Source organism: Apteryx mantelli, chromosome 1 (genome assembly GCF_036417845.1).
Source record: "Apteryx mantelli isolate bAptMan1 chromosome 1, bAptMan1.hap1, whole genome shotgun sequence".
Classification (NCBI taxonomy): domain Eukaryota; kingdom Metazoa; phylum Chordata; class Aves; order Apterygiformes; family Apterygidae; genus Apteryx; species Apteryx mantelli.
In genome coordinates, this window is record NC_089978.1 from 161,611,517 (window position 1) to 161,683,232 (window position 71,716).

The 71,716-nt window shown below is 40.7% G+C and overlaps 2 protein-coding genes across 6 annotated transcripts in view; both read left to right on the plus strand.

Moving 5' to 3' along the window:
• Window positions 1-224: 224 nt before the first annotated feature.
• Window positions 225-37,919, plus strand: RIC8B (RIC8 guanine nucleotide exchange factor B). 4 transcript variants are annotated; one of them, XM_067308783.1, is made up of 11 exons: window positions 225-350; window positions 3,986-4,033; window positions 15,454-16,062; window positions 19,103-19,197; window positions 23,981-24,134; window positions 24,464-24,559; window positions 26,941-27,085; window positions 27,255-27,399; window positions 29,621-29,740; window positions 32,481-32,555; window positions 37,505-37,586. In XM_067308783.1, the coding sequence occupies exons 1-10, from the start codon at window positions 261-263 to the stop codon at window positions 32,533-32,535; spliced, it is 1,557 nt and encodes a 518-aa protein (XP_067164884.1). In that variant the 5' UTR covers window positions 225-260; the 3' UTR covers window positions 32,536-32,555; window positions 37,505-37,586. The 4 variants fall into 4 exon arrangements, with proteins under 4 accessions (XP_067164884.1, XP_067164869.1, XP_067164876.1 ...); XM_067308768.1 differs by lacking the exon at window positions 32,481-32,555 and having other exon boundaries at window positions 37,505-37,919; XM_067308775.1 differs by lacking the exon at window positions 32,481-32,555 and having other exon boundaries at window positions 27,279-27,399; window positions 37,505-37,919.
• Window positions 37,920-69,596: 31,677 nt separating this feature from the next.
• Window positions 69,597-71,716, plus strand: part of TMEM263 (transmembrane protein 263) — an 18,552-nt gene continuing 16,432 nt past the window's right edge. Inside the window, exon 1 of one of the 2 annotated variants that reach the window (XM_067308796.1) lies at window positions 69,597-69,680. The gene's annotated coding sequence lies outside the window, so the exon portion shown is untranslated. Of the gene's footprint in view, window positions 69,681-71,382 lie in introns of those variants that run through there. The other variant, XM_013948011.2, reaches the window with a different exon arrangement.

Below are 71,716 nucleotides of genomic sequence, written 5' to 3' on the forward strand. Positions count from 1 at the left end.
CACAACCTCTCCCTGGCTGGGTGGGCGGTGCCTCCATCACGTGCCCGCGGAGAGAGCCGGAGGGCAGCCAATAGAGGAGCACGCTCCTGCCCCCTCGATCCAATAGCGCGCGAGGGCTCCCTGTCAGCCCGCCATGGCGGGCGGTTGCCAAGGGGAGCGTTGCGTCACGGGGGGGCGGGGTAGGAGGTCAGGGCGCGCCTGGGCGGTGGCTGCTGCCGGCGGAGCGGAGCGGAGCGGAGCAGGGCGGCCGGCGGGCGGGCATGGAGCTGGGCGCGGTGCTGGAGGCTGTGGCGGGGCGCGGTGGCGGCGCCGAGGCCGTCGAGCAGGCCCTGGGCCGGTACAACGAGGAGGTAAAGGGCTGTTGGGGGGAGAGGGGGGCGCGCGGCCTCCCCCCCCTCCCCCCGCGGCGCGCGCTGGCCATTGCTCTGCCCTTCCCCCCCCCCCCCCCCCCCCCCGCTCTCCCTGGCCGGGCCTCAGCCGCGGTGTCCCCGCACCGCCCCGGTCCCCCCCCCCCCCCGTGTTTCCGCGAGGGGGCCGGTGCCCGTTGCCGTCCCGGAGGACCCTCCGAGGTGCCGCCCTCGCGAAGGACCCCCGCACGCATCCGCGTGCGGCCTTTACTCTTCCCCCCTGCCTGCTGGGCGCCTCCTGCCTCACTGCTTTGCAAACCGCCACGCGCGGGAATAGGGGGGCTGCGTGCAGGAGCAGTACTTCCTGGAAGACACGTTTTTTACCTGAATACAAAATTAGAAGTATCAACAGATAGGGATCAAGCCCCCTGTAAGACTTGGTTATTCCTTCTTGATCCCTTATTCCTTGTTTTGCCTCTGCTCTGTCTGCTTGACATGTAGCACGGTGGGTTATTGGTGACCATGCTGTAAACTTAAGCTATAAAATAGTTCTTTTTGCCTCTAAAATTTTTTAACCCACGTATATACTTCTTGGAAAAGGCTGGATGGAATAAATCTTAGTTTTCTTAAAGAATAACACCGTGTAATTGCTCACCTGCCTGAGGTGTTGCCCTTTGTAGGCAAACCTTTGTCACCCAGTTTGGGTGGCCTGTGTGAGAGAGGCTCATGCTCTGCTTCGGTGGTGACTGTGTCAAAACGTGGAGAACTAGCTCTGTAGTGTGTGGGGGCTGTAAAATGGGACTGCCAAACCTCGCTTACTTTTTCTGTGTTTCTGACCAGGCTAAGGGGAAAAGGTGAGGCAGCTGAAAGCTGGGTCACAGCAGATTGAGCTTTTAATGCTGACAGGTAGTAAAAAGTAACCAGTGTCTACTGTCATTGCAATATGATAGGTGTATGTTCAGTCAAGAAGTTAGGAGGTGTTTCTGCATTTCCTGGTAATGTTGGGAAATAGAAATTAAGGTGAAGCTAGATGTTCGGTGGATTTTTATTTATTTATTTTTCTGATGGGGACTTCTTGCTACCTAGATATTATTAGAGCAGTGTAGTTTGCTTCTAAAGAACAGGTGACTGTCCTTTGTGTAGACACTTCTGTAACTGGCACACAAGTTGTCTAAAGTTTGTACTGTCTCATGGTTTGGCTCTGGGTGTAGTTTAAATGCAATTGTATTGAAATATTTGTTAAAATTTAGGAATCTGTTGAAGGAATAAACTTTCAGGTTATCAATTAAAGATTCCTAGCACTGTGACAGAGGGAAAATTCATGTGAATGTGGATTGGTGTAAACTTATTCTTCAGACTCTGAGAGGTGGCTTTAAGTTTGCTATCTTATGTGCAATAAATCTTAAGTATTACGATGACAGTAATTAACTTGCGCTTCTAAGAGAAGCTTGAGCAAAAGCCCGCCTAGGTTATTTTTGTGGGTGTGAAATACAAATGTAGAGATCGGAGCAGCTGCAGGTCACTTTCTCTGAAGTACTGTTAGGTCTAGAATCCATTAGACTCATCTAATGGTTTTAATGCACTGACATCTACAGTACAGAGGGTTCTGATTAAGGGACCTTCTGCCTCCTGTATTTACTCTTGAAAATGACCCTTTGTTAAATTTTGTAATGGGTTCAGTGGAAAAGTGCATGTAAAATATCGTTTCTGAAATTTGCTGTACCGGATTCCATCCCTTCTCCACAGTTCCCCAGATGACTTAATTAGGCTTAAGGTGACTTTTCAAGGGTGGAGTGAGAGCTGGTACGCTTTTTGTTCTGGGATTTTTAGTTTTCAAATTGGGTGTGGAGTTTTGTGTATAGCTAAATACTTCTTTTGAAGTGGGATGGCAATCTTTTAGTACTGTTTTAATACAACACTTCCCTTGTTGTGTTTCTTGTCAAGAAGTTGGCCTTAATGTTTCCTACATCTCTTTTCCGGTGGCAAGAGACAAGAAGTAGAAAGTGATGTGGTGGCTCAGTGCTGTTACACATTTAGGTTACTAGATATCTTTAATATATTTTGTTAAGGTCTAGACTAATAGTGGTTCACAGACGGCAGGTAACTTTTCAAGTCTCTTGGTGTTGTTTGTGATTTACAGGAATCAAAAGAACTTAGGGCTGAAGGTTCTGTGTCATCTTGGTTCAGAGCAGCAGCAAAGTTTTAAGTCAGAATTATTGCCTGTGGGCCAGAGAAGACTGGACACAGTGTTCTAGGTTCTCTTTACCCATTTTTTTTTTTTTATATTTCCAAACTAAACACAGCGGATAATCTGCCAGCTAAATATGCCTTAAAGAGAAAGGATAGATTAAGTACAGTTGCAGGTGACTGTAAAATAACTACAATCAGAGAAACTAATAGGTGTAGTCTTCTCATTCCTCTATCTTGTCCCATTTGTAGCGATTATTTCAAATGTCTGTTCCTTCAATGCTTAGACTACTGTTGCTAAATTTCTTTAGTACTCTTGAAATATTTTGCAAATACAAAGATTGCCTGCTCTTAGTTTATTACTCATTAGTTAATGTTCACCTGCCTTTAGTTGTCATCTTTGTGAATTTGTGTGGTTCAAGAGTGAAAAGCTGTTATTGGGAACCTTGTAAGAGAAATAAAAGGAATTATTTTCCTGGCATTCTCATGGACCTACCTGGTATTGGTAGCCCTTAATGGCAGGGTAGATGTCCAAGCTTTTCTGTGTAATTGTGTGCTTGTGTTGTGAAAGGCAAGGGGCCCACTAATGTGCTTTGAGAGTCACCTTTGTTTTTCAATTGCTTGTGTGATGCAGAAAAATTTTGTGTTAAAAGTAATAGAAATTTTGATTTTTCAGAAGCTGTTTATCGTGCTTAATCATTTAGCTTGAAAGTTTTAAAACATTAAATTATCCGCTGATAGTGCTGCTTTTTCCTTTGACTTGGAGAATGAACTTTGTGATTTGAGCAGTATTTCATTATTAACATACTTCAAGATACTAAAAAATGGAACTAGTCTCAGTAACCAGCTCAAATGCTTAAAGACACACAAACATTGCTTGTTAGACTATACCTGTCTTAAATTTAACTGTACCTGTAGAAACAAATACAATGCTAATGTGTTTTGAGAAATACTGCAACAAGGAAACAGAAGAAAATATTTAGTAGTCTTTGTACTAAGATTTATTTGACTTGTTCTTCTTGTTTTCTGGACAAGCTTATGCTGTGGCTCTTCCAGGTTGGGGCACTTTAAAGTACAATCAAAAGCTTGTAAACAAGAACTGCTTTAGGAAGTCTGAGTAGTAAGGTAATTGTAAAACACAAGACTACAGCTAACGTTTTCTTGGCCTTGTAAAGTGCTGTGTGAGGGTGTTAACTCATATCACAAATACAGCCCATAGAGCAAGGTTCATTCTGCACCAGCAGTGAGGTAACTGTGAAATTGTTAATTGGAGCTGCTTATTGAAATTATTACCGTTAGATAGAACGGGAGAAGGATATGCGTTTACAGGGTGTCACTTTATTAGCTGACTTTTAACCAGACTGCTAGAGCTTATAAATAATTTTGCAGTTGTTACCTGTTTAACAGGTGATGTTCATGCACAACAAATTAAACTTTTTTCTTTTTTACAGAATAGGGCTGTTTTCAGATTTGATCCAGCAGATGAAGAGAAAAGAAAGGTAAGTAAAACAAGCTATCCAGCTTCATACATGCTCTGTTTAGAAATGTAACAAAGGAAAGGTTGTCTCCTAACTTAGCTGCCATTGTGAAGTGATGCAAGTAGACGTTGTTTAAATGGTACTTACAAAAAGTTCTGGTTTTGTCTGTCTTTCTTCAGCGCAAAAGACATGAGAACCCCCCATTCCGTTTTCTCCAAAAAAGGAAAAATAATCCTCCAAGCGAAAAAACAAACAAAAAAAACTGTCTCAAGTAAAAATAGTAACAAAAAAGATGCAAGGAGTTTTGATGGATACAGATTTTCTTGGGGAAAAAACAGTTAAGATTTTTGGAAAAATAAATTGAAGATACTCTCTTCTTCTGGATCTGAGATAGAAAGCAACTCTGTAAAATATGTTTCCATTTTTTTTTCCCCTCTCAGTATGTAATAATGTAACAGATGTATTTCTTGTCTGTGTTAGACATCTAAAGAATATTAGGGATTATGATGAAGGGAAAAGTATTAAGGAAAGCTCTGAAGTTGTAAGGGAAACAAAATTACAGAAGACTTACTCCATAGGTAGCTGAAATCAGTGGAATGTGTGCTGTGAATGTGAAGTGCCAAAGGCAGGAAAAGTTTGTTTTATGGCAGGGAGCTGTACAGGTGTGTCAGGTTTTAACAGCTCTCTTGAGAATCATCCAGTCTTGCATTTACAGTTTGGACTGCCCCTGTTTTTTTTTTATTATTATTTTTGTGGCATAATATGTAATGAGATGTCCCTTGCTTTTTTTTTTTCCCTCTAAATAGAGATCAGGCTGAGTCACAGCCTTATTGGGAAAAGACTCATTAATGAGCAAGGTTGCATGCTTTCTCTGTTTTTGAAATAAACTCAAAGTTTGAAATGAGAATTTAACATCCCTGTAAGGATAGTTTGTCTCAAGTCTGACACACATTGATTCACTCCATGACTTTGTACAAAATATAAATATTTTCAGTTTTCAAATTATTTTCTGATGGAAGTTAGTGGAATAAGTCTTCCTTTATCCTTTGTATTTACAAAACTGTCAGTGTTAATGTGTACTATAACCGTAAGTTACAGTTCTTAATTTCACAGAAGACTTGAAGTCCTCTTAGCTTGACTTTGCTCTGGAGTGCAAGTATGTAATTCAGCACAAAAGTAATACTGTAAGTTACATAATACTATGGTTAATATTGCTGTTGTCTCTTGGAAATCAAAATCAAAACAGGAATGTTGCTTAGCAGTCTTCCCTGCAGTCTTCCCCACAGTCTTCCTGTAGAATTGGTTTGTTTCACAGACCTGGGAGCTGTCTAAAAACATCTTTTCCTGCCCTGCTTTTTGTTGAACAACAGCTGTTAAAGGCTTCATAAGAAGTTTTTCTGTTAATGTATGTAACTTTTTGAATTCGGATTCAAGTATGTGTAAAATGCAGAGATATAACAAGATTTTTATGGGACGTACTTTCAGTTTATCATAGGACTGACTTATAAATTTGAATAGTGAAAGCTGAATTTGAGCAATAACCACTATGGTAAACACTTAGATATGTTTGATAGTTTTATAAGCTGAACACTCTAGAGGTGTGCATACAGTTGAATATTCTGTTATTCAGTGTTTTAAGCCCATTGTGGTAGTTGGTTGTGGTTTCTGGCTTGATTAAAAAGCATTCTGAAAACTCTTGGTGGAATCATTATTTCCTTAATTAGTTAAGTTCACTACACATTTTCCTGCCAAATTGTTGTTCTTTTTGTGGCATTACTTAAGGCTGAATGGAGCTCACCAAGGAACGTTTGAGACATTAAGCAGACTTTAAAATTCTGTTCTAAACAAAATTCAAATGTTTTTTAAAATTGCATTTCCAAACTGTTACCTTTCTTAATGGGAAAATCCTTAATTGTATGTGACCAGAGTCACCTTTTTAAAGGCAACATTTGCATACAATACTTGATACTGAAGGTTTCCTTTCCTTGGAGAAGGAGGAGGGCAGATTCAAGAACAGAAGTGCATAGAAGAAAACACGTATCTAGCAACAGATGGTGTGCTACAGCTCTAAAGCTTCAAAAGGCTTACCTACAGTTATTAAGTATTTAACTTTAACTCTGGCTTTACTTGAAGCTGGCCTTCAGTAATATGACGACAGCCCAGTGTGCACATTTTAATGTATAGAAAGAGTTCAGATGGGATCTTGATTTGTTTTTCTTGATTGTGTCCGTGTTCCTCCCCTGTCCTCCACTACCTCTTTTTACATTCAGAATGACACAGTGTCTAGGCTAGAAAACTGGATGTGAACTAGAGAACAGAGCAAATGAGAATAGATAAGAAGTCAAACTGGCAAAAATTAAATAAAGACAATGAGCATTTTAAGTGGGTAGGAATTTTTTTAACAATCACTTAACTGCATCTGTTCAATATTCTCAGTGTCTGTTAAATATTCATCATCCTCCTTTCATCTTTCAGTTAAGGTCAAAATAAAACTCCTTTAACTTCTGTGCAAGAATGCAAGTACAAGATGAACAATAGCAATCCAAGTTTTTTCTCTACCTCACCACACAGCTTCAGCCATGACCTTACATGATAGGCACAACCTTGCAGTAACTGTAATTGTATTATAATGTAGGCACAACTGAGCTTAGCACTGTTCTAGGTTTGTTACTGGTAGGGAAAAGACGCTCTGAGTACAACAGTGACATGCTATAAAATACGGAAGATAGTAAGGTCAGAATTATGGCTTGATTATAAAAGTTGGATAAATCGGACAGCAAAACTTGTATTTGTCTGTGCTGGCATAACATGGCTATCAAATCTGATTTATTAGGCTGTAAGCTAACTATCTCAGCAGTGAGTTTCTAATACTGAACTCCTGGAGAGAAAAGTAGGTTATCTCCTCTAGAAGGCAGAAAGAGAGGCCAGGCGATCAGGCTTGATGAGGAAATCTATGTGGACAAAGCTACAGGACTTGACAAGCTTGTATTTTGTTATCATACTATGGTGTACTAATGTGAGCTGCTGCTCGTCCTGGGTGTGACTTTCTAATGATGTATGTATCTGCATTGGCCTATATGGTGTGTGCTGTGGATTGAAATCAGTTAACAGCCTATGTTGTACTGTTAACATCTACTCAAACCAAATCAGATCTAGCTGGTGCCATTCCTTCTTAGCTGGTGGCTAGCTAATAAAAATATGCATTCTGAAAGCCTATTTTCAGTTCCTGTGTGTAAACAGTATAGGAATAGACAACCAGAAAAAAATTTGTTCTAGATTAGCAGCTGAAATTAAGCTGGTGGGGTTGCTTCAGAGAAGGTTAGCCAGCTCTTAGAAATCTCAAATATTTGTATGAGCTAGCCAAGGAGTTCTTGACAGGGTTTTATCGGAAAAGACCGAGTCTTCAAAACGGGAAGACTTGTCAGGTATGTAGCATGTTTGACAAAAAACAGTTGGTTCTTTATATCCATGATGGAATTCTGTGTCAACTCCGGAAAATGAGTATCTAGTAACTTGACTGGGCAGGTCCCCTCGGAGAGGGGAGTTAGGCTTAGGGTCCTCACCTGGATGTGGTATAGTAGGCACTTCAGCTCAAGCCTCACATATCTTAATGCAAAAAAGGAAAGCTTCCAAAATCCCAGATGTGCCATATGGGAAAAGTTTGAGTCACTTTCTGCTCAGTTTAAAAATGAGTAAAAAGGTTTAGCTTTATTTTTCCATTATCTTACCTTGACAAGCCTTAATTCTGCTTCTGAAGTAGCAGCACATTTGGGCTGCTACTGAACTTATAAAGGCAAGGAAATCACAGCATTGTTTGTGGCCTGGAAACTTCTGTCAATGTTGATGTCCCCATTAACAGTGACCTTCCATAACTGGAAAGAGCTACAGCACCAGTATTGTTTGCCTGGGTGATAATAACAGAGAAAGTAAATCTGTCTGAGGTAGCCAGGAAGGGTGGCTTTTTTAATTGGATGAAGACGGCATTGAGTTTAAAGAACAGGAAAAAACAGCCAAATGTAAGGTTATTACTTATAAGCCATATTCTTACCTGAAATGATAGGGTCTTCATGATTTACATACTTCCTTTTCAACTCCTTATCTTTTGTCTGTTTCACCTCTGGTAGTACTTGTAACATTTGTTTTCTACACCCTCTTTGCATTACAAAACATAAAGGAAGTGGTTATAATCTCTTTCTGACAGCTCTTCCCCCATTTTCATAAGAAAGCTGTGTCCAAATTACTGTCTTGAGTCAGTTCCTTGATACAAATCTCTAAAGTTTGAATGTCTTTGTTTCTTGATTTATTGCACAGCTTCAGCTTGAACATAATAGATCTAAAATTCAAGGCCGCCTTTAGTGGGTAAAAATTGCCAGAACAGTCTCTTCCCCCCTATTACTGAATATATTAAAGGTGTTGAAATAGATGATGGTAAATCATATCAAATGTATTATGGGACCCTATTGTTTCTCTCCACATCATGAGTTTAATTAGAAGATTCCTTAAGGCTGTGGACTGTACCAAACTTGAACTTTGCAAAGATGGAAGCACTAAAGCATGTTGATGGAGCAAGATGGTGTCACACTCTGAATCTCAAACTAATTAGCTAGCGCTGTTGCTGGTTCACCCATAGTGTCCTTCATTGAGCTGAGCTCGTTCCCTTTGCCTCTGTTCTTCACAACCCTTATCCCATCTTCTGTAAACTGGAAGAGGTTCTCAACAATGATAATATCAGAGCTGTTAGACTATGCAGTACATAGAGGAAAACTGTAGAATGGAAAGACTAACTCCCAGTAAGTAAACAAAAGAGTTTAAACTGATATTGCTTCATGCTTCCTTATATTCCCAAATAGGTTCCTTTACACGTTCATGATCAAGTACTCAAAGCACTTCTATTAGCATTCCTGTGTCAGAACCTCTAGGAGAATGTATCTTTTCAAGTGAAACTAGCTGACTTTTGAGGCCTTTGCTCTTTGTTTTGCAACCACAGATATAAAAGTAAACTATAGTGCATGATGGTGAATTTATAGATATAGAACCTGAGCACACCCATATAGATACAGATCTACAAAGTGCAGGTTCTTTATAACATTGTAAAATTTAAATCGTGATTGTGGCAGTAGTTAAAGCAGTGTTCTGTGCCAAATGCTATGCAAATTTAACATTAAATGTTTTATTAGTAATTGGGGGAGACAGGGAGACAGAGGTGTTTTCAGAATGCCTAGAATGTGGAGCCATATAACTTCTACTTGGTTTCATTTTTTGTACTCCAGAATCTGTGTTATTTGCATAACCAGATAATGAAAATGTAAACTTTGTGAATATACAGTACATATAAATGTTGTCCTGACTTTCAGAGAAAGCTAAAGCTTGAACTAATATTTGACACATACTTGGGCTTACTGTCTTAGTACCTTGGATGCTTAACTCTGAAACCTGATAGTAGCATAAAACAATTATTTTATTCTTTTAATATTGCTCCCGTTAGCAGAAACGGTTACCCAACATCTTATTCAGCTGTTCCAAGTTGCATCTCTTTGGTCCTGGAATCTCCTCTTATCTCTGACTTGCCAAAAACAAAGTCTCTCTTCAGTTTTTCTACAACACTGTTTTGCATGGTCAGTGAAAATACATGAAATGTAAAATGCATAATTTTGCCTTCCAGGAGATAGAGGCTTGTGTGTTAAGGGAAGCTTCTGAATAACTTGCAGAGCCACAGAAACTTTGAGTTGGTGCAAAAATTCAGGTCTGGTTTATCATTGATTACTTACTAACATTCCCTTCACCTATGTGAAATTGAGTAGGGCCTACTATGAATCTTCTTGTTTATAGCAAAGTAGAAGGCATCAGTAAAACTAAGTTTGATGAATAGAGAGCAATACAAATGAGGTGAAGCATAGCAGACCTATATGAGCTGTTGAGGAAAAATAGGGTATTTATGAATACATTTTCATATAAGCATTGTTCCTGGCACTGCCATTGATTTCACTAACCATTCTGCCCACTGAACAGCTGCAGAAGTAGAATTAAACAAATTAACAAGTAGACAAATTAACAAGTAGACAAAGTAACAAATTAAACAAGTAGAATTAAGCAAATTTTAAAAATACCAGTCTCTTGAACTCCCCAGAGCGAATTTAATTAAAACTGAGGTTTGAAAAATGATGAAAAACATGAGTGAGAAAACAAAATGAACTAAAGAGACATAAGTCAATGCAGCAGAAGGAAAGCATGACCTGCTGCCACTCCCCATTATTCAGGAGAAAGGGGAGCATCATGTGCTCTACCACATAATCTTCGATGAGGCTGAAGACATTGTTGCTGCCAGTTCACCCACGCTAAACCAGTAAACAGTCGCTCACTATTACAGCTATCGCTTTCCTTTCCTGACCCTTAAAAGAAGGTGGGGAGGACTCATTTGATTTTTGTGGCCAGTTCTTTAAAAAGCTTGACTTTTTTTTGTTTGTTTGTTTAACAAGTGTAGCAAGAATTTTGTAAATCAGCCCTATTCAGATTATTCCCCGGGGGCTAATATCACTGTTTGTCAAGATGGATGTATGCGCATGCCTTGAAACATTCTTAGAAGCAGGTCCTGTGTTCATTGATCATGAGGAATATAGTGAAGGTGATGTAGAAACAAGAGCATCTACTGAGTTGTACGCTCTCATTTCTGTTGTCAATGGATTTTTCTGGCAATTCTGTTAATGTGCTCTGTTACTGAGGAAGATGGAAAGTGGGAGCTACATGTATTTCCAAGTCAAATTGGCAGCAGTTCTTTTTTCTTGCCTTACATTAAACTTGAATGCTGAGAAACATGCCTCTCTATGTACTTACAGTGCTGTGGTGTAACTCAAAAATAAAAGTGCAGAAAATGAGAGATTAGGTTTCTACTATACTTCTGTAATGAACTTCTTGTTCACCTTTCATTTGCAACTTCTCCAGCACTGAATCACCAGTATCTAAATTAAGTGCTATATTCAATAAAGCAGTGTTTACTTGGTTTTGAATACTTCCGGGATGGAAACTATATTCTCTTGTTCCTGCTGTAATCCAAAGGCATGTTTAAGTAAAGAGAATAATTTGCCAAAGGGGAACAAGCAAAGGAATTTTTTTTTAATGCTCTTTGTTGTTTAAAAGCTACAGCAAGTTCAACTGACACAGTGTAGCCTGAGCTTAGTAGTCTATGAATTGGAAAAAGTGGATATAGGTCAGGTATACTTCATAAACATCTGCTTCAAAGACACAGAGAACAGAGGGAAAAGGACCTCTTGTGCAGACATCACAGGGCCAAAGAGCAAGATCAAAGTGCCCTATTTTTCAGTAGCATCTAGCATCCTCGACTCAGGTTGAGTCAGGAAAAGAACTGGAATTAAAGAGGGGTTTTTGGTTTTGTTTGTTTGTTTTGCCCAAAGCCACACAATAGGTCAGTGGTTGAGCAAGGAAAAAAAACCCAAATATCCTGTGTCTCAGGATATTGCTTTTTCTAAAGGAGCATATTACTTCTTAACATCAAGTGTTTGTTTATGCTATCAGGATAAAGAACTAAAATGGATTAGTATCTTGCTTGTCAGTACAAGATGAAAAATGGCTATATGTAGGCTTTGTATGTGTTTTAACACACAGTAAAATTTTAAAACGATGTAACGTTACTGACACTACAGCATGGACAAAATAATATGTATTGCTCTGTGTCCTAACCTTACTGTTAGCTTGGAAGCTGGGAATTTTTGAGTTTTAGAGAAGTAAATGTCTTTTACAATAAAAAAAAAAAAAATTTAAAGAGACTAAAAACTGTCTTGAATCTGTTCAAAATTATATGAATAACACTTATTGCTGTAGCCTGATTAATGAAAATCAAACTCCCTTCTGAATTTTCAAAAGATAGAACCCAAAACAGAAATATTAAATACACACAATTTAGGGGCTACCACTAAAACCCTGAACCCTGAGAAGGGCTTGCTCCTTAATAGGAGGAAGTTTGTTTCCTTGCATCAAAACCTTTTTTATAGATAATTCTTGAACTAAAATCAGATGCTCTAACTTTTCCTAAGCCCTGATGGCACTTGAGATGAACTAGCAGTGTTTCACTGTCTTGATTTCAGCACTATTGCAAGTGGCAGTATTTCAACTGAATGCTGGTCCCTCTAAAATTGTTCTTGATGGCTCAGTTCCAGAGAACTTTGTAAGAAGTTTGTATGTGCTTTTCACTAATGTCTTAGATTTTAAGAACTGATGTCTTGCTCTAATGCCTATGAAGCTTAGTAACTTGTTCTTCAAAGGATGTAATGGCTTAGTTATTACCATGTCTGCTTTAAAATAGCCTAAACATTCATAACATGCATAAGACAATGTATAATTAATGCCTTTAAAAATAAACTCTTGTCTTGCTTAGTTATGAAAACTTTTATACAGTCAAGACTTCAGGAAGGCGCAGGAAAGAAAGCGCCTTACAAACATACAAACGTATTTTTAAATTGGAAGTGGACTGCTAAATTTCCTAAAACACTTGTGTTCTATTTAGTAGCTATCTTTAGCATGGCTAATCATAGATAAGAATCTTCTGTTGCTGCATTTCACCAAGATTTGATACCATTAGATGATGGTGTTTATAATCTTTAATTAAATTGCAAGGATAGTCTTCAAACGTGTGGAGGGAGAGAGAGGTTTCCACCTCCTGTGGCAAGTCAGTAGGAGTTTAGTGCTGTTTAGAATCTCCCCCATGGTGCTGTTGACATTTTGCACTGATGCTTCCATAGCAGCAGGTAGATGCAACTGGGTGGGGGGGGGAAGTGTCTGAATTTTGGGGAGATTGGTTTCTTTGTAGTTAAGTGAACGTTCAGGTTCTTATCTGACTGAGATTACAGACCAAAGTACCAGATGTAATGTGAGTGTAGACCCTGTTGCTAACAAAATTAGGGAAATTTCTCTTAATTTCAATGTATATCGATTGGATCAATGAGATGATCCTCGGTCTTTAAAGTCTGCCAAGAAACCTTCAGGGATTTTACAAAAGCACTGTTAATGAAAAGTCAGATATGGTTTTATTTTGCATTTATTTACTGATAAGGCAGGCCGTCTGGTCCAATGTGTCTTTGAAGTGTTCATTCAAAATCTTGATTTGGGCAGAGTTGGTAACTTCCTTCACTGTTAATATAGTGCTGCTACACGGTTTCTGCAGAGTGTGAGTCTAGTCGGGGAATCAGCTATTGAATTTAGGTAAATTATCATGGACCACCTTAAAGGGCCTGTTATCAATAAGGAAGACTGTAACTTGTAAGTCTAATAGAAATCTGCTGGAACAGGAGAAAGTGGCTTTTTCCCATCTGTAGTCCTCTGAATTGTCCATTCAGTTCTGTTATTTATGAAAATTTTGCAGACCTCATAGCTGTTGCTTCAGCTTGCAAAGCAAAGCTAATTGTAGAAAAACTTTTTTAAAAACATAAAGTTCTTGTCAGAAGTCTGAGCTGTGGCTGTGTAATTTGACTGTGAATCTAGCCTGGCAGTTTCTTGTTTCCTAGTGTTTTTAAAAACAGTTAAGATGTCACCCTCAAAACATTTAGTGCAAGTCTAACACATTATGCTAAAATCAGAGACTTGCCTACCTCTGTGGGAGCAGAGCTAGGTTAATGTTGAAGCACTGTGAAAATTCCATACTTAAGTATCTTTTTCCAGGTACTTGTCTATGAAATTCACATGTTAAATACTGAAGTGCGAGCTCAGTTGGTTGAATGTTTTTTGTATACTGTAGCAATATCTATAATGGAATATGCTAATCGCTGTTTGTCATGTTGCTCATGTGATAGTAAGAAGTGGAGCTCACTCCTTGTTTTCCAACTCATCCTGGGTTCATCTGATCAGAGCTGTGGAGTTGTAGTCACGGTTTTGTTTGGATAGTGCTTTGGACGGGCTTCACCCCAGCACAAGCATGCTAGAAATTGTGTTGTGAGTTCTTACTGTCTGACTTGTTTACAGGTTGTCTTTGAAACATTCTTAAAACCCCCTCCCCTATGCTGGAGCGTCTGTTCTAGATTTGCTTTAGACATAACTATTTTTTAATTTTTGTCTTTAGTTGCAAGTAACACAGTTTGCTTGGGTGTCCCAAGTGGAACTTTCATTTTGAACTTTGGGTCAGGGTGATAGGTTGCTGTCCACTCTTTCTTTTTCAGTGGTGAAAAATGCAATTCCACAGACCATTCCCTAAGAGCTATTTTTTGTACTGTACTAGTATTCCTTTGCTTTTTTTTAACATATACTGCCTGAGACCATGATATAAATTTCAGGTCCTAAGCTGACTTCTGCACTAGGGCAATACAAATTAGCTGCTGCTCTGTTTCCTTGGTAACTTGCTCAGGTCAACGGTCAAGACATAAAGATGGGGGGTGGGAAGGGGAGTAACTATGTTCTGTGATGTACAATAAAGTTTTTATTCCTGCTTATTTGGGAAATTCTTCATAAATATACTTGTGGCTCTGGTACCCGTGAGTAATACTGTTGTCCTGCTCTTACGGCAATAAAAGCCCTATGGAATCCTGCTGCATCAAGCAAACTTTTCTGTCCTTTCTTTTCTCCTTCTTAACTGATTGTCTGATTGTTTCTATCTTTTTAAAAGGTAATTCAAATTAATAGTGCTGTTTCTATTGTGTAATTAAGATGTTATTGTTCTGAGTGTTATATTTTCTTTTGCTGTGCTTATATCACTAATGCTTTCCATGAACAGCCGCATTGGTATAAAGTCCTAGTTAAGAATTTCCACTTCAACAGCACACTGTGTTGACAAGGCAGCAGTTTTACTGGTATGGTGGAACTGCTACAGCCCAAGTCTTGCAATGAGACTGCATTATGTTTCTGACTTCTACCAGACTTTCTATGTCGGTCAGAGATCTTGCTTATGAGAATCGTACTTAGTATGGGAGAAGTCTGTATAACGGGTTGAAGTAGCAACACAAATGATAGCTGCTATTTAGCCTGGAATACTAATACTTCTACACTGAGCAGTTGTTGGATGGATTTCATTTTTAGCAGTTTCTTGACTGAAACAACCTCTGTTTATAATTTTGTAGGTAAATGAGACTGTTCTACTTTGATATATTTTAAAACCTTTCAATTCTCTCTAGCCCTGCTGCTCTCACTACTCAAGTTCTTAGCTCTGATACTGAGAAAATTTTGTAACAGGCAACAGTGGGTAGGATATGTACTGCCATTTTGGCTTATTGCTTTTGCCAGTGATGATGTATTTGGACTGTACCCATAAGGAAAAATGCTTTTGATGATCTTTGGACATCTTCTGTAATAGTTTATATTTTGAAAAGCTAATCTAGAAAACCTAGTTTCTCAAAGTAAGTTATCTGAGCATTCATTAGTTATATTGAAGCTTAGCAAGAGTAGCTTCCTATTGACCAGAATTTTGATAAAACTGTTTCTGTTTTCTGTTTCTGTTTGCATAGAAACTATGTGAGGAAATACTAAACATCCTTGAAAAAGACACAAAAACTTCATGTCAAGTTGCCTGCCTGGAGGCCCTGCGGATTCTCTCCAGGGACAAGAAGGTTTTAGTGCCTGTAACCACAAAGAAGAACATGCAGATCCTTATGAGGCTAGCAAAGCTGGACACTGTGGAAGATTCTCTGGAAAGGGTGTCTGAATATTCTGTTATAGTAGAAGCTTTAAAATGCCTCTGTAACATAATTTTTAATAGTGCCATTGCACAGAAGCTCAGTTTGGAACTGAATCTTGCAGCTATGCTCTGCAATCTTCTGAAAAAATGCAAGGACCAACAGTTTGTTGATGACATTAAATGCTTTGATTTGCGTCTTCTCTTCCTCTTGTCACTTCTGCACACAGATATTAGATCACAGTTGCGTCAGGAACTACAAGGAGTGCAAGTCTTGACTCAGGCTTTGGAAAGCTCCCTGTGTGTAAGATGGACAGAAGAATATAAAGCAGCTGAAGACCATGACAGGGCTCCTTTATCTTTGCAAGAGACAGATTGTGCCATTGAGGCACTAAAGGCTCTTTTTAATGTAACACTTGACAGTTGGAATGTCCACAGCGAGGTAAGGTTTAGCTGAAGTGTTTTCTAGATTGGATTTGTTTAGTCTGCAAGAGCCGTAACCACCATGTAGATATACAAGAGGCGGTGATTGTCCATGACCCAGAGCAAGGGGCAAGGATTTTAATCCTTGATCTTTTTTGCTGCTGTAATTTTGATAGAAGATAGATTGGGATTTTCAGAACAGCAGCTGAGGTAGTCTTGAAATTTTGTATTAACATCATAGTTTCTCTATAGGTAAAATCCATCTGAAGAACTTTGCATCTGAATTCTGGTTGTGTGTGGATGATTGTGGGCTTTCAAGAGGTGCTGAGTCTTTAAAGCTCATTACTTTGAATGCCAAAATAGGTTTTTATCCTATTACTACTTAGGCAAAAAAAATTAGTACATTTATCTGTGTAGTGGGAGAATAGCTTGAATTATATAATACAAGCTAGAACCATACATTTTGAAATAAAAAATGAAAAATATAGTAGAATGTGTCTAAAAAGAGTATTTCATGAGAGTCAGAGACTTTCAAAAGAAAATAAATGTTATTTGCTAATAATTAGCTGGCTAGGAAAAACTTGTGTCTCAGATGGCTACATCTCTGAAGATTTTTGCCTGTTGCAATAGAACAACGATTAGAACTAAGAAGTCTCCCATACTTCCTTTAGCTTTTCTGGGAATGATTATAAGCACATCCTCCCAGCCCCAGGTTTGGATTTAAACTTGGTCTTTTAAGATGACATTGGGTACAACCACCAAATACACTTTCATTGTTATCTGTTAAAAGATTTATTCATTTTTTTCATGACATAAGATCTGTCTCCTCCCCCTCTCCCCCCCCCCCCCCCCCCCCACAAAACGTGCTTGCCGTGTGGTGCATCCCTAAAAGTTTAGAAGCAGAAACAATACTGATGACCTTTTTTTTCTGGAACCACCTAAGTCTCCAATACAGTAATAAAATTAGAGTAATAGCATCTTTCTTTTTAGTGCACATAATATTGTCTCTGAAAGAGTGTTGTTACCTTTTCCCTGGGCATTGTAATTGTGATCCAGTGTATAAAACTATGTAGAAGTTTACAGTAGTTAAAATGGACAAATAATTGTTCCATTTAGTGCATTGGACTGAACAGCAAATATGATATTAATCATGCGTTAAGCGAGCTTCAATAAGGAGTGTGAAACTTGAAAAGAGTTTAAAACTCGTTCTTTACTAAAATGTCCCAAGAGCACTCTGAATAAGAAGTGAAATATCCAAAGTTAAGAGTAAGGTAGAAATCAGAGATCAGAGTAGCCAATATTTGAAATTTCAAGGAAATATGAAGAAATTGAGGGGCTTTTCTCTTACTTATATTTCTAGCCTAGAGCTATATTAAAAATATCTTCCCCAAAGGAAGAAAATGTTCTTTGTATAGGCAAATGATTGCATTTGAGATAAGAAAAATGACCCAAACTCAAGTATATAATACAGCTGTATGAATGTCTGCCATTTAAGAGTTTTAAAAGAAGTACCTGTGATTAAATACTTCTGTGTGAAGGAAATAAATTCATGTATTAAGCTGGAAAATGAAGCTGTGTTAAATATTCACCTCTTGAGAAGTACTCTCTTAGAATCCAAGTCTGTCCTGAACTTGTTACGCTCTTTTGATCTCTCAAGATTCCCAGTATTTTGTAAGTTCAGTTTACTTCAGAAAGAAGGATGAAATATGGCACATGGTTGTTGTGGAGGTACCTAATGAGACTTCATTTGGCAGTTCCCTCTGGAATAAGGGAGATTGTGTCCCACAGAACTTTTCCTCCCCAAAGAACCCAAACAAGTAGTTATCAGAGAAATTTCCCTCAGGTTTGAGGAAATTCTGGTGTTAGCAACCTTATTTATTTATTTTTAAGTTAGATGAGTGTTTAAGGTGTTCTGAGGCTGGAGAAGCTTATTTTCTGTTTTGAGATAAAGCCTCTATAGTTAGAAGTTCCTAAAGGCAAAAAAACATTAAAGAACTCTTTATTAGTTGTAAACTGTTAAGGAGATGTTTGGTGACATTCTGCTTAGCAAGTATCCCTGTGGAAATATTAATGATCTGCAAGAAGAGTAAACAGCATGTTAATGAAGTGTGCTGAAGATACAGAATTTGAAGAGATTACGAACTTTAAAGAGGATGGAAAATAAAAGGAGACCCAGAGAGGTTAGGCATGTGGGTAGAAAACTAAATAAGAGTTATCCTATGGGGAAAAGAATAATTTGAAACACCAATATTTGTTGACTGGAGATGGTATCGAAGTAGCAAAGCCAGACAAGCTGCAGGTGGTACAGCTGGCAGATTTGGACATTGATGTTACAGTGATGCATTGGGTGCTTTGTGCTAGGACAAACACACAAGAACATATGATGGATGCCAAGAAGAGCTAATAAAAAAGGAACAGGACAATGCTCTGTGTAGTTAAATGATTGCAGTTATTGGTATACTTTGTGTGGCTGCTGTTGGATGAGGCATTAGAAGGAAGAATTGCCTAGAAGGTGCAAAAGTAGGGCAAATAAGGTTGGTGAGAGTAGAGAAGTTTATAAGTAAATGGAGAAAAAATGTCAAGGGAAAAGAAGCATGTGAATTGGAAAAGGAAACAGATCAGGTGGAGGAAATGAGACTGTTGGCAGCAAAAGGGCTAGATGGAAATGAGGCAAAGAAAATGAACATATGGAATCTAAATTGCTGAAGAGAGGGCTGCATGTAAACTCAAGAAGGGAGATAGTAGTGGTATGATTAAGAATAGTGGTATGGAATTGACCAAATGATTCTAACTAGCCTGAATATCCCGGTGGGTTTCCTGACAGTGAAAGCTCATTTGATGGGAAAGAAATCCCCAAGGATGTTAAAAGGCCATCATGGCAAAGCTACGTTGCGCTAAGCATTCAGTGAACTCTAAGGTACAGTCCTTTTATTGATAGGGATGGATGTTATGATCTAATAGGTATTTTCCATCTTTAATTTTTATTATTCTAGTGACCTGAAACCCTCACTTGCAATCTTCAAAATGAAAAAATATCTTCATAATTTATATTTATATAGAATGAATCTCATCAATTTCGTTACATGGCTGCCATCCTCCGCCACTGCTTATTAACCAGCGGCCCTACTGAAGACAAAACTGAAGAATTACACAGGTTGGTAGAATTGCAGAACCAATCTATTTTGAAAGGTTATTTAAAAAAAAAAATCTTTTGGCTGATATCTAAAGAAGGAATCAGAGAAACAATGAAAACTATAATTCTACTAAACTTGTTTAAAATCTATCAATCTTTTTAATGAAAGCTCTTTGCCTGAAATGCTGTTTAAACATGTCCACTATTCCAAGGAGGAAGTGGCTGGTAAGGTTGTTATTTTTATTCAGTGATAATGAAGTTGACCTTGCTGAAATCTTTCTCGTGTAATTGAGGATGAAATTATTTATGGAAGTCCTAGGGGTAGTGCAAATTAAAGTGGAATGCAACTATTGTTGCTTTGCATAGATGTTGATGGAAAAAACTACATTTTGAGATTTTGTATGCAATTTCTGCAATTCTGATGCATTGGGGTGGAAGTAACAGGTTGATATTTTATTTCCAGTAGTTCTAGGCTATTTTATTAGAATTACAAAAATCACTTCTCTGGTGTGTTGTGTGTGTTTTTTTGTTTTTTTTTTTAAGGCATGCAAAGGTGAGTGAATCATCTTGGAGTTTAGGTTATTAGGTGTGTCACCTGTTTTCTCTCAGTACTGCATCTAACTGTTTGAATTATTGGTTGCAAATATAAAACAACCAAAATTCAGAGTTTTTTAGTGAGGTGGTAGTTTTCCCCTGTTCAAAATTACTAGCTTTCTCTGATGTTATTTTTATCTTTCTAAATGGGTCAGCTGCCCAAATGCCCAACAGTATAGTAGCTTCAAACACTATCCTGTATTATCTCTTGGCAATGACAATCAGTATTGCCATTTTCTTCATCAAAACATCTGTATATCTAGGTGCAATATCTTTTAAAGATCTTGTTCTGAGCTGGAAGAAGGATATAGCTTTTTGCACCCAGCAGTCTTGAAAATTTTCGATGAACTTGATTAAAATCTTGGAAAGCTCTCAGAGATCAATAGTCTTAGTAGCTGAGCACTCAGATCCTACATCAGAGCTTTTCTCAGTTGGTGCAGACCAGTTTGGAATAATTTAGGATATCACTGCCGTAGTTGCCATGAGTAAAAATAGTGATATATGTGTCCTAAAAGGCAGTCAGTGTTTTCTCTTTGCTGCCGCTTGTGGTGCATGTCTCACATCTTCCCTTAAGGGAGAGTTTAGTGGGAATAATTTCCCCACATCTGGGAATATTGAGCAGATTTGGGCAAGTTCCATAACTACAAGATGACAAAGATAGGTCTCTTGCATTTAAGCTTATACATAGTCAGCAAAACTCTGTCTGATGTTACGGTAAGTTACTATACAGCTGGTGCTCTTCTGATGAAAATGTGCTCTGCTTCCTTGTCCAGGAATATGGCACTACTCTAATTACCCTGTAAAATATATCACCCTTGAAAATTTATCTTGAGCTACTGTAAAAGGATGCCTGTTATGTTAGTACTTTTGCTGCTAGCTTTTGCAGACACAGATCAGGACCAAAAAGGGCTTTTTAGCTAGAAGTAGGCAGCTAGGGAGCAAATGTAATATTGATGTGATTTCTGTCCTTGCTTTTGTCAGTTGGAAGGAATATATTGTGTAGATTTGCTGTCTGTATGGACCATCTGTCCTTCTGGAGGCACCAAATCAAGGCAAGGATTCTCACTAATGTCAGAGAAAGGGAGATACAAGCAGAAGGAAAATGAGCCTGGGTATCACTGCCTTGAGACTTTTCAGTTGTCTCCTCTGCTCCATCGAACTCAATACAGAGCTGCATCCATCTTTCTCTTACTCTGGGAAAGCTGCTTACTCTCTCTGTTAGCGGCTGTAGTTAGTTTCTTTAGCTCAGGTTGGTAGAAGAAAAAATGCAAGTGTAGTTCTGCTGCCTGTGATATTTGATCTTGATTTATGACTTGTGCAGGTTTTTTTAACCTGTTAGATCACTGCCCAGGCTTTCATTTTTTGCAGTTCAAGTATTTTAGCTTGTCTGCAAAACCTGAATTTTGTCTTTGCATGCTACACATGTAATGTCATATTGTCAATTAAATGATAGCATGCTGTCTCTTCTACAGAAACCCTATCTAATTCCATATGTGGAATAGATGTAAAAAAAGCTGAATAATTTAATACACTTTTCCACCAATATTACTCATCACAAGGCAGCTCTGGAACAGAAAAGTTGTGGTCCAGAGTAATGCTCCTTATAATCCTCAGAGGATCTGGATAGCTCACTTGAGTCCCCTGATGTAGTAAGTCAACCACATATTTCATTCCAGAGCAGAGTTTCAATAATAAATGAGTAAACTTGCGTTAGCAGTCCATAGCTAGCATAGCTATAAAATGAGGCTGTGTCATCAGCTGGACTGTTAAGTATGCTAAACTCTGAACCTTTATTGCTAGAGATGAGGTGTGAGTCAGAGAGAGCAGAGCTCAACTTCTCAGTGCGCAATCCACCTGGAGTCCATCAGTAAGGCATTTATTTTAATAAAATTAAAAAAAATAGAATAAAATATAAACAGACTTGAATGCAGAATAAATATTATAAAGCATCAGGGTGGCATAAGTATGTTTCTTACAGTTGCTGATCACTTACACTTCTGTAAGTTTGTAAATCTGTGGGATTTAAGATGCTTACATGAAAGGTTTGGACAGCCTGTTAGTCTTTTGTATGGCATGCTTAGGCTCTGAATGCTTAAGTTGAGGATTTATTTTATACGAGCATCAGGTGTTGGATACAAGCCTTGAATTGTGATGCATTGTTTGTCAGGTTGACTTTTCTTTCTAACAAACAAGCAGAAGCTACCTAAGGAAAATAACTAATTTAGTACCTGTATTGTTGTCATAATTGTGGTTCTGTCGTGTCATTACTGAACGTTTGAACATGAACAGCTTAAAGCACTGCATATTAGAGCGAGTGCCATTTTTGCCCACTAACAAGGTTTTAATCAAGGCATTCAGCAGCTCTAAATAGTCCTTTGCTTCTGAATTTGCATATCAGGAGGGGGCTGGGAGCATGAGTGGGTGGATGTCATGTCCCAGTGATTAATGATCTCTAGCAAGCCAAAAAGGGGAGAGTAATATACGCAGTATTTCTACCCCCTGGAGTAGGAATGCAAACACTATTGTGCGGATCTGTGCATAGCCACTGACTTCCTGGTAGCTGGAGAATTTCATACACTCCTCTACCACAAATAAAACTGTCAGTGAAGTGACAAAGATCAGAAAGCCGGGCTTCATTTATTGAAAAGAATAGCTCAGACACAGTGATCCAGAAAATTAATTTTGTAGGTGTTTGGGAACTCGGTTGTTTAATAAGAAACTAGTAAAAAGAGAACTTCTGATGAAAGGCCTGAAGCCACCAAATATTTGTTGAATTTCAGTCAGTCTTGTTTCTTGCTATTCCTGAATTATTGGAGAGTGGATAACTCGTTTGATATAAAAAGTATCTTAAATGGGAATTAGAAATAAAACAAAGAAAACAACCCTTCCAAAAAGTATAAGTTGTCTGAATTTTAATTGCTGAAAGAGCAAAAGAAAGATGACATAGTGTGAAAAAGTCACGCGGTTTGATGATACTAAAACAGCTTATTTGTTAGAAATGTGCTCCATTACATTTGAATGTCTCAATTTGTTTTCTGTTGTACTAAATCTTTGTTAGAGCTGAGGGCTGCTTCAGAGTAAATATTATTTAAAGTGTTAAGTGAAATCATCTGAAAAGTTGCCTCTGTTTTTTGAACATTTTGCCAATCCTTGAAACATCACTGCTCGTGGTTTTGTTGATAGCTTTGGGGTCTGCATATGTAAGCCTACATAGTTCTGTATTATTTCTAAATCCATCCACTTATAATTTTAGTTGGTCATCAGCAAGTAATAAGGACAGAAGTCTAATCTTTCCAGCATCTGTGTAACTTAGCATCATGCTCAGGAAGAGTACAAATGCAAGTCAGTAATGAGAACAGCATAGATAGCAAGCTCAAAGGATCTGTATTGTACAAGAGAAATTTGCAAAGTAAGTTAAATTAAAGAGGAGGGAGGGACCCTATGGTCTAGTCTAAATCACTTAATGAATATCTGAGAAGCACTCCTCTTTCATGCTGAACAGAACCTTGAACTCTGTGTTTTGCTAGATGTTAGTAGGACTGCTTATGAAAGAAATTTCCACTTCATGTTAGAATATTGCAGCCGGTTAGCGAGTGCTTTGTGGAATGCAGTTGCTGAAAGGTAGTGCTTGGTATATAAAACCTGGATCTTTTTTGTTTGTTAGATGCCTTCAATATTTCCTCTACATTATATGTTAAGCAAGAGTGCAAGTATTTGGGGGACCTGAGACATTTCCAAACCCCAATGTTTGGAGGAGGAGGAAATATTTTCCACAGTGTATTTTGTCATGGTAATTGTAGTAATATGGATGCATTGTAAAATGTTTAAGTTTCCAGGAGGGAAAAACTGGCAGCTGCAAACCAATGTGAGAGTTCCCCCTGCTGTCCTGTGAGATCAGCTGCTGTAACACACTGCTGATAACTGTGCCCTTATCTATGGGATAGGATACTGCAGGGGCTGGAAGTAATAGTGCGCTGCTGTAGTACAGAGCTTTTGGAGCTTTTGTCTCTTTTTCCTTGCTCGTTCTGAGAGTCAGCACTCAGGTGATAATGCATGTCACCTTCTTTAAAACGTAGAGAATAGAAAATAAAACATTGTTTAAGTTGCTGGGCCTCTTTTTAATTGCGGTTGTACAAACACTTTATGGTGAGTTGTACTATTTTTAATTCTGCATTACAAATGAATAACGAATTTTTAAAATCTGTTTCAGCAATGCAATCAACCTTTTAAGCAATGTTCCAGTTTCTTGCTTGGATGTTCTTATTAGTCCATCGTGCCAAGAAGAAACAGATATAAAATATAATGGTATGAATATGGGAGCAATTCAAATTTTACTGGATTTTATGGAGAAGAGAATAGACAAGGTATGGGCTTTAAAGATTCTTGACAAAAGGGACCTCCTTTCATGTGTTGTGTTAAATTATTTATAAACCCTACAGACAATATTTGGTAGAAATTTGGATGTCATTGCTTGCTTCTATATTGCGAAACACTTTCAAAAGTGGAAACAAATAGTTACCTGTAAATGTCTGAAGTACTACTTGCTTGTGTGTAAGACAGTGAACATTTGGCCCTTCATTTGTATAGTGTTCGTATTTTGGCTGTCACGTAGGATTTCGTTGAAGGGCCCATAGGACTTGTAATAGGAAATTTGCTCTTAAGGATATTTTACTTATATTTGTTTTGATTTTAGGGAAGCAGCTACAGAGAAGGTTTGACTCCAGTTCTCAGTTTATTAACTGAATGTTGCCGAACTCACAGGAATATCAGGAAGTTTATCAAAGCTCAGGTAGGTAAAATATTCATGAAAATCTGATTGCGAACCTAATAGCAAAATTTGAGGCTTGTACCTCAGTGAAAGAGACAGATACTTTCAAAGTAGGAATGGTTTCATATTAAATTTCCCACAAAATTCTTTTTGGTATATATATATATATTTTTTGGTTAGGTCTCTGACAACTATTGGCTATAAAAATGACTTGTTTTCAGAGTCATGTAAATGTATAAATATTATGAACTAACTTCCATTGTACATATTGTAGCACTGTTAAAGAGTAACATAGGGGTATAATAAAGCTGTTTTATATGGTCACCGTGGATCGTGCAGTGAATGGCAAGAGCCCAGTGAGGCCTGACCCCCTACCTCCAGCATATCAAAAAATCTCCAGCGCATGCAGTGAAACAGCAAAGCTGTATGATAGCCAGTGAGGCCATTGGTGTTCTGATGGCTTCTGCTTGAGCCTCAGCAGGCATGAATCATTGGAATTGAAACTTCTGTTACACTGTGTATCAGCTGTTCTGTCAGAGTAAAACTTTTTCTTGAACAGAGACACATTTCAACACTTGGTCTCTTAAAAGAGCTGTTAAATACAGTGCAGACCCTGGGTAGGCTCTCTGCAGGAAAAAAAATGATTTCCATTCCATGGTTATAGATCTAAACCATCTCTATGGCTTGGTGGTTGGTGGTGTGTGTCGGTGCGGGCGTTTTTTTGTTTGTTTTCTCTGAAGTCAAGTGGAGAGAAGTTAAAAGCCAAGCAAGGAAAAAACAGTAGTTGAAACCAGCAGAGAGATGGTTTTTTTCCTATAAGCTGCAGTGGTTTTCAGGGTTGCATCTTAGATGCAAGCTGTGCTTGAATTCATGAATGGAATCTAAAATGGAAGAGAAAATATTCTACATGTATGTTCCTCCTCTGTCATCTATACCAGAAAAATGTTTTGGGGGATTTTTTTAGGAAAATTGTTCTTGGCGTTTATTCTTTTGTTTGCAACAGTTCTTTTCCAAGGAGACTCTTCTGATTTGTTAATTTTTGCAGCTAACTGCATGATCGAATGTTTGATATTTTGAATTATCCTCATTGTTAAATGTCAGCCTCAGGCTTGCTTTATTGTGCACTATTCAAATTCTGCTCTGAAGACAGAATGATTAATTTCTTCATGAACTGTCCTATGGTACTCATCACTATATCAGTATTAGAGTATTCAAAAAACATTAATTCATTTTTACAGTGCTCTCTGAAATGGCAGTTGTGGTACTATCCCTGTTGAGGAAAGTAACTAGAGACAAAGTAAAAGGTTTTTGCTATTTTTTTTGAATACTTAGTTTGAAAAACACAAGGCCTGATTTTTCAAAGTAGTGAATACATAGCATTCATTTGTTTAAGGATCAGTGCCTACTGAGTCCAATTTCAGTAGTAGTTGTATGGTAATTTTACATGGAAGATGAGTTTTTACATTAAGTACCTAGAAGGCAAGGGACCTGCAGTTTCTAATGACAATCAGTGAAAAGCTTGGTTTTATTCACTAGTAAAACACTGAAGATCCATACTTTCTTACAGGAGTCTTCAAGACCATTAAATATGTCATACTACAGCCCAGGTTTGTCTGAAGATCGTACCATCCTGTGCATGTGAAAAAAATTAATCTAGGGTTTGAGTCAGAATGTATATGCACAAGGAAGCTGAATTTAGGTTGCAAAAACAGCCATATTTCAGGCACCTCCTAACTTTCTTGAGTGTTTGAGTTAATGATATTTATTTAATAAGAGAATACCATAAACAGTGTGTTTGAGGATGTTAAACCATTTTCTCCAAAATTTTTTTGAAACTTAACTTCAGCTTTTAAAGGAATGTTTTCAGGTAGAGAGACACGTTTTTTCTGTACATATAGTCAATTTTTGAAATTTATGGCAGTAGAACTTGCAATGTAACTTTTATTTTCCTGCTTTTTGACTAAGTGTATTTAGTGTTCTGTATAAATTACCCATCATGTTAATGCAGTAAGTTTCCTTAAGCTATGTATTTTTAATGTTTTTGCCAGCAATCTGAGCAAAATGGAAGCAGTTATTTGTATAAGGTACTGTTGCCTGTTAACCTACTATTTTGGGACACCTATTCATGCTTTTAAAAAAAACCCAGACAACTGTTAGGAGTTTAAGTGTACATCTGGGACTGAGTTCTCTTCTGCCAAGGATGGCAGACCAGAAGACCCAAATACATTATGAAGCAAGAATCATTGCTAGTACATGTAAGCAGAGCTGGGTTGGTTTTGTTCCTTTTCTTGAAGGAGCAGAGCTTACAGTACTTTCCTGCCCTGCTGACTGTTAGTTTCTGCAAGGATTTGATAGGTGTTTCCATGCATTCCATCCTTCTTTCCCCTTTTTTATGCTCCTAGGTATTGCCTCCACTAAGAGATGTATCAAATCGTCCAGAAGTTGGCACAACAGTGAGGAACAAGCTTGTACGCCTTATGACGCATGTTGACCTTGGAGTAAAGCAAATTGCAGCAGAATTTCTTTTTGTTCTTTGTAAAGAGAGAGGTATAAATGATTTTTCTTTCCCTTTTATGTAAGGTCTTGCTGTAATTAGTATATTAACCACTTGCTGTAACACTCAGTTCTCTTAACACTATGCTGTGTTGCCATATAATACTGTTTTGTAGCTGAACTAGGTTCTAGCTGAATAAATTTTCTGTATCGCTCTTTGCAGTCGACACCTTGTTAAAATATACAGGTTACGGTAATGCGGCAGGATTGCTGGCAGCCAGGGGCCTGTTAGCAGGAGGAAGAGGAGATCATTGGTACTCAGATGATGAAGACACAGATACTGAAGAATACAAATCTGCAAAGCCTAAGTACAGTATTGTTTTCAATTCTGCATTTCTCGCTGCTGTTTAGGAGTTCTGACATAGCTTTTTTTTTTTTGCCTTTTTCAAAGATGCCAGTTTTGGAATTATGTGTGCTTATAGGAATTACTGCCTCCCACTGACCTCATGGTGTAATTACTGAGGAGCCAGCCTCTAATAAAGACTATAATATACTTAGATGGCTCCCCTCCAAAATTCACTACTGTAATGATTTAACTCCAGTAGGGGGAACTACATAAAGATGAAATGCTTATCAAAGGAAAATAAGGAACCAAAATGCAAAATGTTTGTGGATGGCCTAGGAACAGTCTAAAGATATTAGAGGTTCAGAGCATATGTATACTATTTATTTAAATGATACTTAAAAAGGAATTGTGCAAAGCTGGAATTGTTGAATGAGAATAAAGAAGGCTATCAGAGATGACAATGTAAAACAGTAACAAAGCAGACCAAAAGGATTTTGAAGAAGAGCTTACTAGAGGCATAAAGACTGAAGAGAACCTTTATCAAAGGTTCAGCAAAGGCAGGAAGCCTGCAGTGTGTATACAGTCATTAGATAGCTGGGATATAAGTAGGGCAGAGAAGGGAGGCAAGTCCATAGCAAAAAGCTAAAGGAATTCTTTGCATCATTCTGACTGTGAGGGAGTTCTCGGGCTGCACCTTTTCTTTACAGGCTGAGAGTCTGAAAAACTATTTAAAATTCAAGTGTGAGAAGAGACTTGAGAACAAATTGAACAAATTTAGAAAAAATTAATAGTAAAAAAGCTATCAGGATGCCATTTGCCCCAGATTTTCAAGGAACTCATATGAAACTGCCAAACTACTATCTGTTGTTCATGGGGTATCTCTCTGTAACAAAAAAAATAAAGGTGGCAAATGTGACTTAAGTTTTTAAGGGGGGATTGTAAGAAGGAACAAACCAATAGGTCTGGCTTCAGTCAGTCAACTTGCCTGGTACTCAAATTTTCCTAAAGAATTGACTAAGTCACATGGATAAATATGGGAAGAGCAAAATAACTTCTGTAGAAGTCATGCCTCAAATCTAATGTATTTCTTTGAAGCTGTTTCCTTTAATTTTGATTAACTGTAATTTATTTGGAATTGGAGGTTTCAGTCTGAGTTATATTAGATCTGTGATTGGACACCATTTTAAGTGTGTTCTGAGGTTGCTGATAGTGGGCAGCTGAAGTGTGTTGTTATTTTTCTGGCTTTACTTTGTTTCCCTTGAAGAAATACACAGATATGAATAAATGAAAAGATATGAATAGGATTATGATGGGGATGTTTTGAGGCTTACTGAAGGATTCTTGTGCAAGGAACATGAATGGAAGACAGGATTAAATCTACAGAAGGTTACAGGAACAATATTACTTCTATGTTTAAAAAAAGAAGAATTGAAAAACAGGAGGTTTCTTTTTATCTCTGCACTTCAGGAATTTTTCCATGCTATTTTGTCTTTGCATTTCTTTCATATAATATCTAGTTATGTGCATATAAATAAAACTATGACATCTATTTAGTTAAAAGGTGACACTTAAATGGAACATTGCAGATAAATGTCAGTCACTTCATGAGTCTGATTTTTCCCTACTGCTAACTTTAAATGTTTGATTACGCTATTTGAAAAGATAATTTGCACTGAAAGTATTTTTTTAAATTGCCTCTCTGCTTTTGTTTCTTACTGTTTTTGTATCAAATTGACTTGTTTTAACAGTTAAAACAACTGGAACAACTGGCACTGTAAACTTGCAATGTAACCTTAGTCTGGTTTGAGCAAAAATGATCCTGAGAGGGGAATGATAAGCTACTTCAACATTTCTTCATAAATAAGAAAATCATACTGAAACTGGTCCGTATGTTTAAAACTAAGCCTGTAGAAAATTAGTTGCAAACACATATTTGTCATTCTGTTTGCTATCTATCTTTACATCTTCTCTTCAAGCTATTTGTGTATGGGTTATAACATAGCACATATTAGTGGAACATGCATTTCTGAATAGTTAACTAGAAGTTAATGCAATGAATCACAGGAATAGACTACAAAGTGAATGTAAACAGTATGAAGGTTGGCTATTTATGGTAAAAACTTCACATGCTGTTCTGATAGTATTAGTTCTGATGGTTTCTGTCTGCATCCTGCCTGAAAAGATAGGCAATACACATGTCTATTTATATAAGGATATAAATTATAGTGTTTTCCCATCTCCAGCATTAACCTTATCACTGGTCACTTAGAAGAACCGATGCCCAATCCTATGGATGAAATGACAGAAGAACAAAAAGAATATGAAGCTATGAAACTTGTCAACATGTTTGATAAACTTTCCAGGTATTGTATTATAGCTGCTCTTGAGAGAGGCAGCTCAAATCCTGAGTATCTGTTCTTTACTAACATCTAGTCTCAAATGTAATGTTATAATCAACTTCTTTGCAGGATTAGGGTTACTTTCACTGCAGAGAAAAATGTTTAGCACTTCAAAGGAAAGAGTGACATTTAACAGGACTTTATGGGAAATGACTTTTGGAGGGGATTGAACAGCCTAAAAATGAGGAGGTAGCCTCCTAAGTGGATAGGCTGTGACCGATAATGACAAGAATTTCTCCTTTTAAAGTACTGGACAAAATCTAAGCCCAAGGCAGGTGTACTCATTTCACCCCAGTCAGTGAGCAGTTATCTGATGGTAACAACTTACATCTGTTGCTTATCTGAAGAACAGGTATAGTATGAAAATAGCTGTCAACAGAAGCAATAAGTTATATATTAGAGCAATTAAAAGGGAATTTCAAGTAAGAATTATTGTAGTAGTATTAGAATAAATGTGGACTGGATTACAAATGTGACTTTTATCTTTTTTTTTAAGTATGAATAAGGTAATCCCATAAAAGAAAATAGTATTTAATGGGACATGAAAGTATAAGTTACTTATACAGAAAGTTGTTTAAATTTGCAATTTCCTCCATACAAAAAAGGGAGCAGGGTGTAGTGGTGACTGTAGCTCTTCGTTGCTTTGACTCAATACACTTAGAATTTACAGATTTTTCTGCTCCATTAATTGTAAACATGTTGGAGTGATTGCTTGTAGGTTGTTTTCTATTTAAGCAGAGTGTAACATTCTTGAGGAGCACTTAATATAATGCTTGTTCATCAGTGACCTGAGCTATAGGAATTTAGCCTAGAAAATACATAAGTGGATCATTCTTCAAACATATGAAGACATGGAGGCTAGAAACACATTTGTGCCTGCGAGAGTCAATGCATATTCAAATAGCAAGAACTTGTGATATAAATTCAGCAAACTAAGTGTTTTTTACAATTCTCTTAAAGGTTAAGATTTCAGTAAAAGATATGGGTGAATCTGGATTTGATATTAGCTGGTAAAGATTGAATTAAATCAGGAGTGAAAGCAGGGAGGGATCTCAGAAGACTGTGTAGCAATTGCATAGTTGTTTTTCGCATTTCTTGCATGGAAAAGGAGTGTATTATGTGGTCATCATCTTAATAAAGAAAATAGAATACACATGCAGTCTTAATTGAACTACTGTATAAAATGGAATGATTGCTGGGTAGGCTAGAGAATTAGGATGCTGAGCTTTAGGGGTACAATAATGAAATGACACAGTGGTCTATGATTTTAAGAAAGAAATTTGAGACTGGAGACAAACTAAGATTGAAGACAAGTTGCTATCAGTATAGCTGTTAGAGGAAAAAATCCAAATGGCATTGCTGTAGCCTAAGAGCCTTTTCAGTTTGGAGGCTTGAGGATGCCTGCTGTGGTGCCTGCTTACAAACTGACAATAACTGAGCAGCTGGTGTCCTGTATCACTGTTTATCCTCTTGGCCGGTAGCATCACTCTTACCTTGGGCTTTCTCTGTCAGCTACATCCACCTGCAGTTTTTTCTATAGTACTTAGACTGCAAACTCTGCAGGACTGAGCCCGTCTTTTTGTTGTAGTGGTGTTCTTTTTTGCTATAGTGATTACTGTGGGGCAGTTTTGATTGATTTGACCCCTTTAGGTGCTGTGATAACTTGAATAAAATCACTTGACTGTTCTTCCCACTTTTGTTGTTTACTGAAAATTGAAAAGAAAAAAACGACTTTGTTTTCAGGAAGCTGTGGGAAGTTTTTAATGAGTGTAATTGAGTGCGATTGTAGGTTTTGTACAGATGTTAAAATGGGAAGCTGCCAGTCTTGTAGGCAAGAATAAAGTGTTAGTAATATGCTAATAGTAGCAGGTCTCTCTCTTCTTTTATAGAATTGAACACTTCTGCCTCCAGCTTGAGCCCTTTAGTACAAGGAGTTTTTGTGGAGTTAAAGCTACCAGTGGAATACACTTTTCTCCTTGTTTTGTAACTTACAGACTTAAACAGGAGGTTGCTTGGATAGGATACTTGTGTTGCTTCTTGGTTTTGAATCTTGCTTTGAGGCAGATTGTAGGTGGCAGACTTGCAAATTCTGCTGTTCTTTGTTGTTGCCATAGGAAGAGACATACCGTGAACTGAGCAGTTGCAGTCTGGGACAGTGTTTTGCTTATAAAAGGGGAGGAAGTTTGACAGGGACAGGGTAGTAATAGTTCCTTCTCCTCAGCTTGAATAGATCTATATGTCTGTATCTACACAGATCAAGATCTGTGTAACTTGAACAAGAGATTAGAATGTACTTGTGTGATAACAGCACATCTGGTTGGCTTAGTACAGTTGTTATTGTCCCAGCAGTGGAAGCTAAGCTGTAAAGAGCTAGCATGCCTTTATGGTATAAAAAGGTATGAAAACAAAACTGAAGGGCTAACAAACTCTCTTCCTTTCCTGACTGAAAAGAGTAATTGGGCCAGTCTGTCACTAGGTTGCTCTAGATTTGTGATTGACTGGCTTTTTGTTTTTGAAAATTATCTGATGACAGGTTGAATTCCTTGGAAAATGAATTTGCAGAACAGCACCACTTTAATGAAAAGTCATAGCCTTTCATTAATGGCTGCTAACTATTTACATACACTGTGCAGTTAAGCTGTACCCTTTTATATGTGTTTATTGAAACCCTAATAAAGTGGTATTTTCTACCTTGTTCCATAAGATGCCAGTGGACTTCTGCCCTCCAGGTTTCTCTTAACTTTCAGCATTGGGACTGAAGAATTGAGACTGCTTTAAGGTGATGTGAAATTGATCTGTACTTTTAGGCTGTTTCAGGTATTATTTCCCAGGTTTTTCTGTTCTGTTAGCCTGTTAGTATTTAGGCCTGTTCACAAGGTATTTGATCCTCAACAAGGTTAAATAAAAATTAACCTGTTTTGTTTTATGGATATGCATCAAGAAAACCTGAGAATTTGTTTGTGAACCACTTCCCCATCCCTGATATTTTGACATAGATTTGCGTTTTTAGAAAGTTTTTATAGAAATGAATCTTTTGCTCAAATTTGGCTTGATGAGGTTGCTTTTGAAAAGCGCTAGAATTCCATAGGTTATAAATAAATGAAGATGAAAATCCTGATTACGGCAGTTCCTGGGAAATGTAGATGTTATTTAGGTAAGTTGTTGGACGTCTGAATGTGGCCCTGAGGTAACTCTATAGGCACTGTCTGTTATAAGGGTATTGAGAATTGTTGGCTGGTTGTAAATCAGTATCCTCTGTATGTGAGGCACATCCTTGAGCTTTGAAAAGCTCTCCAAATCTGCAAAAAGATAAAACTTAACTTTTCAGGTTTACAAAATACCCAAATTAGCCAAATTAAATCATTGTTGTATGATATTCTGTCTGTTTATATCATATGTTATTGAAAATACTTTGTATTAATTAAAATGTCTGAAAAAATATGCTGACATTTTTTTCCATTATAAATGGTAGGTAGAATTGTATATTAATTGACTAATTTAAAATGTCAGGGTGCTTTTTCCAAGCCAACCTTGTATTAATAGCAAGAATCCTTTTGCTGATGAAATGGTCTCCAATTATCACAGCTTGGGTTTTGTTGTACATTGAACAGAAGTCAGCAAAACAAGTATGTTAGACAACCTGGCTAAATAAGCAGTCATACTCATTAAAAACAAAATTAATCATAGGGTGAATGAAGAAGGCAGTGTTACATAGATTTTTTTTCTTTCCTTTTCTAATCATAGAAGAAAATAATGTTACATGAAAGGATGGGAACTATTATGTAGTACTCAATTATAAGGAGGTGAATAGGTCCCTAACATGCCATTTTATCAAAGGAACAGACTGGTGTTTGCATGATGGCTGTTTCATTACAGACACTGTCATTAATTCCATGTGTCAATACTGCCTTGTAGTACACAGAGCAGACAAGAAAGAGGTACCCTTCAAAACAAGGGAATGAATTTGGAGTTGTTATCAAGCTAAATGGCAAGCAGGAAGCTAAAACTTGTATAGATATATTTGAAGGGACTCTTGGGAGATCTGCAAGTGGAAGAAGAGAATGTATTTTACCAACTGTTTAATTATGGTGTGTCTCCAAGTATGCTTGAATGCTTTGTTTGCATTAGAAAAATGAATGTTGTAAAAAGGAATATTTGATTATATTGGAGGTCACATAAGGATGTTCAAATGTGTATAAATACGCACATTTGTGTATTTATACACATCTTAATGGATACAGAAGAATTCACGCTGCCGCCTACTGCGGTGAAGTAACCTCTTCTGTGCTATAGATTGACTCTAACGATACAGTTTCTGAATAATGAAATGTCTTCTGAAGGTGTATGTGCCAGTTTCTGATTCCCATGCCACTTTGTAGCTCATCTTAAACAATAAGCCCAACCTCAGCTAGCCCAAGTTGACAAAGCTGAGTCGAGGTCTCTAAGCAACCCATGCTAAGTGGGCAACTCGCTGAGGTTGACAGAGCTGAGGCAGTTCGTACCAGGTAAGGGTCTGCTCTTCTGTAGTACTGAGCTGAAGTTGACCGAGTGATGCCTCTTGCAGTTCTACCCAAAATTCTTTTATTTAGCAGTTATGTGGGGGTGTTTTTCCAAACTTCTGATGTTACCTTTGTAACAGCCCAGATTTTTTCTTTCATCCATTTGTCTGGCTCTGTATTTTTCCTCTTTGAAATACATGAGTGAGCTTGAGCTGTGTTCGCAACTTGCAGTCAAGTCCTCACCAGTGAAAGGATGCCCTATGTTTTACACCATCTTAGGACTAGATTATGGTTAGGAAAAAAATAGGTGGATCCCTGCCTCCTCTTGGAGCAGTTAATCCATACCTGTCCTTTTGGTGGCATAGCGTATTTCTGTGTTCATGCAGTTCAGTTTTACTGGGTAGTATTTGTCTGAGGAAGTATGTATGGATGGATTTCTGCCTCTGAATACAGAGAAAGAAAAGCAACCTTAAAACAACCATCTTTCATCCTGTTCAAGGGCTTGCAAAACAAGAAGTGCACGCAAGAACAGAAAAGTAATTGATAAGCATACTTGCTATTTAATGAGATGTGAGCTCAGCCTAGCTCACAGTTAAAGCCTAGGGAGGAAGAAATGCTTTGGGAATGAAGCTCTAATGCAGTACAGCACAGTCCCCAGTGATATACTTTAAAATGGTTTACAGTGAGCTGAGGAACACAGGCTTTTGAGCATCATGAGAGAATATACAAACACACTTCAGTGACTCAGACTTCTGAGTTACTCTGTCTGCAAAACCTAGTGTATTTGTCAGAACCCTCCCCCACCCCCAAACTAGACTCGTGCATTGGGTATGTCTTATTTACTGTATCTAGTGTTCAGTGATTGTGCAGATGACTCACTTGGAGAGAGAAAGTTTGTATTAAGTTCTGGAATGTGTGTAGCAGGGGTATAAAATTGAAATGTGGAAGGGGAATTGCAGAGAAACATCTATTTCTTTATAGTGGGCAAATGATGATGAGATAGAACTTCTTGAGAAGCTCCCATTTAAAGATGTCTGTAAGCATCCTTATGGGGGAAGGGGGTTGAGATTGAGAAAATAAGTAGGTTTTTCTGCAGTTTGGAAGGTTACCTCCCTGCTTGCAACCCACTGTCCTTGAGTTGCATTCTGTTTCAAAGGTTGAGCCATTAAAGCTGGCTTGGCCAGCATGTGTTCTGCAGCAAAAAACACAGTCAGTAAAAATTCACAGACAGGAGAGAAGTCATGCATTTAAAAAAGAAAAGTATATTCCCATCTTCACTCTGTGCATTCTGTGTGGGTGCTTGCTCTCCGGCTTTTCCTTAGCTTGTCAGTACTGCATCAAGGAATTGCATCACAGCTACTATGGGGTCATGCAAAACTGATCTGTATTTCCAAGTTGTTTCCATGCTTAAGCCCCTGTCTCTGTCCCTCTGTAAGATTCCTATTCTGACCTGGAATATTTCAATTGGTTCATTATTTTCTTCTGTTTCTCTTTCCTTTTTCTTTAACTATTTCTTTATCCTTTACTAGCCATTATTATAAATAATAGAAATGAATTTTAGAGGGCTAGTAAATGAGATGATTCCATGACTTCTGACTGTGATGTTAAATGTTGCAACCTAAGAGCATGTGTTGCATTTTTTTAAAAACAAAAATCTAGGATATTCTCAGCTTAGAGGTAAAGCAAAGGTGATTTTGTTCGTTCTTTTGGGGTATTTTTGTACTTTTAGGACTTTAAAAATATGAGCAAGGACTTATTCTTGAGGTTATTCTCCTCCAAAAATAAGTATAATAGAAAGATGACGTATTCTGAGACTTGAACCTGAGTGAACTGTCTACAACACCAAAGAACTATTGCAAGACTGATTACAGATTTCCAATCGTGTATTATGGTGGTTAAAGTTAAGCTAAAAAGGCATCTGATGTGTTGTATTTCTTCCTATAAAAAAGATCTTTGCTAATAGACACAATTCCTGTGATTCCTCACCACCATAGTAACGGGTGGCCACATCTATGCAAGTAGATGAACTTCTCTTGTTGAGAGAGACCAGAATGTTCCAAAAAAGGACTTTTAGAGACTTTTTTTTAACTGTTGCTTGACTATACAACATCTGGCTTGTGCGTGCCATGTAATTCAGGTGCTGCCTTTCTTGCTGTTCCTGTTGTTGCATTAAGGTAAGATTGCCAGCTGTGTACAAGTGATTTATTTTTTTTCTCCCCAGCTGAGGTGGTAGTGCAGACCAGGCAGAAAGCTGGTGAAATGCCTTTGTTTCCCCACTGGGTGATGGAGTTTTACTGTCTGTGGCTCTGTGGTGGGGAGCAGGAGGGGTAAATTGGCAGTGTTAGTGGGCTGCCTTTCAAGCACGGGGTAAATTGGCATCAAGCCTCTCCTACTTTATTTAAGGTGACTCCTGAATATTCAGAGGTATTCTCCAATTTTTTTTCAGCAGAAAATCGGAATGTTATCTCTGCCCTTACAGCTTTTGCTATAATCCATATATAAATTAGGTGATAAAAAGTAAGGATTAAATAAATCTTTACTAATACTTTTTGATTGGTTTAATCAATAATTAATCATCTCTTAGATGAGGCTGTAGCTTGTGGAGTAGATATAATTGGATTAGCTGTTGAGAGGCCTTTGGAGCTTTGAAGAGATTAAAATGGCTGTCAATCCTGTAATTAAACTGCCACAAACAAAAGCAATAGTATTAGAATCAGCTTTTTTTAAATGGATCAACAAGTACTTACACACCCTTAGAAGTGGTGTGGGCAAAGTGTGTTCTCCTGATGATGATGATTACCCTGAACAAGATAAATATGTATCAAATAACTTCTTTTAATTGTGTGTGCATATATAGGCCAGAATGGCAAGTGAAACTTTCAGAAGAAATGGTTGTCAGTGAACTCTCAGAAGAAAAGCTAGTTTGTGTATTTAAAACAGTGAACCTGCTCCTTGAGCCTGTTAGGCACTGACTTTTCATGGTGTCTCTAATTGGCTAAGTGGGTTTAGCCTCCATGAATGAAGTCTTTATCTGTCCTCCTCTTCCCCTCCCACCTATTTTGGAAGGTTTTTTGTTCCTCTTTCTGCAAAATAGAGAGCTTTAGCAGAAATTACTTCCTTTTAAAGGCTCATTATGTATTAAAGCATATACTGTATGTGATTGTATTATATTCATGTGATTGATGTGTGTGCATATGCTAATATATATTCCTTTTTAAATCTCTTACAGAGATGAGTTTATAAAACCAATGGGAGTGCGACCGGATGGTACAATGGCTCCTTTGGAAGAAACAGTCAGCCAGTACCATACCAACAAGCAAGACAGTTCAGATTCAGACTAAAGCATCACCTGCTTCACTCCCAATTCTCCTTTAATCCACATATTTCCTTAGAACTATGACATCCTTTATCCAAATGTTTTACCCTCGCATTAGCCAGCATCACTTCAATTGTTCTATTACTGGGATATTTAAAGGATGGATCATGTGGTGTAATGTCTGCATTTTGTATTATGTCTGTTTAAAGAACACATCAATTTATTAGTTTATGATCAGTTGATTAATTTAAAACTAAATGTGTTTCAAAGCGATAAAAAGTGAAAACCTACAATGTAAAATAAATGTAGACATTTTAATTTTCCAGAATCCTGTTTTCTGAACTCTGTAGGGTTTTCCTATACTGTTTTTTTTAATTGTCTTGCCAGTTCTCTCTCTATATGGTTCTAAGTAAAGAAGCAAGTTGGCTTAATTGCATTAGGAGTAAAGGATATTTAAACCTAAAAGTCTGACTGACCCTGGGAAGCTGCTTTAAAAGGCATTCAGTGATTTTCACAGCTATAATTTTTAAATGTCATTGGATTTCTTCCTCTTACTCACTTCTGTGGTTAAGCTCTCTCTCTTAGGATTTTACCACTGTGTCAGTTACTGGTTGCTGCTAAAACTACCTTTGAAATGGGAACAAGATGATGTATGTTGTGGGTTTCCCCTCCCCCATGTTAAGACCACACAAATATAGTTCCTCTTATACCTTTGGTTAAGTAAAAACATCCCTATTCAAAACAGCATTCAAGTAGATACACTTAAATGTTGCCATGAATATAAGTGGACTGAAGTGAAATGCATGTGCAAGTGTTTTACTGGATTGGGGCCTACTTTGGGGGATTAATAGGTGTGCCTCACTTGAAGAGAAGTCAAACCAATCAGCGAATAAATTGTTTCTTTTAGGGTGAACTTATGGAGTGATGGGATGGAGGAAGGGGGAAGACAAGTGTCACTTTCAATCTCTAGAGCTCTGTACTCTCTAAAAAAAAAAAAAAAAAAAAAAAAAGATTAAAGTTTTAGGCGTGCTATCCTGTTGTTGCCTCTTTGCCTGCCTGGTTTCTTTCTCTGTGTATTTCTCTTGGCACAAAATACATGAAGAATAGTCTTATGTTCTAGTTTATAATTCCTTCTGTTGCTCAGAAACATACACATCCCAATCTTGTGCACGTTTCAGAAGTTGGTGAAGGTTTTCCAGTATGTTTTCTTCAACTTGACGCTGGTTCCTTGAACTAAGGAAGTTAGTTTTCAAAGACCTTCTAAAGAGAGGACTTGGTATGAAATCATGTTAACCTCTTCCCATGTGAGAAGCTTCCCCAGAGTTCCTTATTCTTCCAAAAGGCCTGAAAGGAAATAAGCCACTGCCACCATCTCAGTAGTGGCTTGTTTTCCTGAAGGATTCTGCTCAACCATAGCTATGTCCCTTTTGTTTAAAGGAAACTGGGGACATCGTCTCTAATTCTATACACTTCTTTGTGCTGGGACCCTTTTGAACATTATAATAGTCCATGTTCTAGGTTATGACTTGGGTTATATTTTCTGCTGCACCGAAGTGGAACATCACAAAATGTATAGGGGAAAAGGAAGCCAGCTAAACAATCACTGCATTTATAATACTGTAGTCATACCTAGAAGCCAAACCAGGTAGAAATAGCATTTATGTCTTCTGTTTAAAAACTCTACTCTTACCCTGGTTTCTTGAGTGAGGTTGTTTTGGGAGCTGATACGCAGGAGCAAAAAACATGCTTAGTTGCATCTGAATTTGAATCTCAGAAATGATATTCTTGGTATAGCATCATCCATTAACTACTCTTAGCTCAGCATAGGCAAGTATTAAGTGCACTGCAGGTGCAAAGAGTATTTATGAACTCTCCCTGAGGAGCAAAACTTAACTACCTCTGTTAATGAGGATTTGAGCCATGTCTTGGCACTGGCTGAGACTTATTTCATGGAGCTGCAGGAGCAGTTGTTTCTGCATGGATTTCTGTAGAAGGGATGCATACAGAGCAAGAAAAAGAGCAAAACCTCTGTTGTATGAGCATAGTCTACAGCACCTAAAACGATCAGCTGTCTAAAGAGGCCAATAAAACAGTATTGGCTCCAGAGACCTCATTACAAACAGTATAGCATAAGGCTTTTGTGATCTGGTTCCTGCCAATTGCAATAGTGCAACTATTGTTTAGTTTGTTTTGGAAAATATGTTCTTCTATTGGGTTTTACAGACATGAGACGCTGCTTCAATTAGGAAGTAAAACTGAAGACGAAGTATAGCAGGTTCTGCCTGAATGGTCTAGCTCAAGAGTGATTTGTGCACTGGAGTTGCCTGTAGCCAGACTGCTGTTTGATTTAGTTAAATTAATAACTTCCACTAGTGCAGTAGCCAAAGCATTTCTTTTGTTCCAAGGTGATAGTTTGTGGAAAGGTTGCTGCAAGACTGTATCAACTCGTCTTTGAAATATAACCCAGTTCTATCCATAGCTGTATCAGCTGGACATCTGTGAAAGTCTTGGGCCAAACTTCCTCCAATACAACAGTGTATCTGCTTGCTTGTGTGATGTATGAGGTTTGTTTTTCTCTTCGAAGTAACTGCATATATGCAAATTTCTTTTGGACTGGGACTCCAGAGAAAAGTGAACACTTGGTTGTTTAACAAAAATTCTCACTGAAACTGTTTGCTCAGTCTATGAAATTAGAGTTTGCTTTGGGGCTTATTTTCAAAGGCAAACCTCTACACTGGGCAACTGGACCTTATTTAAACCAGTAAATTTCTCAGGAGTTGAGTGAGTTTGAATAATTTGTCTGGGCAGTGCAATGGGTGCAGTCAGGCCATGGAACTGATTCAGTGCTGTTCAGAATTAAATGGTACTTTATGCCTTCAGGGCTCCTCATAGTCTGGCCCTCTTTTGAGACTCACTCCCTGCTTACCAGATTTTAGTTCTTCCAGATGCATTCCCCTTGCAGCATCCATCCAGCAGTTCCCTTTGCATTTGATAACTACAGAGAGAAAGTGGCTTCTCTCATCTTTTCTAAAGCTGTCCCCAAGTGACCTGCACCTCTTTCTTACGGATATTGAGGAGGGCGTGGTGTTGTCTGAAGCAGGAGTCCAACATTGGTCATCAGGGAGTGTTTGTGGCTTGACTTTGCCATTATAGGCTGGGACTTTTTAATTTCTCACATGCCTTGCCTCCTATCAGTTAGCATCCCACAAACTGGAACTGTTGCTCCTTGTTTTCTAGGTTACGAGCAGATGAGAATAACTAAAATTTATACTACCTGTCTGCCATGACTTTCTATATATTTTCTTTCCAATAGAAGGCAGAGGTGCTGCATCTGCATTTCAACAAGCCTCAGAAGTTGCTGTCCAGAAGTGACTGTGAGAGTCTGCTGCAGCTTACAGTATTTTCATCCCCAGTAGTCGCAAGTTTGGAGAACAATGAAAGGTTTGCTGGCTCTTCCAGCAGTAGTTCTGAGTAACACAATTTTCATTAAAGCTTGTCAGTGATTTAGAAGTTTTGCTTTTCTTTGTTTCCCATTAAAATAGAGTTATGAAGCAAAAGATCATGGGAAATACTGAAATTTGTCAGGATACTTTGTTCTTTCACAAAATAACTCAGACTTATTTGTTTAAATGTTAATGAAAACTTCCTGGCAGGTATTCTCAGATGGTAATTGAAACTTTACGTAGCCCAAAAGTGGTTTTCAGGAAAAAGGGACATTTACAATCTGTTAAAAATGTTGGTTGTGAGAAAATTTGCCAGAAAGAGGAAGACCATATTAGCTTGATGTTTTGAATATATAATGTTTATGTGTATGGGTGTGACCAAAAAAGATTTTTCCATCCTAAATCTGGACTTTTTCTTAGTATCTGAAAGTCTGCAAAGGCTTTTAAAAAAGGAAAAGAGAAGAAAAAAGAACGGGGCAATAGTATGGTTCCTTTATATTTCTTCAGACACTAATTTTTTTTCTATCTGGTTGAAAAAAATCTGTTATCAAGGGTGGCTTTAAGGAGGAGAATGTTACAATGAAGCAAGCTGTCATATTAGCTGGTTGCCAAGCATCCTAGTAGGAAAGAGAAAAGTAAACTCCAAAGTATACAAGAAGCCAAATCTTCTGAAGGAGCATTCCACAACATTGTCCTTCACCTTATTACCACAAAACAGCTAATAAAATCCTGCGCTTTAATAAGGTTGGCTGTAAAAAGACTGTGTCCCACTATTCAAACAATTGAAAACCAGACTTTACAGGTCTTTGATGAGCAACAAATTAAACAGTTAGCTGCTCCAGTCAGATTCTTTTCTGACCAAGCATGTAAAAATGATAATTTAGGGGTAGTACAAAGATGCAGCTGACTTGTGGACAAAATATGGGCACAAATTAATCTGGTAAATGAAAATTTTTGTTGTGTTAACATCTTAATTACTTTGATGGCTCTAGCTCTTAGGAAAAGTGACAGGGAACATTTCCTACTTTCTTCATGCAGTCTTTTGCTCTTTCTGAAGTAATTTCTCTCCAAAATGTGGGTTTTCACTCTAGTGTTGCAATATTTAGACCAGGATTTTTTGAGGGATGCAAAGTCCCTTTAGCTCGGCAAAGTATCCTCCAGTTGGGTGCGCCCAGAAATGTGGAAGCAGTTCTAATACTGGCAGCTCCGCGCTCCCTGGAGCTGACCAAACAGACTAGAAAGGTATTTTATATCTCCTTCATGACTTCTGATGCCAGCCAGCTGGCCCAGGGTCACCTGATGGTAGCTGGAGCTGTGCCTGGCTGGCGGGGGGACCTGCCAGCCCCACCAGCTCTAGGAGGCCATCCTACATATCTCCTATTGCTGGTTTGTAAGCAGGGCAGGCACAGGTTACTGGGAGGCCAGGCAGACAGGGGAGATGCAGCAGGCTGCATAGCATGGAAAATTGTGGTGATTAGCTATACACAGTAATGGTGAGTGTTTTGCAAAGCTCCTTCCCTCACTACCAGCATCGCTGTCTGTGGGTGAGTCCAGTTAATTCTCTGCTTTCACATGTTATTTGGCCCTGTGGAAGGCTGAGCATTCATTAGTTTGTCCCCTTTGGCTGTGAGAATCAGTAATGCTTTGGCTATGGCACTCCTGTCCCATGTTTCGGAGGAGTCTCACACCTCCGTGAGTTGGTTTCCTTCTTGAGTGTGAGTCCACGTTCCTTGCTCCATACTGGTGGGGGCTGCAAAGAGGAGGTCTCAGAGGAAGGGACAAAGCCTGCTCATCAGGGAGGAGGTCAAAGCAGCCATGCCTCCTGCTGCTGCAGCACCTGAGCTGCTTTCGACTCCACCATGAGACACCTATGAAAAGCCAAGTTGTCCTGCAGCAGTTCCCATTTCAGAGGTGTCTGGCCAGCCTTAAAGATGGCAGCTGCAGGCTGACAAGGGAAAAAAAAAACCTCAAGAACTTGGCCACTGCCACAGCCAGACCAATGGCATCATCTTACACTGCGGTGGCTCATGTCAACTCTCTGTCCCGGCTAGGAGCTATGGCATCTAATGGGATTGAATAAGCTCCTAGAACTTTCTGGCTTTCTCTAGACTGAGCATGAGGGCAGAATACTGAACTGCTGATGTGCCTGGGAATAGGTCCTTCCACCAGCATGCCAATCTCTGTGGGGTACCTAGCCAGGCTCTTAGAGGTTGGTGGGGAAGGAATTATTCAGACCACCCAACTTAGCTGGCTAAATTACCCACGTAGTCTCTTCAAACTCCTTCTCCAGTCATGGATGAGAGAGAGGACAATTCAAAGTAAGGCTAATTTGGGTGCACTGAATGACCCTGTGCAGGAGCTTTGCTTTCCCTCCCTCGACTACAGAGGGAGCCTGGGGAGACCAGCTGGTTACATTTAGTTGCTAAATTGGTTGCCAAAAGATAGGTGGTGAGAATTTCTCCCTGTTTCCCCTTTGCCTTAGACAGCGGTCTTCCTGCAGGAGGATGCTCATTCACTTGCTCTCCCTCTCCTGCAAATTGGTGCTCAGTGCAATGGGATATCGGCCCTCAGGAACTACTGCAACCCAAATAGCGCATCATAGCAGCTGATAGGTACTGTACATTGCATGCAGGGTTTCATGGACTTTTGCTTAAATAGGTCCTTTACAAAAATTTTGCTTTTGGGAGTCTGTTTAACAAGTTGTCCTGTTATAAGCCAAGTTTTGTATGTGTTCTTAACGTAAAAAGCAAAGTGAAACCTCAAGCAAAAATTGTAATTAGGGAAGTACAGATAACAGAGGGAAAAGAATTATAAGTAGTCCCCAGATGTTGTAAATGAAGAGGAAAGTGATATCATTTAAAATAAATCCTGCTGAGATTGCCGCTTCCTTTTTGTCTGATATACTCATTACAAATTAAAACAAAAGCAGTCAAAATCCACGTGCTTCAGGGCATCTGTAAGCCTTCTTTTACCTTTCAGAGCACATAACAGATGCTGACTGTGGCCATTAGTCCTCATCTAAGGCCAATTCCCAGTTTTGGAAGCTTAAAAATATAAGTTTGTACCATCTAAAAAATGGTAAGTTTATGTGTGTATTTTGGAATCCAAACTTCAACCTAAAATACCAGAACTCCAAGGCATCAGAATTATTTTACGCTCAAGAAATGATCTTGCCTGGTAAATTACAGTGCTGTGGCACATCACCATTCCAAAGGCATTTGGAAAAACAGTACTTTATTTTTTTGTCTTTTTGAGACAGGAGTAGTGACTGCCTGGATTCTTTCCTCTTTTCTCAGTCCCCAAATGTTCATAACACCCTGTTGGGGAGGAATAATTCCCATCCAAGTTGTAAAACACACTTATAAGTAGATGGGAAAAGCATGAACAGAGCTGTACTGAAAACAAAACCACCAGGAACAAGATCTTATTTTGCATGCTACTCACTGTTGTATTTTTGCCCCAATTAGCATATTTTAAAGACAAGCCTGTTTTAAAAAAATTCTGCTATGTGACTGAACTGTTCTCAAGCTTTGAACTTTTTCATTCTTTCTATTGATTATGGCCAAGTGACCCATATTTAAAAAGCATTTACAATAAAATTATAGCACTTTCTTTTGTGCTGCTAGCTTTCCCAGTGAAAAGCTAAAATGTTTTAAAATTGTCACTTTTTGACAGAGGTAATGGCTGTAATATATTTAGTCTCTTCCCCCTTGTTGTGTTTAAAATGGCTATGCTAATAAAGGGCACAGCTGTCGATACTTTATGGCCTGCTGGGGGGAAGAGGGGGAACGAAGGCAAAAAACAGATTGACTGTGTGTCAACAAATGCAGCTGGGAAAGAAAAAAAGAAGCCCCTTGAAGGCCCCTGCAACTTAAAGTCCAAGATAAATGATGTCCCTATGCTTAAAAAAAAAAAAAATGGAGGTTGGAATTCAATAAAAGGGGACTGAAAAGGAAACTGCTTAAAACTGAAAGCCTTTTCTCTGCCTCTAGACAGCTTACAAGAGAAATGAGCAAAACTGACCACAGAAAGAGGGTGAGCGGCCAAGAAAGAAAACAAAAGCCTATCTGGGAAAATATATTGCGTCAACGCATTATCTGAAGTGCATTATCGCTGGCGGGCGGAGAACGTACAGTTTAATGGAGACGCAACCACCAACTTTTACGTGCCGCTACCTTTTGGGGCAACGGGCTGCTTTGTGCCTGGGCTGGAGGCGAGGGGAAAGGGGAGCCATAATTATTCATACCAAATAAATAAGACCGAGACAAAATGACGCGGGGGCTGCTTGGGGAAGTCCGACCTTGGGGAGCGAGGCACCTCGGTGGCTTTGCCCCCGCCACAAGGGCTTCGAAGGCTTTTCCCCAGGGTGATGGAGCCCCAGTGAACCCCGGGCCCCTGCGGCGCCTCCCCAGGGCATCGGACGGGTGCTGCCCATCGCCAGGGTGGCAGCTCCCAGGCCAAGTTGGGTCTAACTCACTGGGGCTCTTCTGCTGGTGGCGGAGCCGAGCCACTGCGGGTCGGGCACCTGCCTCCCACGCAGGCCCTCGGGAGATGCCATGGGAACGACGGTGCTTTTCCCCTTCCCGGTTCCCTTTTGGGGATGCCAGTCTTTGGGGAAAATGCTGTTTCTTGGCCTTGCAGCCTGTCATTAAATACGTAAAAGGGAGGAAAGGGCCAGAGGGGAGGGTTATGTTCCATGGCTGTGGTTTGATGGCGCGAGGGACGGGGGCCAAAGGGAGGATGCTAATTCCCCACGTTACCTGCTCTGGAGAAAGGAGACGGGAGGGTTTTCTCCACCACCTCCCTCACACCCTCTGCAAGAGCGTTTGGGTGTGCAGGTAAGGAGCAGCTGCGAGAAGTAAGAAATAGGAGCGGTTTCATCGTACGCGTTGGGCGATGCGGCCTGAAGACGGCAAACACGGTTCTTCATGGACCCATGTGTATGGGCGAGAAATCAAACCAGCAGGGATTAAGTGCTTTTTCTGAACTCTGGGGTGGGAAAAACCCAGCGGGGTTGTGGCTGAGCAGATCAGGGCTGGGGTGAGGAGGAAGGTGCCTGCTGACGTGTCCTCGCACCCGGCAGTGCAGCAAGGGGACGTTAGCGCCGCAGGTGGGTCAATGGCCCAGCTCCTCCTCTCCAGAGGTGCCGAGCAGTTGCATCTGCTGGGCGATTTCAGCCAAATTCGGTGAGGGGGAGGTTTCCAAGCAAGGGGGGCCCTGTGTGCTTCACCACGCGGGGTGGCCGGGAGGAGACAGACACCCATGGCTGCTTGTCCCGCGAGAGCAGCTGCAGCTGGTGGAGAGGAGCCATCTGCGCCCCACAGGCCAGCCAGCCAGAGGGAGGGTTGTAAGAGGCATAGCTTGAATTACCACAGTCAAAAAATGGCGATATTGGGTGCAAATCTGTCAGAAACAGGCTGGGTTGGTTCCCTCAGCTGTGAAACAGCTTGTCTGAATGGAGGCAAACCCATAAAAAAAAGACAAGTGACCAGGAACCACTCATTTCTTGTCATTTCTTGCCCAACTATGGACGATTAGGACAGTTTTTCCCAGCCTAAGGCAATACACTTTTGTAAGTATATCCTGAGTTTCCTGGAGGCACACCAAGAGCGTGGGTGTTGCCACCTCAAAGCCACCACAACTCCTGCATCCTTCCCGGAGAAATCCAGGGTCTGGCCAGTCCTGTTTCATGTTTCAGGCCTGGAAAGAGGCTTTCTGGGACTGGAAGGCAGCAGGCCAGGCTGGGAAAGCTGGCCAGACTGCAAATAACCTCTCCTTCCTCGGTTAAAGGGTGAGTAAGGGATGTCTGGGGTGAGATTTCCAGCTGCTAGGAAGCTTCTTCTCTTCCTTCTTTTTTTTACTTTCCTACTTTTGCTGTTTTTCCATGTTTTTTTCTCATTTAATACCATGTTTGCCTGGTTGGTTGTTCCCATTCAAAAATATCTGAAAATGGTAGTAAGATGGAAAAAAAGGATATTTTTTATTTTCTCAGTTTCCAAATTGTTTTATGTGTGTATTTTTTTTATCCTCTCATGATTCTATAATAACAAGAGAAAGGAAGAATAAGCAAACAAAGAGAAGACGAAATCAGGAAATCAGAAAAAACCCTGAAATGAAATAAAACTATAACATCAAATTTTTACTGATAGAGAAAGACACTGGAATAGCACATATAGTTCTCCTGTCTTTCTGTAATTGTTGGGAAAATTTAAAAGGGCAATAATTTTTACTGTTCCTACTAGATCTCATTTGGTAAAGTCCTTGCACCAGTAGACATCTGTACCTCCTGCATCTGTGGGGTGAGCAGTTTGGATTTGTTTGTCTTTAGAAAGGAGCAGAGTTTGGTTTGGCCAGGGTGCGAGAGGCAGACGTGAAAGGCAGCTGTTCCCAGGAGCAGAAAAGATAAGAGATCCACCACCCACACGCTGGTTTCTCTGTGGCTTCTCTGTTTTTACTCCTGGAACCAAACTTCTTCACCTGTGCTTCTGTGTCCACCTGTGCGAATCCCACTACCTCTTTGTAATTGATAGTTAAAAAAAAGGAAAGAAAAGCAGAAGAAGAGGAGAAAAATACCTGAAACCTGAGCGTGTGATGCAACCTACATATTCACCGGTATGGGTTACTATGAAAGGTTCTCTTGAAGCCAGACTTCCTGCTAGGTCAAAGACTTATTGATACAGATAACTAGACTCTAGGCTTCTGCAAGGTCTCCACTTAAATAAAAAGTAATATTATGACAAAAAGCAATGGTAAAATTGGCGTAGTGCATATGGCATGACTGTAAGTAGCTCAGCAATAGATCTGAATAGTAATTGCTGATGGAGAACGTCATCCGAAGACACATTTCCATCAGGTTCCTGGAAGAGCTGTGGCCCCAGGTGATTCAATGTCTGCATCTACAATTTGGGAATCAGTCTAAAAGCACTGGAGATGACTCAAAGTTGGTGAATAACAGTCAAAGCAGATGAGTGACGCAGAGTCACAGGAGTTACTGGGTAAACTGGACGCAGCCATGCTGAGCTATCACAAGGAGAAGACAGGGAGCAGTTTATGGAGCAGGACCTGTGTCCCAGAAGTCGCATGCCCCAGAGCGACTTTGGGGCTCACATGGGTTCACGGAAGAATGGTGGCTCCTGCCACACCAGGGCCCAAAGATGCTCTGTAATCCCCAAATGGACAATACAGGAAGGAGTTGCCAGGAGTGAGAGATGGTCTCCCTTCCTTGCTATACTGATGGGCCCAACACTGTGGCCAGCTTTAGTGTCCCTAACTTACTGAACTGCAGAGGTTTGAAAAGTCCAGTGAGATGATTTAAGACTATGCTGTTTAGCATACTCGGGGGAAGGTTAAGAGGAGACTTGTGTTTGAGCCAGAGCAGATGTTTTTTGTAATTTTTGATTTGCAGAACACCACAATTTTCCAGGGGAGGTGCAAACGCAGGATATTGGCTGTTGAGCTCATGGGCCTGCTTTGTTTAATTACCATTCACACACTGGTTAATAGGGGCCCAGAGACCCCAGGAGTCTCTACGAGCCAGAGGTTGACAATGACTGAATACCTCTGCAGGAAGAAGGTATGTAAATCTTTATGTATTTAATGGAGTTGGCAAAACAAAGTATAATATTTTATGTGTGTAACTGGGCATTGAAGCGATAGACTGTGAAGTCTAGTGGACTTGCTGTCACCTGAGGCCTTTCACTCATCAGCTTGCCTTCAAATCTAGACAGCTGGACCTGATGCCACAGTTGGTATTAGATGTGCTATAGGGTGGGAGCCTGCAGGACCCCTAAAAGGTCTGTGTTTCATACCACTTACCTGTAATGCAGAAATTCTTGTCAAACCTTATGTATATGGTGTCTCCCATTGTCTAATTCAACAAAAAATTCCCAGCAAGGAACAGGTCAGATTTTACCCCTTATTTTTAATATTTTTTTAACTTCAGTTTGTCCATGAAGCACAGGGGTTTCTGCTGAGGTTATTCCACCATATTTGCCAAATCTTTGCTATGCCTTGAGTGTTGGCCTGGTTTGAGAATTTGCTGAGATTTCTCTGAGGGGTGGCCATGCTGAGGAGACATCTCCATCGTGTCTCTCCTTGGGTGTGCTTGGTCATGGGGATCCTGCACCAGCCTCGAAAGGAGGTGCTGCAGAAGGTACCTTTGCACTTTATCCTGGTCACTTGTTTTAATGATTAATATCTTAAATATTTTGTGTTTCAGCCAGAGCCTGATCATTGGGCCTGCTTTTAATTGCCTTATTTTTAATCTACATGGTGCATTGGTCTCTCTGTCCCTCTCCCAGTCACCTGTGGTCACTGCTGGTCTGCATTCACTAAATTTGGCAGATGGGAGGAGTTCTCAGAGGTATCAAGTCATCTCAAATTTAACTAAAGGAGGCAGATAGAGGGGAGGGAAGGATTCAGGTGTGCACTTAGCTTTTATAAAACAACAGAGGATCCACATGAAAAAGAAACTAATAAATACCTTCATGCAGGATTGGCTTTGGACTGAGCTAGCTCCTTCTTAGAAGCTAGCAGGTATTGGGCATGGATCTGCAGGATATGAGTTTTGTTGGTTCTAGTGTTGGTGGGCAGCGGGTCCTTCTTGGAGGGCATTGCTACCTAACACAGATTGAGTTTGGGCCTCTCTTTTTTTTGTGAGTGCGTAGATCACCTGCAGTGCTCCCCGGGCGACAACACGTCTCTCTGGCAAACAGCAATTCTGAAAAGCTAACGGTAGGAAGAAATGTATTTTGCAGCTGAACTTCTTTGGTAATTGTCTTCTCCTTCTTATAATCCACTTCCCAATCACACCATCACTGTGTGTAGGTACGCATGTGTTTCCGTGATTTCCCTATGTCCCCTCCGGTAACTTTTAAACCTTTTGGCCAATTTCAGCTGTATTTGACAGCGCAGTAAAGGTGTCAAAGATATGACGTTCCTGCATGTTTAGTGAAAATCCATGGTCTAGAAGAAAAGAGAGGTGCAAAATGGGTCCCCACTGAGGAAAAGATTGGAATATACACTTCCAATTTGCTGAAGAATTTCCCGTGAAAATGCCGCAGTTTGGCTAGCGCCCGCAGCCAGCCATCAGGTGCACATCTGCCGGAGGCCCAGATGTTACCTGTCCCAACACACTGGAGTAATTTTGTCTCGCTGTGTCTTGCTAGTCGCCTGCTTGCTTCTCCTCTCCAGAGAGCCGCTTGGGAGGCATCGCTTACCTGCCGGAGGCACCGGCCTCCCTGCTGGCTCCTGGAGCAGATTAGATGCCTATTTTTCAGATGGTTAAATCCTTCTATTTGGTGTGTTTTCTCTCCCCGCCACCCCCTGAGCTGTGTGTGGGGAGGCACAAGGGCTACGACCAAGGAGCTGGATGCCGCCATGCCGTTCCCTGCCCACCCTGGGGCTGCGTCCATCCTGTATTTCTGAATGGGAAGGAGGCTCCCATGCGGCATGGAGACTCGCGGGCTTAGCGGCACGTCCGGGTGTCTATGAGTATTTTTAATTCTTCTGCCAGCACTTCAGGGTGAGTTATGTGATGCCCAGGAGAGATGGATTCAATCCAGGCTTGCATCTCTAGCACAAAACTGCACTGTGGTTCAGCGCTGGGCAGGCTCTCCAGGCTCCGGTTTGCCCTTAGGTGGGGATGGAGCAGCTGCTGGAGCAATTTGCGGTGCAAATAGCTGCCGATTGCAGCCTCCAAAATAGATTCTCCTCGTGGACCCTTGTGTTACCCTAAATGAATGTGAGCGGTTTTCCAGGGGATGATGTTACAGTGCACTATCTGGACACTGTGAAAGGATTTAATCCAACCATTTGAGAGAATGTCAGAAAGCCAGCTGGAACCTGATGGGAGGGACATCAGTGCAAAGCCTTTGCTGTGTTTCTGAGGCTCAGAAATCCTCCCAGCAATCCCAGTGAGATGAGTGCTGTGGTAAGGAACTGAATAAAATGAAAACACTTAATATATAAGTTATGCAATAAGGTATTCAAGATCACGAGGGAGACCTTGCAGATCTAGCAGTGAGGCATTTGCATGTTAAAAACATTGCAGCTTCTTTCAGCTGCAATCTAAACTTTGTGCTCAGTTAAGTCTCCCCAGCCCTGGTCTGATCCCTGCAGCCCCTCCCGGGTTTTCAATACATCCAACAATGAAAGTGAAATCCAATCCCATCCAATTAGAGGAAAATGAATGGCTCATCTACAATAAATGGGCTCTGAATAACAATAAGCCAACAAGAGAGCAATGAACTGGAGACAGAGTACAATCTTCCTGAATGTTAATCGGCAACTAACTCCACAAGCTTCTTAGAGGTGGAAAGAATCGGAGGAAAATAGATTAGGGAGGCTTTAGAACACATTGCCTTTTAACTGCTTAGGCCTCACATTTTTACCTAAATACAAGAATGTTTCTAATGCTGCCTTTTACAGGGCTTGGTTGGGGGGGGGGGAGGTCCTCTGTTCTCAGTTAAATGTTTTCAGCTTATTTATAGTTTGACATGGTAGGTCCTACTGTATATCCTCCAATACTATTTCATTGTTTTATTTATTTGAAAGTCACTTTTTAAAGCAATGGCATTTCTGAGTGAAAATCTGGAAGCCCTTGGTTTTCTGTAGATCTGAGCATTTGGGGAGTGAGGCTGAATGAATCTAGACGTCAGCCCAGGACTGAAGAGCAGCTAGAGAGGCAAAACTGCAACTCAGTGGCTGAAGTGCCGTCTGTATCCAGCAGGCTTCCCTGATGCTGACTGCACTCTGGTCCCAGGTAGATGCCTGTTTGTACTCTCAAGGCTGATACCTGAAGCATTGCAAAGTAGTCCAGCTCCTGCTTTCCACTGTCTTCAGCCCCACAGGTAATTTTTGTAAAGCAAGGGAAGATGCAGGATTCCTGATCCATCACTAAGAGAAGCTATGTTGGCCAAACAGGCTCCCATATTTGAGGTAACCAGGTCTCACCAAGCTGAGCTGGATTGCTCTTCTCTGTTCACCCTATCCTCTTCCTAATCACTTTTTTTTCCTCTTTGTTTTTTGCCCTCAGACAAGCAGAGAGGTTATCCAGCTGGACCAGCACTTCCATCCCTTCCTGCCTACCTTTATCCACAGATGTTTAACTCAAAGGCCACTGGAGTCACTGGAAAAACTCCCACTGGCTTGTGTAGGCATCTCATCAGCCCCATTAGATCACCACTGAACCACACTGCAGCCTAGCCACACGTCTCAGCGGAGGAGAGCGAAGCAGCACATCAGTTCTCCAGGAAAAGAAGGGTCCTCGCACTGGTGAGGGGCAATTATGGTGCTACTGCAAAGCAGAGCGCTCTGTGACAAGTGTCCACTCACAGTGCGCCTCACTGTTCAGTGCCTGGTTTGCAGTGAAAATGTTTGTGACAGTCATGATGGTTTTGACAATCCTAGTATCTAGAATACACAATAATACACATAATATGCATATATCGGTATACATAATATACATAGGCTATCACTGCTTGCTCCTGAAGGAAGCCAACAGTCAGGAAATTTCCTGCAGAAATCATGAAAGTATAGTGATGTGAGGGGAAGGTGTCAACACTGGCCTTGGAAAAGCCCTGAAGATATGATACACGGTAGTCTACGCTGTGATGCCTCAGTTTGGAGAGAGCTTGAAACAACGTCTTCCCATTCATGTTAATGGCGTCTAACGCTTGTGACGGCGCTATGCGCCCCTGCACTCGCTTCCCCCTTCAGTATTTGTCTACCAGCGCTCTTCAAGACGAGTCCCTGAGGAGGGGGCATTTATAAGACCTGGGAGGGCTGCAGGGATCGTATACTTGGCTTTGCTTTCTTCCGTTGAAGCCGCGCGCTCAGCTTTCAAGCTCAGCCCCCACTGCTGGGGCTCTTCTCCACCTGCAGGAAGGAGTGCGGCTCTGGGGCAGGCTGAGAAAAACCTGACGCTCTGACTGAGGGTCGTAGGGTGCAACGCAAGGGAAGGAGGTTAGGGACAGCTTTGACCTCTCAAAATAGGTGGCCCAGAGGAAACTGTCTTCTATGCCTTTTCCCTTCTTCTGCCTGCCTCTGTTCTCTGCTCACCCATGTAGCTACTCAGATGCACAAACACTGCAATGCAGGGGCCTTTAAAGAGTTAAGTGACCCGCATCAACATGAATCACAAAAGCATAAAACAAAAAACAGGAATGAAGTCATTTTTAAGTCAAACCCTATAAAATAACTCTACAGTTTATTCTATGAGCAGGAGTTATTGATGCAAATGTTTCCTGTGTTTTATTCACTCTTACAAATGTCCTCCCGGAGGCAGCTCTAGATTTGATATCTCATATCCAAATAATGCTGCTAAATGTGTCTATAGAAAACCAAAGTATATTCTTGCTATGTATGGAAAGACGGGAATGAAGAAAGGAGACGTATCCCCCTTTTCCCTCTACTAATCTGCTGTACAAGCAAGAGGTCGGTCATTGTATTCTTTCAGAGGAGCAAAATTTGATAGGCGTATAGATAAGCTTTTAAGTAATATATGTGCAGAGCTAAAGGGGATTTGGAAGAGAGAATTATTCATTTGTTAAATTAAATAACAATTTGGTCTTGGCAGCATTAAAATAAATTTCCAAGGGCCATTGTTTGTTTGAACAAAGAGGGGAAAGGATCTGTTAGAAACAGTTTACACAGTTCAAATATGAGGGGTTGTTTGCATTAATAAAACCAGCACTAGTACTCAGCATGTAGCACAGAAAAACACATTTGCTCTACTGTGCTGGACACACTCTGGCAAGTGCTTGGGAACGCAGTGTTACACCCTGTCAAAGCTCAGCATTGAGAGCAAGGGATGCCAAACAATTTCAAATTCCACAAATGTATTTTTCTTAAAACTGGCCTCAACTCTTGGACCAGGACGAGGCAGTGGCAGTGGCCAGTAAATGCCCCAGGCTTTAGATATGGGCAAAATATTATTCCTTTCCCTTCGAACAGGCTCAAAGTATCTTCACCCTTCTTCCATTTTCCCTCATCGCCTCAGCAGTAAAAATGGAGAAACATGGAGCCTTCCAACTTATTTGGTTTCTTGGCTTTGGCGTTCACCAAATCTGCAGCTGTGATTCTTTGGTTAGTCTGGGATTTCCTGCAAGAAATTTGCTCTCCAAATCCTGGGAGGAGTTAGAACTGCTTGGCTCCAAAGATCAGGTACAGTTTCAGATTTAGCCTGTGCCAAAGCATCTTAAAAATATTAAAGAAATTAGCAGTCCAACCTTATTGTAACTCTGTAGTATTATGCTCACTTTATGACTGCAAAGGGAGTGGCACCAAATGGTTAAATTGCTAGTCCAAAGTTTTATAAAACCAGATTCTGCTAACTTGACTTACCATAATAGCACCATCTACTCTTCATGGTTATGTCCATGAGACAGTGGCACTGCTCACGTAACAAGTTGCTTCTCATCATGGGGATCACAGTGAAAGTGCTAGACAGGGCAAGGTGAAAAATCTTAATTGATGAAAACCTAATTTTCTGTGAAAGTTTCAGAGTGGAAATTCTCATTTAGAAGGGCAAATTTCTGTGAAAACAAATTCCCTTTTCATAGATGAAAATTTTTTCATTTTTTGGCAGGAAGGGGAACTGCCTCCATTTGAACGTGTGACTGTGCCTCCTAGGAACTGCAGTTGGGGGGCTTGTGTCCCATTTTTTTCTGTGCTCCTGGGATGCCCCACGCCAAGAGCTCCTGAGAGACTCCTGCCCCTGCTCCACAAGGCAGGCAGCCATGATGCCCAGCAGGTGATGCCCAGTGGGCGATCTTCTCCAGGCTGGGAGAGCTTCCCGACAAGGAAAACAGGAGATTCAAACTGGAGTTCTTGCAAATCAGCCCCATCAGGCACCACCAAGAGGTAATCTCCCTGCAGTTTGGATATGTGGGGCTGCCTTTGATATCCCACCTGCTGGTTCCTCCACCCACCAGCAGGCTTAGCTACTTCCACTAATCACTCTGGGTTATCCTGTGCACCTCCTGCCTGGGGTTATACTGCGAGCTTCGCTCCTGGTATCCTGCCGCGCTGTTTGTCTTGCTCCTGGCATTGGGGTACCCTCCCCATTGTGGCTCGTGATCTCTGTTTCCCCCAGAAGGTCCCATGGGAGGTCTCCATGCGGGGATGTGCGAGGAGACCAGCAGTTTCCAGCCAGCTCTCTCTGTGGGGCCTGAACGGCAGCCTGGCTGCCGAGCTGGGAGAAAAGCACTTTAAGAATTTGCTCAAGGCATAAACCTAAGCTTTGCTGGGTGACAGAGACAGCTTGTTGCTGAAATCCTTGCTTAACTCGAGCTTATGGCTAAATTCTTGGTGCCTGTTTCCCTAATGCTGGGCCTCTGCTTCAGTGGCCATGCTGGACTCCCCAAAATTCAAAGCATTTGGCCTCAGGATCCCATGTCTCCCCTCAGATGGCTTACCAAGCTTATGAGCTTAGTGCTCTGTCAACACGTGACACCAACCCTGGCTGCCCTCACCAGGTCCACAAAAAAAGAATGAAAAGACTCTTTTAGACACCTTCATCTTCTGCAACCCTATTTGGAAACTCCTAAAAGATATCCCTCTGCCCTTATCCATCCTTAGTCTCTACCTTTTATTTTTTATCATTTTACTACAGTTGTTCCATTTTTTCTTTTTTTCATGCCTGTTAAAACATAGTGGCAGGAGAACAGTCTGAGCTGCAGTGAAGAGAGCAAAGCCAGCCCTTCCTTGGCACTCTCACAGCACTGCTTCCTCCTGCGCCACTTTAACAAAGCATCATTTGAGGCTGGCTGTGATGGCCCATGGCTCCCTACTGGGAGTTCTTCAATTTTTGAGAAAAATCTGGCAAACTTCTATTTTTCTGTCGTGGCATTTGACTGGTTGCCTTCTTCAGCTGAACTTCACTGATGTTGATGAAATCCAGCTGCTGGCAGTTTTCCTGGTGGGATGCTCCATTCCTACCCCTCCACAGATAAACCATTTGCAGGTGAGACAGAAAAAGTCAGAGAGTGACTGAGTTGGGTCCCGCCAGCTTCCAGCAGAGCACTGGGGACCAGACGCTTTTGCTTTGAGAAGTTTTACAGAAGTTGAGTTATTTGTTGGATGATAATTAATCACGTAACTCCTGCTATATTAATCTCTACTTTTGCTCCCCTATCTGTGATCTACTGCCTGGAAAACTGAGATGGGGGAAAGAGCTTTTGTAAATAAGTGCCTTCATGAGGTAAAAAATGTGCCCAGGTGGTTCTTGGAGGGGAAAGTTGCTCACATGATTTCCCTGATCATCAGTGTGGCCATCTTTTACTGTGACTCCAGTGGTATCAGCTGTCTGAAAAGCAGTGCTTGCTAATGTGTATTTTGTGTATTAAATAATACTTTGGAAGAAAAGCACTTATTATCAGGGGAGTACCTGTCCTTTGAAACAAAAGTGGATGTAGATTTGTTCTTGTAGTGCTGAACTGGATCATACAAAATGGCCCAAAAGTAGCCTCCAGAGGACATGTAATCCAGCCCTAACATGAGACCAGTTATACTCATTATGGTACCTGTGGCCAAAATAGGGTGGGATTTAACACACCTTTCTCTCTTCAGTTATTCTGCTGAAAAATGTAGGAAGATCCTTTTTTTTGTGACTCATGCTTGAGGCCTGAACCCTTGGAGGCCTTATAAAGAGCCTGGGCTCAGGCCAGAGCTGCAGGTGACCCTTGGGAGCTCAGGTGCCCAACAGCCCGGTGCAGCATCCAAGTCCTTTACTAGCTTTAGGCACTTACCATCCTCCTATATTTATCTTATAAACCAGTGTTTTCTAAATTCAGGTTTATTCCTGATACTGCTTTTTGTAGCCTCTGAATAAACCTCACTGCAATCAATTTGCTCTTATTTGAGTCACTGGCTATATCAGTAGTGACAGACACTTTGTCTCCTGGATCCAGTACAGAAGCCTGACTCTTTCTGTGGCCCAGCATCAATTTCTAGCATGTCCATCTCCAGGCAAAAATGGAAGTACTACAGTAATTAGCAATGCTATGGTAAATAGTAATGCTACAGCACTTCCAGAACACTATCATCAGCAGGGAGCCAAAACTGAGACCCATCTTTTCTTTAACGCAACCCTCTGCTGCACTGAACTCAGAGTCAGTCTTTATTAGCTGTAGTGCTGTTAGAAAGCCCGGTCCAGATCTTCATGTGCACCTTAGTTCTGCTTCACTTACCTGAAAAGAGAGGTTTTAGAGTATCTTTGCACAGGGGCAGCCAGGATTTAGTCTGTGAGCTCCTCCACTTTCTGAGAGATTTCAGGTCTGCCGCATACCTAGAGGCTGCCAGAGTGTGGCACAATTCATCGTTTTACTGTGCCACCTCTCAAATGTCCTTCTGGTGGACAGGCCAGTGCACAACAGAGCTTGATGGGGTCTGTACCGGGCAGGGAGTTCCCCCTTGGAAGAGGAATTGGGCTGCTTTAATGAGGCCTCTCTGCACTGCTGCTTCATGGGAGTTTTATTTTTCAGTACTGGACTTTAATTTGAATCTAAAATTCAAATCAGAGTGCAATGAACGCCCACCTGGAGCATGGGAATTAAAAAAAGAGCCACACGAGCAATAGTAAACAGAGTTGCCCAAGTTTCCCACCTCTCTGGTTTTATCATCTGGAGATCAAACACTAAAAAAAGCCTCTGTGCTGAAACATCTGACAAAAAATGGACCTCGCTGAAAGATTTTCACTGACATTTTTCTGTGATGGGAAAAGCAACTCCTTGGGCAATATTTTCCTGCCTGTTTTTCATCAAAATACAATCTTGGTTAACACAGAGGGGCTACCCTAACAGTCTTGGGTTAAAAAGAAGTGGAGAAAAAAAACCCTCTGAAACACTAAGGTTTAACCCCAACTCAGCTTTTGTCAACTGGGTGGAATTACTGAGTTTTGGAAACACTGTCAAAACTGAAATTTATTCCAAAGTTTGCTATGGGAAAATCGTATCATTTTTAGCAGGTCTAGTAAAAATCCTCAGCTGTTTGCTAGAAGAGAGAGAGAGGAACAGCTTTGTCCCCAGCAAGGCAGTAACTGGGTACCTCCACTCTGCCTGTCCTTGGAATTACACAGGCTCCAAATTGGCAAGATTCACCAGGTAATCCGTTTTCAGTAGGGACTTCTAGAGAAACTATCAGACCAATCCAAGAATAATAAAAACAATAATTATAGATTTTCTCTCACTACAGAACAAATGCATTTCAATACCTCTTGCAGGGATTTATCATGCATAAGTATGAAGTAGACTTTTTTTACTGCTCCTTCTTGCTCTTTTAGTCACGATACAGTTTTCAAAACATGATGCTCCACACTCAAAGACTAAATCCTTAGCTGTTAGAAAATGGGATAACTCAGCTAATTCCCTCTGCAGCTCTACTGATTTGCACCAGCCCAGGATCAGCCCCATAATACTACCTAGGCACAGAGTGGAGCTGTTTTAATTCTTTATTCTTGTTTGATTTCAGTTCCAAAGCCAAAGCCATCTTACAAAGTGCATGCTTAAAAATGAGTCAAAACCCATTATATTTATACTATTTAATCATAAGCAAGTTAGATGAGCTTTTCTGTGATAACAGCTTCTGATATTGGTACCTCTTTCTTGTGCTGGCTTAAAACTTGCAAAATCTCCTTGTATTCCTTTGAACTCCCTTGGGAGATTAAAAAGAAATACTTCAGTTAACACTCCCTCATTTCGTTTTTAAAGGTCACGCTTAGAGCTGGCAGTTGTTATAGGAGCTGTCCTCTGTAAAGAAAAGTCTTAACTAGCCAGGCACAGACTTAACCTCACCATCGAAAAACTAACATTGTCACTAGGATATGGAGAAACCATGGTGAAGAACTAGCAACAGCTAGACCACGGCAGAATGAGCAGTCGGCATCTGCTCAGTGGGCCTTTATCATGCAGTGTTGTATGTACGGTTCAAAATGCACAGAACGATTGTTGAAATGATGTAGACAAATTGACTCAAATTAGTTTAGCATGGGCCACGCAAAGTTTAAGCTTGTGGAGCCCAGACACATAGCAACAGCCACAGCACTTTGGAAGACGGTGCATTAGAAGCTCTAGCAGAAAAGGACCATTCCAGCCCGTGTTCGCAGGGTTTGCTTTTGTGTGTGTTTGCTGCTTTTCTTTTAATTTTGCGTGGCTCTAGAAAGTGTTGGCAGAAGCAATACCTGCTGAAGACTACACTAGCACCAATAATTTCATAGAAGTACTTGTAAGCTTTAATGTCATTTTATACTTCCTTAATCTTTTGACTGTTACTTAATGACAAACAAATCCCCAAAGAACTGGAAAAAAAAAGCTTAAAAGGATTTTGAGATTGTGTTCTCTGCTTTCAGTCAAACTGTCCCAAATCCTGCCAACACAATTCTCTAGTGCCCTGTGACACCCCGCCCCAGACCACCAGGAGTGAGTTTCTTATTGTATTTACAGTAATCTAATTACACCAGTTCTTCAATTCACAGCCAGCTTTGGTATACAGACCTTAGCAAGGACTGTCCTCTCAGTAGAGATTGCAAACTTTAATCTTTTAAACTAACACACTCACAGAAACCCCCCCACCAAAGTTTTGAAATGCCTATGTAGCTACTAAGAAGTGTTTCCCCCCCAACTCCCGCCAACACTTCTTGTGTTTTGTCAAGTTTTCTTTTGTGCCAACTAACTGCCTAAACGTAATTCTGGAGTTCCTAAGAGATAATATTTTGTAAGGTTATAAACGGATGATCAAAAGCAGGTGGCCTGCTAGCGAAATTCTTTTTTTAAAAAGAAATGTTTCTAAAAGTTTCTCTATATTTCTTAAAATTTTTGAATGTCTACATGTATTTCTGTAGTAGAAGAAGCAGCTAGGTGGAGGAAATAAGGACTAAACATTTTACTTAAAAATGAAATGTGGTCTCTGCTTAAAATTTTTATTGCCCCAAATCAATTGATACAAATTTTAAAGCTGATAAACTTAATTTAGAAGAATTGCATAACAAAAATAGGTGGAGTTGCTATATATTCAAAATGTCAAGAAATGAATACAGAAAAGATTGTTTTATATGAAGGAAAATACAAAACAAAAGCAGAATCCTCGATGAATTAGCAAATCTGTACCTTCTAGTGTGTCATTACAGCCATCTAGCTATATACGGAAGTACTGCACTATTCGGTTTCATTCCCGTCACAGGTTTTCCATTTAAATCTTTTAAAGTAATACTAGGTTTACCAGTGCACATCATATGGAAGCCTCAGAGATCCTTTCCTCCAGTCCACCATTCGGCTCTCACAGTACTGTGAGCTCTACTCACCTACAGCCTAATCTTGAACTCACTAAAGTTAATAAATCTTCACTCCCAGAAGACAGCAGGAATAATTTAGGCCCAGTATTACTATAAAAGACAGGTCTCCCCCATTACTGGGTCTTTTACAAGATGTACAAAAGACAGAAATACATGTATATTCATGTTTCCTTTGAAAGTATTTCAAATCACAGAATCACAGAATCACAGAATCACTGAGGTTGGAAGGGACCTCTGGAGATCATCTAGTCCAACCCCCCTGCTCAAGCAGGGTCACCTAGAGCACATTGCACAGGATTGCATCCAGGCGCATTTTGAATATCTCCAGAGAAGGAGACTCCACCACCTCTCGGGGCAACCTGTTCCAGTGCTCTGTCACCCTCACAGTGAAAAAGTTTTTCCTCATGTTAAGATGGAAGTGTCTGTGTTTCAGTTTGTGCCCATTGCCTCGCGTCCTGTCGCTCCTTATCCTTATTTTGGGTTTCAGTATTCTGTGAGGCTCATCAATCATTTTGCTTCTAAATACACACCAGCATTCCCTGTCATGTTAGAAATGTGTAAACACTTAATTCCTACTATTGAGATTTATTGGTAGCAAGCTGAAATGAGCTGGACAGTCAAACCTCTGCTATTTCCTACTGTCTTCTGTGAACCTTAAAAAACTGGGAACCAAGTAGTATCTTTTCTGGTCTCACATTCACACTTGAAGAGCTGGCTCTAAGGCACCTTTACGATGTTTTCCTCTGAACAAGCTGGCCATGATAATATTAGATAAATGAAGCAATTATTTCATCCAGTTTGTAAAAATTTTTTTCTTCTAGGTAATATATATGCTCTGCTCAGTCTGGGGAACTGCAGAATAATGAAACAGCTCTGAAAAGGTCATATGAAAGAGTAAGAGACAGCAGCTGCTTGGAAACCTCCCAACTTTCATCAAAGTGTTATGGAAATGGCAGATTGTATGTAGTAGTTTATTTCTGTGAGATCTAATTTAAATTTTAATCTCTGGGATAATATTTCTAATCCTCCCACTCCAGTAATTTATCAGGTTGGACAGGGTACAAGAAATACTCCTACTCTTACACAAGCTAAGTTCTTTACCAATCTGGAAGATATTCTTGTGCGAGGGACTTAGTCTGCACTAATAAAGGGAAAATGTAATGTGTTGCTTCCGAAAGGAGGTGTGGAACGGAGAAAAGTGTGCGAATGCCATCTGCTGGCTTGATAAAAAACATGACCCCTAGCAACTGTTGCTGCTGTCTTTGAAGATGGATGTGGAGGGCCAGATCTCATTTCTTGTACTGGCATGACCCAGTTAAATTAGTCCATATTCAGACACATGTAAATAAAAGAAGAATCCAGCTAGCATTATATTAGCCGTATCTGCCTTAATGTGTATGTCTCTGCTCAAGCATTAGGTTTCTTTAATGCTTTATGTCACCAGGGTTTAGCTAGATTAGAAAAAGAGCATCTGTGCTTGCAGTTGGGAAGTACTTTTATTCAGTACCATGTTTAGGAGTACTAATCCTCATGTAAGTTTATAGCCCTGAGATTATTGTTTTATTTGATACATGTAATGCTACACATACACAGAGGGTGCTGTATGGCAAAGCCAGCTTTCACCTAGAAGATTTAATCTCCCTCTAGTCAGCCGAGATGGGCAGGGGTTTTTTAACAAGCAACTCTAAGTGTCCTTTCTGGACTGCACTGACATGCCGTGCCGTGCTGAGACAACTTTGTGTGTGTGTGTGAGATTTTGGAGTTCAAAATGGCCAAAATACTGAGGGGGCTCTCTCACAGCCTGCCGGAGCAGTGATTTTATAGCCAAGGGTGTGTGGCATGCCCTGAGGTGTGGTATGAAGGCACCTGAGGACGTAAGGTCTGCTGGAATGGCATCTGAGCTGAAGTTGGTGTGGTTGACACCGTACAGTCTGGCAGGAGTGGGCCCTGCAGTGAACTATCCCATCAAACGTAGCTGGGAGAAACCAGCTCCCTTTCTCAGGGGAACAGCTCAGCTTGCTCCAGAAGGGAGTCTGGAGCTCACCCAGGAGGTGCCCAGGAGGGACTGGGTGAAACACAAAGCAGCCCAGACTGGCAGAGCTCCATCGGAGCCTCTGCCAGCTATAGGGGTCAGCCTCTGTGAATATCTTCTTTAGTGTTAAAAGTACAAAGAACAGCAGCATAAAAGTGTGTTTTTAAAATTAAACCATAGACTACAGGATAGCATAGATTCCAATCATTTGCAGTGGTTAAACCATCATGAATTTTAGAAATATTTCATAAGTACTTTAGGGTCTCTCTTCTCAGCAGGTTCCTGCAGAAGCTGATAATTCAGCTTGGAGCATGACATCAAAAGGTAAGCTCTACATTAATACATCAAGCCCATGCCATGTATGCGTGCTGGCAGAGACCCTTAACTGATCTACCCTTATAGTGGTGGGCCAAGGAATCAGAAAATAAAAACTGGGCCTGAGTCCTCACCATTGCTTGTTCTTCTTTCCTGGGCCGAACTCATGGTCCAGGTGGGGGGAGGAAAAGGCTTCTTGCTAGGCTCATCCCTAGGTTTATGCAGAGCTGTTTGAGTATGGGCACTGCTCTCTCTGAGCTTCTGCTGTCTGGCAAAAAAACCTGACGAGAAATGGATGGACCCACACTGTCTTCTCATTTCTTTTTTGTGAGACCAAAGCAGAGAGACACCAGCTGCTTAGGGACCTTCCAGCTCACATCAAAGTCTGTGAGGAAACATCGTGTTGCAGCTGGAGACAGTACTTTTTATTTCAGCACTGCAAGGCTCAGCCTTTCAAAACTTGATGTGGACCTCCTTGACTTAAGAAAAAAAATACCCAATGTTGAGCAGGTTTTACTTGCCTTTACTTGCCTTATGACTCCTGAGCTTTTAACATTCACAAAGAACCCATTTCCTCTCCACAGTATTGCTCCAGATGCCATAAGATGTCAGCACTGATACAACAGCACCAACCAGGGCGTGTGATTTTTTCTGTACAGAGATAGGACTGGCTCAGGTGCTTTTGCTCAGAAATGTTAGCGTGTGATTTAGAGAGCATGTTTGCAGTTTATAATCAAAATTATCATAAATATTTTCATTTTATAATCAACAAATATTCAGAACATTCCCTTTTTACATGTTTGATAATTCTCTTGATTCTATACATTAACAAATAGTGCCATCTCCCTCGTACTCCCTGTCCCCATAATGACAGGTGAATATGATGCACTTTATTTTTCCAAGAATGATCCATTCTTGTGAGGCTTTACCTGTTCCATGGTTCTACTCGGAGTAAGTAAGTTCTGAATTTTTTTTAGTTTAGATACCTTGTGTTGTTCAGAGATGACTCACAGTCAAGCAAGCTGAGAAGATTGTTGTCATCTATTGCCTATACTCTACATGATCCGCATTAGGTAATACGGTCAGGGCCATCCATGTAGTTAATGATGGGAAGTGGTTAATGCTGGGTCAGTGATGAGATATGATTAATGAAGGAAAAAAGATCATAGAACTGCAAAGTCACCAAGGGCCTTGGGAAGCACTAGTATAAAAACTCCATAAGCTCTCCTAACCCCAAGCCTACGGCCACCTTTTTGCCCCCACCTCCTTGCTGGTAAATCCATGCAGAACAGCAAGAATTTCCAAATGACCTAATGTGAGAACCCAGCAGAGCCCTGGGTCCCACTGTGAGAGCCCAGGCTGGCCACCCACACCACCTCCTACGTCCGGCCTGCATCCGCTCCAGAAGCCATAAAATATAAGTAATGAATTATACCACTGCCATCCTCATCATCACAATTATTATTTTTATTCTTTTCCTGAAATGAAAAAGGAATTAAAGCAAGAATAGAGTTTGATCAGAATGAAGAGGAAATGGGGAGAAGGAAGGAAACTATACCCTGCATAGAGAAGAAGGCCACAAAACTACAATGCAGAATTTAGACGCAATTGTATACGTTTGGCATTTCCCTGGGACTGTCTTTGACAGTGTTCACGGGGTTGAATGCAGGATTTGTGAAAATGAAAGGCTTCCCTTACTTTTGAATGTTCCTTTTATTGCCTCTATATACCAGCTCATAGGTATGGAGTGATCATGCAGAGATCAGGCACAGCATTAGAAAAGCATAGGGTCCTAAAATGTTCACTTCTTAGCAGTATCAGGAACATCTTATTTCTTATTTAAAATAAGTAAGTGGTTTACAGTTCAGAATAGAAATGAAACTATTATTTTTGAGTATTACCATTCCTGTTTTTAAAACTGTATTTTTCATATTGATTTTTTATTTGTAGGAATAAACACCGTAATAACAGAAGCAGTCTCTGGCACGTCACTACTGCGACATGCTCACACTGATGATCAGTGGCAAACAGCACTGGGTCTCCTGCTTAACAGCTGGCAGCACACAGACCACTTACTGGACCTTAAGACAGATCCTGGAGTGTTTTACTGTTACATTGTCCACCTCTGGAAGGAACCAAGAGAATATTAAAGCACTTGGTTATCTATATACTGGTAATTAAATAACTGTAACCAAGTATGGAGATATCTATCTACTTGATTTTCCAAACGCTTGGAGCTCTCATCAGTCCACTGGGAAGCATAAGGAAGCAGAGCAGGGAGCTGAACGTCTAATTAAACTGATGGACGGTTATGTAGGCAGCTCTGCAGAGACCCCTTGGGAGACAAAAGGAAGGAAAGAAGTGCTCAGCACCCTTACCATCCTGGGGTTTTGCTTCATTTCATTTGCAACCTCAAAAACATGGAGGGACTTTTTGTTTTGTAGATCTGTAAATCTGGTCCTGTTAATGTTTTGTATTTTATAATAAGAATGGAGGCATGGTAGAGAGAGATTTGAGGAGCTGCCTCAATGTTTAACACATCTTGTTATTTTAAATGTCAATCTTTTGGGGAGGTTCCTGTGCCAGCAATTTTCTTCAGAGGCTGGAAGCTATGACTAGTGGGTGAACATAAACCCAACTTTTAATCAGTCCACCTTCCACCTTTATAAAACAAAACAAAAAACTTATACATACCCCAAATAAGTAGAACACACAAGTGGAGAACAGCAAGGACTTCTTATTTAGAATAGGAAAAAAGACTAAATCCTTCCATAAGAGTTGCTGCACTTCTATGCAGCACACCACACCTTGGAGACTCAACAGCAATGTTATCATCTATACCTATTTATTCAAGGCAGGGATCTGACCTTTCCAGGCTTATTTATTTCAGCAAACTCTGTTCATGCTACTAATGACCAGTCATATTTATAAGAGTTGCAAGACTGTAATATAAAATAATTGCTGATAATATAAAAAATGTGTGATAGGAGGAGCAATAATTTTCCTATTATCATGTGACTATTTTTTTCTTTAAGAGTATAGATTAATTTGTACTCTGAGAAATTACTTCAATTATTTTGATCATTTTCTTATCAAAGGTACATTTTGAAATTGGCAACCACACTTCCACAGATATGAAGGTTTTTTGTGATCTTTACAACAAATCTTAGTGACTTGATTAAATGGTATTATAGTATTATTGAATAATATTATTGAAATCATCTTGTTCCAGGTTTCTCACCATCTACCCAGATCCTTCTCTCAGCTGTGTGGAGGAAACACAACCCACAGGTTGAGCAACAAGTCCAGACAGCTTCAGGGTTTGGGTGGCTTCAGTCTTGGCACTTGGCCCCAAAATGACCTGGTGTCGTGACTTTTAAAATGAGGACAATAAAATCTATCCACCTTTGTAAACACCAATTAGCCAGATGGTTGAATAGTCATATGTAAATTTTAAATATTAATTAAACTGAGACAGGGCATGAGGTAATCGCAAAGCATACGCTACTTTAGACTGGCTCATTAACAGCTCTGCTACTGGAACCAGTTTTCTCATGCCCCTACAGTAACGAGCTGGCAGTGCAATCTGCAAAATCATGGTCTTGATCATTTTTTACCATGTAATTATACTATGATAACGGTTTGAACCTGCGTGTACGCACATAACAAAAAGATACCTCCAAGCAGTTTACAGTCCAAGACTTAAAAATCTATTGCTTATTTTCAATTTGTATTGGTGTAACTCTGAAGTGAGCTCTACTACGAAAAGGAATTAGGATACTTAGGCAGCACTGTAGTGGTATTTCAGTAGTTTGTGTGAGCTGCTACTTTTTGAACCATCACCGAAAATCTTGTACAACCAATACCCATCTCTGACTTCCTTCTCTTATGTGTTGCAGGCACCCAGTATTCCTAGTAGACAGTTTCACTTTCTACAAGACAAGATGCATCTGCAGGTGAGACGTCACACTAAAGCAAGCATGTCTGGTCACATGCAATAAACAAATGATATGTGTTTAAGTGGAGTATGGTGGCCTTTCATCCCAACCAGTTTTTGCTATTAAGATAGTGTTGGCCACTGGATTCACTAACTCCATTCCAGCAAATCTTGGATATTAATCTTCTTTCTTTCCTATTGGCATACTTTTAATCTGGGTTGTCTGCCCAGGAAACCAGTTTTTAAGCCCCAAGGGAGATTTAGTATGTCCAACTTGCAAAAGCACTGTTCTTGCCTAATCTTTTTCCACTGGCCCTCGCAGGCATGGATCTGTGATAGCGATGTATTCAAACACACGGCCTCCTAGCGAGGAGGTGGCGCCCTGTAAGATCTAGCTTTGGCCTTCGCCTTGGTTACTGCAGTTCATCGTGTCTAGAAATAAACCAAATGAACCAGCACATGCAGAAGCTCACGTGCGTCTTGTCGCACTCCTGGCTCTGGTTTCCCGTCAAGTCCAGCTGGTGTTCAGAGACCACACCAGATGATTTAAGAGGCTGATGTTCTCTCCACAACTTCGACCTTTCACAACAGCTACCTACACTGGGAAAAGTGAAACTGCTAGCCAACAGGGTGAAGCCCATAAGTTCAGGAGACATATTTCACATTTTAAATTAAGTTCTGCAATAAAAGAGAACGATTGCTTTCAGGGCTCTTTTCTGTTTACATTGAATCCAATACAATGAAACTCTGACCCTGGCTGGAGTCCCCCACAGTTACTGCTACAGTAAAAGTAACCATACTCATAATAATGGCATACAAAATGTATATGTTTTGACCTTCCTTCAATTATTTTCTGCATCCATAATCATCTAGTGCACTGACAGACATAATCTAACAACCTATAATCTAAATGAAACAACTGTTCGTACATGGGAAAAGGCTGAATGTTTCATTTTTTCCATTTTAAAATAGTTAAGAAGCTGTTTATATGCTGTTTCTAGTGAAGGAAGGGTATTTATTTAGCATAAAGTCTAAATAATACTACAGAAGTCTTTACTGAATACACCCATAGCAGACTATCCTTGAGAAAGTTTATTAAGGAAGCATTTAATGCATGAAAAACAAAATGAGAGAAAAAATAGTCACAATGATTACATCTCTCCAACCAAAACCTTTTCCTCAGCTTAAATTTTGGTTTAGCCACCTAAGAGGGACACTGCTAATTTGTTTTCGGTTCTACTGTAAAAATGTAAGTCTAAAGTTATTTCAGTTATTACACCTGCCAGGGAGACTCCACTGCAAATTACTGTGGTTTTAGGAGGAAGTTTTCTCTTTCCGTTGCTGGGCAAAACATGAACGCAAGTTTGTCTGTTTCATTGTAAGTCTATTAAAATTTGAAAAAGATAAGATTTTAATCTCTGCAGTGTCTTTCATTTTCAGTAAGGCCAGCACTAGGAGGCAAAATATTTTTGGATGCTTCATGCGCTAAAGCTTATGGGTGATTAATTCTCCTTCAGAGAATGCATTCAAGTAACAACTTTTTCTGCTGCAACCAGAAACATGAAGATACAGGTCTTCCATCTGAAGCAGAGCACAGTACATCAAGAAAGTGCTATGTACACCTGGGCCTTCAGGCAAGGTATGAACAACAGCAACAAAAAAATCCCCTTATCCGGAAGAACAGAAAAGATAAGAGTGGCAAGCATGTGTCTAACTGTTAGTGCCAGAAAGGTAAATACTGTATGAGGTTGGAAAGATGCTGACCTGTCTCTCACCAGGAAGCAAGATCTCACTCCCATGCGTGTGTTATATCTTTAAAGCACACGAGTAACTTAGATACCCAGGATGCCTTCAACACCCTGAAAGATCCTGGGGAGTTCTCCAGACTGGACACTACATCTGTTTTTCACTTGGGTTCTCCTGCGTTCCTGTTTTGACTTGTTCAGTGCCAGAATAAAGGATGTGGTTCATATTTGCTCAAGGGGTCAGCGATGTTGCATCGCTGTATCAGCAGGCTTTGCTGAGGGCCGTGCGCAGAGCTGCCCTGCTGGGTCTCACTGAAACTCTGCAATAGTCCAGTATTAGCACACGAGGAGGATGGGTCCTTTTCACCTTAATCCCGCACCCACACTATGTACTTCTGCGCTAATCCAGAAATAAACTAGAGAAGCTGTGACAGATATGAGTCTGGAAAGGGGCACTTCACACAGACCTCTGTGAAAACATGGTGCTCCTTTATGTTTTCCATGCAGGAGCTACGTTCACACATTGATGCAGGAATTAATGATTTTCGTCCCTTTTGGAGGAGTCCAAGAAGGATTACCCTCCTCCACACATACTGCTTCACGGAGAGCCCAGATCCAAACGGTGGCAAGGAAATAAAGAAAAACTTCTTCACTGTGAGGGTGACTGAGCACTGGCACGGGTCGCCCAGAGAGGTGGTGGAGTCTCCTTCCTTGGAGATGTTCAAAACCCGCCTGGACAGGGTCATGGGCAACCTGCTCTAGGTGCCCCTGGTTGAGCAGGGGGCTGGACTAGCTGATCTCCAGAGGTCCCTTCCAACCCCAACCGTTCTGTGTGAGCCAAGCAGGGAGCAGGGCAGCAGAAATGGGGAGGCATCCCAGCTACGAAAGCCTCTTGACCTTGTAAAGTATCTGCTGGGGTATTTAACACTCCTGTGCGGCCGAGCTCTGTTTCTAAACGCACGTTCAAAGCCCTGACCATGCAACATCTTCCTTGTCCAACACACGCCTGCACAGCCTGAAAAATCACCGCTCTGCCCCTCCTGGGCGCCCAGCTGCAGCTGTCCGGACCCCAGCTGGAGCGAAGGCTGCGGCGTCAACGGCGATTTCGGGGCGGGCAGGGCCGCCGGCGGGGCACCCCCCGCGCCCGCGGGCAGCGGGGCCGCCGGCGCCTGCGCGCCCCCCGGGCCGCCGCGGGGCCGCGCCGGGCGCTGGGGCGGGGTCTGCGGGCGCCGACGGGGCGGCGGCGGCGGCGGCGGGCGCCACGTCGGCAGCGGGGAAAGGCGCCGGAGTAAAGTCTGCAGCGGGCGGGCGGCCGCGCCGAGCCGAGCGGTGAGTGGAGCCCGAGCGCGGAGCGCTCGCTCTTCCCTTCCTCTCTTCTCTCTCTTTTTCTCCCCCATCGGGGGAAGAGAAACTTCTGGGGGAGGAGGAAGGGGAGGACGCGGCAGCGCCGCCGGCGCCAAGCCGCGGCCGGCGGGGCGGGAGGAGGCCCCGGGCAGCGCCGCCACCTGCCCGCGCCGCCGCCCGGCCCGGCCCGGCTCGGCTCGGCTCGGTCGCGGCCTCGGTGCCACGTCAGTGCCGGCCCGGCCCGGGCACCGCAAGGCGCCGCGCTCCGGGGCTGCCCCGGCGGCCCCCAAAAAACCCTGGGAAAAGCCCTTTCCCTGGTGACCTTCCCTCTGACTCGTTTTCTTTCAACGCTCCTGGGCCAAAAGAAGCTTTATGTTACCCCCCCCCAAAAAAAAAAAAAACTTTACTGTTTTCAAGTGTTTCCTGGAGTAACTTTCCATTTCATCCTTTTAAGTTCAACTTTATGGAGCAGCGTTTAGGAGAGATGTTTATAAGCTTCTTGGAGGTAGCTCAGCTTCTCCTGTTCATCCAGCCTTGGTATTCATGTGGTGCGGCCTGAAAATAAAGGCAGGTTATTTCAGCCGTGCAGCTGGTTCTGGTGGCTGTGTGAAGCTGGTAGGCAATGGCCGCAAACGTGATTACATGCTGCCTTCTGCCTGTTTAACTGCACTGGGAACGAGAACTCTGAATCAAGATGTCGCTTCTCTATGGAAGCTAAATACAAAACGTGTGTAGCCGCCTCTTCTTCCAGAGGGCTGTTTTGGTCAGTATGTCTCTGTGTATTTAGCAGGGTATGTGCAAGATGGTTTGTATGCTGAATTAAGCTAATATTGGTTTGTATGCACATTACTCCTTAAGATTGCTCAGTAAATACTATCTCTTTTTTAAAGCCCCATAGTTCTGTTGAGCTGTGGCTGGACATTCAGCGGAGTTGGTGCTAGTACTGCCTCCTCTGCACAGAAAGAGGCTGCGCTGCAGAAGTGCAAACCAAAAGGTGGTCCTTATCCAACAAGCCAGCAGGTCTAAACATCAGACGGAAGACAATGAACAGATGGCAGACACTAGGGAAAAAGGTCATTATTTTGTTAGCAAGGAAGTGCAGCAGCTGCTTTATCACTCTTGCTGTGAAGCGCTGTCAGGCTATGTCTTTTATAGGCCTCATAGAAAAAGAGAGCTGAGGAGGATTAAGAGCTGACATACCTGGGGAAGTATTAAAAGAAAACAGGAAGGCTCCAATTTGGAAGGCTTAACAAGCAGGAGATGACGGCTGACAGTGCTGGTGAGCGCAGTAAGCCCTTGACCTCTTCAAAGCTGTGCCGTGGGCCTTACCAAAATCTACCATATAATTTCTGAAAGCCATATCTGGAAAACCTGGAAGAGTAGAGTTCAGTACATAGCCCTCGCTCTGCCCGCTTTGATTTGGTATCTTACAAATCCTTAAGTGTTCTGCTTCAGTGAAAACTTACCAATACCAAAACTTACCAAAAATTACCAACATCAAACGTTCCCTAGAGTCTATTTTGGAGCTTGATATATGCTTTCTTTAATTGAGGGTGATAAGATGCTGGATTGTCTTATAGGGAGATACAGTGGTGTAATATCCTGGGCAGTTATGGTTGTCTTGTTCCAGGAGAAATGACTCTCTTTTGCCTTTAATTGTGTGGGGTGTTGTTTTTTTTTAATACAGGTTACATTACCTTCCCTACTGCTGAACCCCGCATGCTGTAAGCCTGTTATTCATACTTCCTGAAGCAGCCTTGGTAACTCCTCACTTTTCTGTAGCCCACCCTACCATAATTCTAAAAGCAAGCGATGGTTCATACCTGGAAGCTTCTGATCTGCTTGCCATGATCTTTTGCTGTGCCTTGTTCCTCTGAAATTGGCATGCGCGTTTTCAAGCCAGTCTTTCTTTATATATAAATCTGAAATTTTGAAACTTGGCTTTTAAACAGAAGACCTGTTGAAATGTCAGCTATGTTCATGGTTTTTTAGCTACACACTTTCTGCGTGCCTGGATTTGT

Coding starts and splice junctions, on each gene's coding strand:
- RIC8B (XM_067308768.1), top strand. CDS start 261: ATGGAGCTGGGCGCGGTGCTGGAGGCTGTGGCGGGGCGCGGTGGCGGC. Junction 16,063..19,102: donor GTTGGAATGTCCACAGCGAG/GTAAGGTTTAGC, acceptor ATATTTATATAG/AATGAATCTCATCAATTTCG. Junction 24,560..26,940: donor GGAAGTTTATCAAAGCTCAG/GTAGGTAAAATA, acceptor TTATGCTCCTAG/GTATTGCCTCCACTAAGAGA.